This window comes from Vipera berus, assembly GCF_964194415.1.
Source record: "Vipera berus genome assembly, chromosome: 6".
NCBI lineage: Eukaryota > Metazoa > Chordata > Lepidosauria > Squamata > Viperidae > Vipera > Vipera berus.
The window spans coordinates 58,699,241-58,771,329 of record NC_138208.1 but is presented as its reverse complement, the minus strand read 5'-3'; the positions used below and the strand labels follow the sequence as shown (position 1 = coordinate 58,771,329).

The following is a 72,089-nucleotide window of genomic DNA, read 5'->3' as shown; positions in this document are numbered from 1 at the left end:
CTAGTCGGCCTAGACTGTTTTGAGGCCCTGGGAATCGCCGTCTCCGGGATCCACCGGATCCAGGGAGAATCTATCGAGGCCGTCTGCAAAGAGTTTGCAGACGTCTTCGATGGGATGCTGGGCAGGTATACAGGGCCCCCCATCTCATTCAAACTAAACCCAAACATTCCCCCCGTTAGGGTCAGGCCGCGGCGAGGTCCCTTCGCACTCAAGCACAAGATCGAGTGTGAACTGGATAAGCTGGTGGCCCAGGGAATCTTAGAGCCCGTAGATGGGGGGGAATGGGAGACCCCGATAGTCACCCCACTCAAACCCAACGGGGAGGTAAGGATCTGCGCCAACTACAAATGCTCGGTGAACCACGCCCTAAACCCGCACGCTTACCCGGTCCCCACGGTCAGCCACGTTCTCGCTTCCCTCCAAGGCGGTGCCATATTTGCAAGGCTTGATCTTGCGTAGGCGTACCAGCAACTCACGGTTACCCGGGCAACGGCTGATGCCCAGACGATAGTGACTCACAGGAGAGCGTTCAGGGTGAATAGGCTGCAATTTGGGATCAGCGTAGCTCCTGGCATTTTCCAGGAGATCAAGGAGAAGACGCTCAGGGGCATCCCGGGGGTTTGTCCCTATTTTGATGATGTCCTGATCGCAGGAGCATCAACAGAGGAACTGGCAGGTAGGCTGAGGAAGGTACTAACCAGGCTGTGCACTGCTGGGCTCAAATTGAAGAGGGAGAAGTGCAGCATAGGGGTCCAGTCCACAGAATTTCTGGGATTCAGGGTAGATGCCAAGGGAATCCACCCCACAGAGTCCAAGGTGAGGGCAATCAAACTGGCACCCAGACCCAAGAACAAGGCGGAGCTACAGGCATTCCTGGGCCTGCTTAACTTCTATCACGCATTCCTTCCACACAAGGCAGCCATTGCAGAGCCACTTCACAGGTTACTGGACAAGCAGGCAGCATGGGTCTGGACTTCCGTCCACGACCAAAGCTTCAGGCCTTTAAAAGCACTACTGTCGAATAAGTCCACAGTAACCCACTTCATCAAGACAAAGCCCATATGCGTCGCATGTGATGCATCCCCTTATGGTGTGGGCGCAGTACTCAGTCACCTTGAACCTAATGGGGCTCAAATCCCCATAGCCTACTATTCCAGGACGCTGTCTGGAGCAGAGAGGAACTACGCCCAAATTGACAGGGAAGCCCTGGCAATCGTGGCCGGAATCAAGAAGTTCCATGGTTATCTGCATGGCAGGGAGTTCACTGTCTACACAGACCACAAGCCCCTGCTAGAACTATTCACCATGGACAAGCAGACCCCCCAAATACTGTCCCCCAGAATGCTCCGGTCGTCCATCTTCCTTGCAGCTTACAATTGCAAGCTGGTGCACAAGCCAGGGAAGGAGATGGGCCATGCAGATGGCCTAAGTAGGCTACCCATTGACACCACTGAGCCAGACCCAGCACCAGCAACACAGATCCTAGTCCTGCAGAATGCCCAGTACATGTCAAGGACATTGCAACCAGCACAGCTGCTGACAACATCATGAGCAGGGTACTCTCATGAGTTTGCAGGGGGTGGCAGGACAAGTCTCCGGGGCCCGATTTCCAGGCCTATTTCACCAGGTGACACGAGCTCTCCACACACCGGGGTTGTCTCCTTTGGGGAAGCAGGGTCATCATTCCCACCGCAGTCAGGGGCAGGGTATTGGAATCCTTACACGAGAGACATCCGGGGGTGGTCAGGATGAAGGCACTGGCCAGAAGCTACCTCTGGTGGCCAGGGCTGGACAAGGACATTGAGGAATGGGTCAAGGCCTGTTATACATGCCAGAGATCCAGGCCAGAGATGCCTCACGCCCCAGTGCAAAGGTGGGAAGCCACACACACACCCTGGTCCCGCATTCACATCGACTATGCGGGGCCGTTCCAGGGCCAACTGTTCTTAGTGGTAGTGGACAGCCACTCAAAGTGGTTGGAGGTAGTCCCTGTTCCCAACATGACCTCAGCAAGGACAATCCAGGTGCTCAGATCCCTCTTTGCCACACACGGTCTCCCCAATGTAATTGTGTCTGATAACGGGCCTCAGTTTACCGCTACTGATTTCCAGGCATTCTTGAAGGTGAATTGGATTAGGCACACCACCTCCACGCCCTTTCATCCATCGACTAACGGGCAAGCTGAACGGATGGTAAGGACGACCAAGGACGCACTCCGGTGCATCATCAGTGGGGACTGGCATCACAGACTGGCGAAATTTCTACTTGCCCAACACACTACACCATGCGTTGCTACCGGAAAGAGCCCAGCAGAACTTCGATGGGGACGGAGTCTCATCACCAAGCTGGACCGTTTACACCCGGACCGAGTAGCAGCAGAGACGGATAGGCTACCATCATCATCATCATCATCAACACACAGGGTTCTCAACATGGGGGACCTGGTCTGGGCAAGGAACTACGGGGCAGGGCATCCATGGATTCCGGGGACAGTGGTTGAGAAAACTGGACCCCTCTCTTACATCGTGGGGGTGGAGGGGGACAGATACATAGGGTGACACATCAACCAGCTCAGAGGAAGGGTTCCTGAGTGCACCACACACGCCCAACAGGATAGACACACCCCAGGGGAGGTCAGCCCAACCGGAAACAACTCAGAACTGGAACCAGAGGAGGAGGGCCTCCTGCAACCACCTCTGCTCAACCCAGCACAGAGGCTTCATGAGCCAGCTGTCCAAGTCCAGGGCCAAGCCACACCCAGACGGTCCACCAGGCCCCACAGAACACCTGCCTATTTAGCGGACTATGTGTGCAAGTGACCCTTCAGTAGTTGAATGGGTATCGGCACATTGTATATAGTTGTGCATGCATACAGTGGTAATGTGGTTCTTCTCTAAGGTGGGAGGGGTGTTATGTATCCAAGTCATCTGCATAGCAACAGCCACCAGGGGGCGTTGGCCTGGATGGTTTTGGCGGGAAACCTAGTTTCGGCGGGAAACCTAGGGCCAACCCCATTGGCTGGTCGCCTACCTGGCTGGGTATTTAAGGAGGCTAGGTAGCCCTTGTTCTGGCAGTACACTACCCCCCCAATAAAGAGCTGAACATGTACTCTGGCTGGCGTCTCTTCCTTGCGTCGGACCCACTACATTACAATAACCTTCCTTCCATCAGTAGCTTTCATATAGGGATAAACATGGGAGAAGGCCTTAAGGAGTAAGAGAATTGGGTGCCACAGGCATGAGAGGTCCCTTAACCATGCCAGCTCTCTGAGAGCAGAATTATTTATTGCATCCTTGGACTGCCATCTAGTGGCTCTTTTTTAAACCAACCTGGAGTCTTTTAGGGAAGGACACATCAGAAGAGCTGATGCCAGGCCTCTATGAGATGTTAGTGAGCATTTTTAGATAAAATTTATATGCTCTCAAAATTAGAAGGTGATTGGAGGGAGTCCAATAGAGTTCTGAAGATAATCTCTTCAAGGTTATCTGGGAAGAGTTGGAACCTGTTGCTGCTGAGGAAATGGACAAAGCTCTTACAGAGATGAGTTTGTCATCTCTGCCCCACTAGGCTAGTATATACAGTCAAGATTGAAACATGAGGCTAGATCAGGGCTATTGTGAATGCTTCATTGCAGGAGGGGGAAATTCTATAGACCTTGGAGAACAGCTGGCTTTAGACCCAGCTATATTGAACAACTAATACTACCAGGTCTCCAAGCCAAACTTCCCTTTTTAGGGAAAGTTATTGAGAAGACTGGTGAACCAGCAACTCCATAGGACTCTAAAGAAACATATTATTTGGATCTTTTAAAATTAGGGTTCAGATGTGGATATAAGGCAGGAATCATGTTGATTATTCTTATGACCTGATCTAAGATAATTTTTAGATAAGGAGAATATGACTTAGTCTATTTTGTTGAATTTCTTCGTGACATTCGATACTATTCATAACTGTATTCTCCTGAATAGCCTGCAAGGTCTGATAGTAGATGATTCAACATTTTCCTGAATTTATGGTTCCAATCAGTGGGCATATGGGAAGAAAGACAGGTTCCTAGGCCAATTCAATAGGTGGTGAATCGGGATCATGACCCTCTCTCCTGTTCTGTCTTTTATCTATATAGAGATATGTAGGGGAAGTAATTCAGTGGTTTGGTGTGCATCCCATATATCATATTGAGGATATTCAAATCAGTTCTAATCATTGCTGTTAACTGAAAAACTGATGAGAAAAGGACAAATAGAAAATGAAAATTGCCTTTCCTCAGGTAAAAGGCAACACGATTAGTTCCTTAGTATTTGATTTTCCAAAGTATTTACCATCTTTACCCATTACCTGGATTGAAAGATCACCCCACTTTTCATAAAACCCCTTGGGATAAGATTTCTTTCCAATCACAACATTTCTCAACATCTGTTGGGCTGAACACCACATTATTATCTGAGCAACAGGTCAGACCAGGGCCCACATTCTATATGGTGGGTGGATCTCAAGTGAACAGCAGAAAGAATGAGAGGTGTGAAAGTTTGATATGCTGCATAAGGAGGAAGGCTGGAAAGGCAGCAACAAAATATGAGGGAGATGAAACATGTAGTAGAAAGTGAAAAGCAAAAGAGCAGTGACTGCACTGAGTAGGTTGGGAGAGAAAAAGTATTTGGTGCTGGGGAAATTGGGCAACATAATCTGGAGGAACTGAACTGGATTTTCTGAACAGTGACCATGAGTTCCGCATTTCAGTTTAGATCCCAATGGAGCAATAAAAATTAATTTTATGCTTAATTTCATTCAGTAGCAAACTGAGCATAGAGAAATAATGAATATTTCAAAATGATATCCAAATATTTAGATATGTCTAGTTTAATGAAAAGAAGGACTTTAGGGGTAACATGATAGCAATGTTCCAAAATCTAAAGGGCTGCCACAATTCTCCAAAGCACCTCAAAACAGAACAAGAAGCAAAGATGGAAATTAATCAAGGAAAGAACTAACCTAGAACTAAGGAGAAATTTTCTGACAGAACAATTAATCAGTGGAATGACTTGCCTTCAGAAGTTGTGGGTGCTACAACACTGGAGGTTTTAAGAAGAGAATGGATAACCACTTGTCTGAAGTGTTATAGGGTTTCTTGCTTAAGGAGGGGTTTGGAGTAGAAGACCTCCAAGGTCCCTCCCAACGCTGTTATACTGCTCCTTTTTTTGTAAGGATCATAGTACATATTCTATCATAATTGCACTTTTCCTCCTATTGCTGTGTGGATTTGAGAGCTTAAATATCTTGAATGATGTGATTATTCTTTTAAAAGAGACTCATTTTGGGATTCTTTTAATTGTGAAACAGGAATACTTTGATGATAGTCACATTCCAGTAACTGGCATGGGGTAAAGAAAAGAAAAGAAAAGAAAAGAAAAGAAAGAAAAGAAAAGAGAAAAGAGAAAAGAGAAAAGAGAAAAGAGAAAAGAGAAAAGAGAAAAGAGAAAAGAGAAAAGAGAAAAGAGAAAAGAGAAAAGAGAAAAGAGAAAAGAAAAGAAAAACCTAATTCATAGAGAACATACAGGATTTAAATATAAATAATTGTAGCCTGAATAGAATTGCAGCCAGCATGGCTTATTACTTGAGAGCCTTGGTGGAGCAGTGGGCTAATGCCTCCTTAAGTAACACCAGCTGCCTGCAATTAGTGCAGGTTCGAGTCCCACCAGGCTCAAGGTTGACTCAGCCTTCCATCCTTCCGAGGTAGGTAAAATGAGGACCCAGATTGTTGGGGGCAATTAAGCTGACTTTGTAATAATGCCGCTTGGGGTGTGTGTGAAAGCCCTAATAAGCAGGCATATACATAGAATGAAGGCTACTGCTAAGCTTGTAAGCCGCCCTGAGTCTTCGGAGAAGGGCGGGATATAAATGGAATTAAAATAAATAAATAAAATAAAAAATTACTGACAGTCTAATCATAGGCACAGACTCTTTTAAGTTGTTTATTTAAAATAATGAAAGAAATGGCAGTAGAGTAATACTAAGATGAATATAAGTAAAATAATGTCACAGGATGGAGCTTCAATGTGTCATCATATTCCCAGGGACTTAAAACATGTTTTATCTGACATTTTAACTACTAGACTACTTTGTTTGTCTTAACTTTACTTTAGAGTTAACATTTGGCCATGGATGTTGGATCTGCATGTCCCTGTCTAACCACTATGATTATGGATAACCAGTTAACTAGAAGAATAGAATAGAATAGAATAGAATAGAATAGAATAGAATAGAATAGAATAGAATAGAATAGAATAGAATAGAATAGAATAGAATAGAATAGAATAGAATAGAATAGAATAGATGCAACTGTGGGGCACAAGCCATATATACAGCTGACCCAAGATTCAAACCTAATTTCTATTTCCCCTTCCATGCATTCCAATAGGCAGAGAAGTATCTGATTTTGGAAACCTTTTTTTTATACAGAGGTTTAGCAAATACTACATTTATATTTTAAAAACAGAGCTAGAATGAAGAATATTGAATCTATACATACAAAGAACCACTGTAACACCTTACTAGCATTTTGGAAAGGATTTATACCAGTGCTCTGCTGCACAGATTGTTGATTTCAACCAGGAAAAAGTTCCAGATTCTCCTAGCTGTGTGTTGTTGGTTATGTCACTAATGAATCATGTACCTCCTTTTTAAACAAATTACCTGACATTTTAAACATAAACTGAACCTTGCATGATTGTCCTTTTTCTGTTTCCATTATTCTGGTAGAAGGGGGCAGAGCTTTTGTGTTTGCTGTATAGGTGCTCTTGACCTGAGTCACTCTATGCTTGACCCTTCTTCAGTCCTGTGATAGTCAACCAGGCTACTTTGAGAAGAATGCTAGTTCTATTTTCAAAAATAGCCCACTGGCAGAAGAGGCATGTATTAATGAATTTGCTTTGTATAGCAGATTGAAACATCTGTGACATCTTAATCAGAAAGTTGACAGGTAGCTAGACATACCAAGGCTGTCTTCACATGATTTTCCTCTGTCTTTTTAATAATTTTCCATTGATGTCATATTCAACATTATCATCTGTTGGTAAAATTTTTAAAAGGTTTCTGGGTCATATTGAAAGGTTGCAAACCAATGCAGTGCCAGGACCTCACATTGTGCCCCTGGCCCTAACTTAAACGATTCCAGCATAGAAACATGACGGCATTTATGCATTTTTATGCATATCTCCCCCTTCATGGATTACTGCCTTGTCGTGGCGAAGGGGCTTGCGTAATTCAATGAAGCTATGAGCTATGCCGTGCAGGGCCACCCAAGACGGACAGGTCATAGCAGAGAGTTCTGACAAAACGTGATCCACTGGAGAAGGAAATGGCAACCCACTCCAGTATCTTTGCCATGAAAACCCTATGGACAGTACCAAAAGGCAAAACGATATGACGCTGGAAGATGAGCCCCTCAGGTCGGAAGGCGTCCAATATGCTACTGGGGAAGAGCAGAGGGCTAGTACTAGTAGCGCCAGAAAGAATGAAGCGACTGGGCCAAAGCCGAAAGGACGCTCAGCTGTGGATGTGTCTGGTGGTGAAAGGAAAGTCCAATGCTGTAAAGATTTTTTCTCCATAGGAACCTGGAATGTAAGATCCATGAATCAAGGAAAGCTGGACGTGGTCAAACAAGAGATGACAAGACTGAACATTGACATCTTAGGTATCAGCGAACTAAAATGGACAGGAATGGGTGAATTTAATTCAGATGACCATCAGGTATACTACTGTGGGCAAGAATCCTTCAGAAGAAATGGAGTAGCCTTCATAGTCAATAAAAGAGTAGGAAAAGCAATACTGGGATACAATCCTCAAAATGACAGAATGATCTCAGTTCGAATCCAAGGCAAACCATTCAATATCACAGTAGTCCAAGTCTATGCCCCAACCACCAGTGCTGAAGAGGATGAAATTGACCAGTTCTATGAAGCACTACAGCACCTTATAGAACTAACACCAAAAAATGATGTTCTTATCATCATGGGGGATTGGAATGCTAAAGTAGGAAGCCAAAAGATAACTGGAATAACAGGCAAGTTTGGCCTTGGAGTGCAAAATGAAGCAGGGCACAGGCTGATAGAATTCTGTCAAGAGAATGCGATGGTCATAGCAAACACTCTTTTCCAACAACCCAAGAGACGGCTCTACACATGGACATCACCAGATGGTCAACACAGAAATCAGATTGACTATATGCTCTGCAGCCAAAGATGGAGAAGCTCTATACAGTCAGTAAAAACAAGACCAGGAGCTGACTGTGGCTCAGACCATGAGCTTCTCCTTGCAAAGTTTAGGCTTAAACTGAAGAAAGTAGGGAAAAGCACTAGGCCACTCAGGTATGAATTAAATCATATCCCTGTTGAATATACAGTAGAGGTGACAAATAGATTTAAGGAATTAGATCTGATAGACAGAGTGCCTGAAGAACTATGGACAGAGGTTCGCGACATTGTACAAGAGGTAGCAACCAAAACCGTCCCAAAGAAAAATAAATGCAAGAAAGCAAAATGGCTGTCTGAGGAAGCTTTGCAAATAGCTGAGGAAAGGAGGGAAGCGAAAGGCAAGGGAGAAAAAGAAAGATACGCCCAATTGAATGCAGAATTCCAGAGAATAGCTAGAAGAGATAAGAATGCCTTCTTAAATGAACAGTGCAAAGAAATAGAAGAAAACAATAGAATAGGGAGGACCAGAGATCTTTTCAAGAAAATTGGAGAAATGAAGGGCACGTTTAATGCAAAAATGGGCATGATAAAGGACCAAAATGGCAGGGACCTAACAGAGGCAGAAGAGATTAAGAAGAGGTGGCAAAATTACACAGAAGAACTATACAAGAATGAGCTTAACGTCCCTGATAATCACAATGAGGTGGTCACTGACCTCGAGCCAGACATCCTAGAATGTGAAGTGAAGTGGGCCTTAGAAAAACTGAGCAACAACAAAGCTAGTGGAAGTGACAGTATTCCAGCTGAGCTATTCAAAATCTTAAAAGACAATGCAGTAAAAGTGCTACACTCAATTTGCCAGCAAATTTGGAAAACTCAACAGTGGCCACAGGATTGGAAAAGATCAGTTTACATTCCAATTCCAAAGAAAGGCAGTGCCAAAGAATGTTCAAACTATCGCACCATTGCACTCATTTCTCATGCTAGTAAAGTCATGCTTAAAATCCTACAAGCTAGACTTCAGCAGTATGTGGATCGAGAACTACCAGAAGTACAGGCAGGATTTCGAAGAGGCAGAGGAACTAGAGATCAAATTGCCAATATACGCTGGATCATGGAGAAAGCTAGGGAGTTCCAGAAAAACATCTACTTCTGCTTCATTGACTATGCTAAAGCCTTTGATTGTGTGGATCATAACAAACTGTGGCAAGTTCTTAAAGAGATGGGAGTACCAGACCATCTTATTTGTCTCTTGAGAAACCTATATGCGGGCCAAGAAGCAACAGTGAGAACTGGACACGGAACCACTGATTGGTTCAAAATTGGGAAAGGAGTCCGGCAAGGCTGTATACTGTCGCCCTGCCTATTTAACTTATATGCAGAGCACATCATGAGAAAGGCAGGGCTAGATGAATCAAAAGTTGGAATTAAGATTGCCGGAAGAAATATCAACAACCTAAGATACGCAGATGATACCACTCTAATGGCAGAAAGTGAAGAAGAACTAAAGAGCCTCTTGTTGCAGGTGAAGAAGGAGAGTGCAAAACTTGGGTTGAAACTTAACATTAAGAAAACCAAGATCATGGCATCTGGCCCTCTCAATTCCTGGCAAATAGATGGGGAAGAAATGGAGGTAGTGACAGATTTTATTTTCCTGGGCTCCAAGATCACTGCAGACGGGGACTGTAGCCAAGAAATTAAAAGACGCTTGCTCCTGGGGAGGAAAGCCATGGCAAATCTAGACAGCACACTAAAAAGCAGAGACATCACCCTGTCAACAAAAGTGCGTATAGTCAAGGCTATGGTCTTCCCAGTTGCAATGTATGGCAGTGAAAGTTGGACCATAAGAAAGGCTGAGCGCCAAAGAATTGAGGCCTTTGAACTGTGGTGCTGGAGAAGACTCCTGCGAGTCCCTTGGACTGCAAGGCGATCAAACCGGTCAGTCCTAGAGGAGATCAATCCTGACTGCTCTTTAGAAGGCCAGATTCTGAAGCTAAAACTCAAGTACTTTGGCCACCTAATGAGAAGGAAGGACTCACTGGAGAAGAGCCTAATGCTGGGAAAGATCGAGGGCAATAGAAGAAGGGGACGACAGAGAATGAGGTGGCTGGATGGAGTCACTGAAGCAGTAGGCACGAGCTTAAATGGACTCCAGAAGATGGTAGAGGACAGGAAGGCCTGGAGGAATGTTGTCCATAGGGTCGCGATGGGTCGGACACGACTTCGCAGCTAACAACAACAATGCATATCTCTCCAGTCCAATTCATTCTCTCAAAGATACCAAAGCTGCTGTTGCAACTTAGTCATAAAATGAACACAGGATCCCATTCTATTAACTAGCCCAATTTCTGTGGGCTACTGTAATCACCTTGCTGAGGAAGAAGCAGCTTTGCAAAAGTCTCTTGCTTCAAAAATAAAATAATGGGAGCATAGCAGGTGACTGGTCACTGCAGGAGTCTTACAGAGCTCCCTAGCTCAAAATGTGCCACTATTATTTAAATTGAGGGGAGGAAATTGTATGTTTTAGCATATAGAGCAATAAGGCACCAAAGATAGGATGCTTGCCCATAATGATTGGAAAGAAGGTTGGGGCAGGGGTGAAGAACTTGGGGTACAGGTAGCCCAGGCACTAGGTCCCCTTAATATTACCAATATTAGCTACTGTGATCTTGTAGATTTTAATGGGAGAAGGAGCTTCATGGAGTAGCAATAAATGAGCTGGAACCAAAAGAAGTAGTATGTTCAGGTATCTACACATATACACACTAAAGCTTTTCTCTCTTTCCTTCTGTGATTAATTATCAAACATTTAGCCAAATGGACTGCAGGTTAAAGGCATCATGAAAACTTCAGCTTGTTGTCTACTAGGTATTAGTCATATATAAGCAATTTACAATAATTGAACTGAGACTTGACCTGATGAGTATGAACTGAGACTTGACCTGATCCATTAGAATTAATTCCACATCAGCCAGGAATATAGAGTAATTTTAGAACTTATATGCATTCCCAAATTGCAAAATTTTATGTTGCAGTTTGCAATTCTAAAACACACAAACATGCACATATTAGGAGAAGTTACTAAGAAAAGTGTGAAAGAAGTAAATACAAAAATGCATTTTTTTCTATTATGGATTGCACATGAAAGGTGTGCAGACAAGGAAAAACAAAATCCTGCTTTAGAAGTGCTTAGGAAAATAGGTTATCAATAATTCTGCAGAGCCGCCCCCCCCCCCTTTGAAGTAAGAAAGGTAACAGGAATTACATTCACAGAATCTGTTCTTTACATAGGACTGAAGAGTCATGCTCTTCCACAGCAAATCCATTGTGTGGCAGAATAATGAGCCTTAGTTTCTAACTAACAGGAATAGTTTTACTCATCTCTAAGGTGATTAAATGCTTTTATTCAACTTAAATATATCAAATTGATTTCAGCAGATTTGTTTTCCTCTTTCAGTGCTTTTAGCATCTAACCAGAGTGCATTTCCATTTTGTCCTTATATCCATGTGACCTAAACACCTGCAGGTTTCCATATCACACAATGCAAATTTGAAGGAGTATCTACTATGTACAGAGGAGTTAGTTGCTATGGTTGCAAATTAATATAGTAAAATAAGAGAATAGTATTACTTTACAGAAATGCACAAGAAAGTGGTTTGATTTAATGACAATTTGATTGAATTGTCCCACAATTGGACTGACTTCAGAGAAATGAATGAAACTTTTCTCCTGCTTCCAAGTGGTTACAGAATATTCACTTTTGTATTTTCCTCTTATTTAAAATGCTGAGGGAATGACATGGAGTGGTATGATGGTCTCTCTGTCATTGGCATGATTAAATAATCAATGTGCCTTATCATTTCCACAAATTCTCCTTGTTAAAGCTGTTTGGGAAAAGAATGCTTTTCTACTCTTTGAACATAATTTTTTCCCACCGTCTTCCAATGATTTTCTTGCTTTGCTGCTTTTTTTTCTATTTTCTGAGAAAAAGAGACCATTCTGCTGCTCTGGCTTCTTGTGAACAGTTCATTTTGTGTGTGTTCCTACCTTTTCCTCAAATCCATAAACTATTAAAATCCTTCGATCTATCCAAGTGTGACCTCAGGGTATGGTCAAAAAAACTAAAAAAAGCAACTGACATAATGTGATCAAAGCTCCATCTATGTTTTATGTGTATCATATGTCCAACAGACAAAAGAAACAGGCAAAGCTTTGATTGCTGCTGTCATCCTGCCTTTCTTTTCCCTCACTCCCTCCAGACACCCTTGTATTTGTGTTATCTACGCCCTAACTTTACCGTTACACCAACTAGTGTAATCTTACATTCTGTGCTAGCTATTCCAATTTAACTTGAATTTCTATTCAGCACTCTGAATACCTTAAATTTTATTGACCTATTTAAATCAAACTTTATTTTAAAGTTCCTTCCGACTGGGGCAGTTGAACACTTCTTACAAGAAGAGGGTGTGTAGTAGGCCAAATGTCACTGGCCAAACATTTACTGTGTTTAAGAATAGGGGATGGCAAGGTACAAGTGGTTCCCCCCTGCATAAGAAAACCACTTTTTCTCCGAGCTGTCTGTTTCTGTGGCCTTATACCTGTGTAGCAGCCTGCTTCAGCTGATTCTGCCAAATTGTGTAGAAGTGGTGAGTAGGTCATCCAGCTTAGTATCTCACTGAAGTCAGTAATGAAGAACACAAATGTCAGTAATGTGTCAGTAATGAAGAATGTCAGTAATGTGTCAGTAATGAAGAACCCAAAGTTTGCCAACCAGCTATGTCAACACTCCTAGCTCTCTAGAATGATCCCATCCAAAAGGGGAAATTATTGGGCACTCTTCACTCTCTTGTCAAGCCTTGCATCCCAGAAAAGCAAATGGATCATTAATAGCTAACTTTTCACACAATTTCAAAAATGTTTCAGGCAAGGTATTTATTGCATTTGGTTCAGCACAACCTAGACTTTGATGGAGGCTGCCTTCTCAGTTGTTCCATCTATATGCAGTAAAACCTTGCCCCACCATGAAACTGAAGGCAAGAGATGACCATGCTGTTACCAAAACCTTCTAGAAACATGATGGTGTTTCCTATCCAAGATTTGCTTACCAAAAAGGGGTGGCAGTGATCCTTTGTGAGATCTCAATTGGTACTGTAAATAGTTGGACACAAATGCCTTTACATAAAGCTGGGCTCCAGAAATAACCTGTGTATCACCACTATAGCTGCATAGCAGCAATACCTCAGCCTCTGCCAAGCTGGTTATCCTGAAAATACTAGACTGTCCTAATTTTTCCTTTAGGGGAAGAAGTGCTATTGATGTATGCTTCTGGAAAATCAATAAGACTCACATGTCTGAGAAATGGAATTTTACTTTATTTTATATATCCCTACTTCTAGGGACAGTTGTATCAAAATATTTACAATGGCTGCACCAAAAATAAATGTTGAGAAATGGCAAGTATGACAGAACACAATCTAGCAAATACATGTAAAAACAGTATAATGGAGAAAGCAAAAAGAGAATACTGTTTATACTAAACTTGCAATTCTGAACCCCTCCTTAACTTTTCATATCACTCAAGTACAATAAAGCAGAGAGAGTATTAGCAACTTCCTAAGCATAGTTTCCATTCATTATTTTTTAGCTGAACTGTGTGACAGGAAGGCAAACTGTAACTATGATGTAATAAGAAGTCTTTCCACTTTTATATAGCAATTTTCTGCTTGGCCCTCTATTTGCAAAATTTAATTAGCTGGGCTTCTTCTTCTCCCTTGGGAGACACACTACATGCAATAAAAATTGGGAGGGGAGAGAATTAAGATGGCTACACACACACACACACACACACACACACACACACACACACAGCAGAAGCTTTGTTTCTATTATCACAGAATTCTGACTCAGGAACCCTGTTTTATACTACAAATAATTTCTTTCTTTACCAATGCAATATTAAGGTCTGCCCCAACACACATTATATATTATAGTTTAAATGCAAGTTCCAATATTGAAAGCCCCACTTTAACAATGTTTCACCCCCTCCAGTCCCTCATTCTATTCAATAAAAGGAGAAAGTTTTGACAGTTTAATCTAATTTGGTGCTGGGAGATGAGATCCCATGAGCCAGAGTTGAATGCCTCAAGGATTGACAGCTTGAAGAACACAAACTTTATGGACCCAACAGTTCTATCTTCATAGTGTAGCTTTGTAAAATGGATACATCAAGTTTTGTTAGAAAGTTGCATATCTTAATGACATGCTTTATAATTATGAATATTGTTTGCCTTTTTCCACCCTACCCCATCTTCCTTTACCATTCACTTCTTTTTCATTCTCCAATGGCTACTGCCTTTTATCTTCAACAACAGCAGCACTATTCTTTATTACAAAAAAATGAAATGCACAATGAAGTAACATCTCTCCCATTCCAAATTTGGAAAATAGGCACAGTGATAAATGGAACTGGTTATGGAACAGTTAGATAGCTTAGGAGATGCAAGTTAGTTTGAGAAATAACTACAGTTCTGTCATCCAGCACTTCATTGCTACCTTTCAGCATCAGATGCCTGAGGCAAGTACCTCATTTTACTTTATAATATATCCAGCTCTAACACTGTTTAATTTGGAAGGGAGGTTGATATTTCTAGTATCTCACTTCATTATACTTTCTTGGATTACTAGAAATGGATGGTGGTGTTCATGGGTGATATGTCATGCTGCTGAAGGATCAAGAAGGAAATTGAACAACTTAATTTATTTCTGCCATTTCAGCTGTCAGTGAAGGAGAACACTGAGGCCTTTGAATGGAGTCTGAGAGATATCAGATTCTTCAGCCATCTTCAAGGTCTTAAATTCATAATAGAAGGGGGTCTATAGCGATTCTTTCTTGTGGAATTTTCTGTCTTTTGGCATGTTGGGTGAGTAGTATATTCATTATTTTTGGCAAACTTCTCATAGCAAAGTGAGTTCACAACCCCCCCCCAAGGCCCCCAATTTCTAATCTTCCCTCTCTATTTTACCCTGACAACTCTTATTTTTTCCTGAGTACAAGATAGAGGATCCCAATAATAAAGCTAAAGCAAAAGCAGATCCAGGCCAGTATAAAGGAATATCCATGGTGACCGTCTTTGTAATACTGAGGAAATCGGGCAGTATAGATCGAGGCAGCAATCAAAATAAACAGCCCTGTGAAAACAAAAGCAACCAAACAAATAAATAATACAATAAAGTAAAATTGGGAAGACACTTTAAATCGTTAGTTCATCCAAACAATTGTAGATTTCACAGTGAAGAGTGAAAGGAGAGAAAAGGATTAACCTACTTTATTTGAATACTGAAAAAAATCCAACCGCTTTGTTATTATAAAATAAATATATATTTTCTTTGAGTCACATTTACAGTATGGTTCCCTTATCAGATGCATTTAAAAAAAATCAAATACAAAACCTAACACTAATACTGATAGGACTCAGTTCATGTCTGCAGTTACAGTATTCCATATAGAGCCATAACTGATATCCTGAATGCAGAAACACATTATTTTCTCCTAGCCATTTTTCTGTCTTTTTTTCCCTTCCTTAACACCATGTCTGATAAAAAGTTCTTCAAAACTCCAATGCCTGCATGCTACTTTGTAATCTTGAGTTGATGTAAAGAAGACTGTCTCAATCTCAACGTAGAGTACTTCTACAGTCTCTTATGTATAGACAAGTCTACCTGAATGCCTTGGAATTGTTATACTTTCATCTCTGGAGTAGGCTCCTGATACCAGTAGTAATGTAACTGTTTCTGTACCCTGTCAAGGAAGATAGTATCTCTTTCCACATGTACTGAACGATTTTTCATTTTTAACATTGAGGCCCCTTGTCAAATTTCCCCAAGTGAAAAAAAAGCATAGAAAGTAACCATGATGAAAGACATTTTTCATCAGTAGCCTTCACAATTATAAAATGCCCACCCTGTAGAATTTGTCCTGGTACCTTGACAGCTACCAAAGAAAGAATGCTTTATGTTTAAACTTAGGTTTTCTATTTTCTTATCTCTGATAAATATTTTATTGTTTAAGCAATTAACTATGTGCCTCTTGAATCCAATAAAACTATATGAAGTACTAGAATAGAATAGAGCTGGAAGGGACCTTGGAGGTCTTCTAGTCTAGCCCCCTGCTCAAGCAGGAGAAGCTATACCATCTCAGACAAGTGAGTGTCTAGTCCAGGGATAGGCAACCTAAAACACTCAAAGAGCCACTTGGACCCGTTTCCCACTGAAAAGAAAACACTGGGAGCCGCAAAACTCTTTTGACATCTAAAATGAAGATAACATTGCATATATTGTTTTTTACCTTTATGCTATGTATAAAAAAACTAGAGTGTGCTGCATTTATGAAATCAATGAACTGCTACAAAGAAAAAAAAATATTTCTGCATGCAACAAAAACATTTTGAACTCCAAAAAAAAAAAAGATGCTGGGTCGAAGGTTACTTTCAAATAAAATACTCAAATGTCTATTTGAGTCCTCCTTGTACTTATGAAATAAAAAACCAGTGCAAACTATAAAAACTACAAACAGAAAAATAGAAAAGAAAAAAATTGCAGGGGAAAAAAAAGAAAAGGACAGGAGAAAGAGGGGGAAAAACCTTTCTCCTTCATCCCAACAGGTAAAAACAATTTTAGTAGCTTATCTACCATCTTTAAATACAACATAATTATCCCCATACCTCACCTCTTAATTAAAAAAAAACATCAAAATATTTCTTTAAACATTCTTTACTAAAAGTCCAGTAAGGACAACCACATATATTCATATTTTCTCACTCTCTCTCTCCCTTCCTCTCTCTCTCTCCCTCTCTCTTTCTGCCCTTGGTCTGCCAGTCCTCTTTCCCCACTCAGTGTGTTTGTGTGTTGTGTGTGTGTGAGAGAGAGAGACAGAGAGACAGAGAGAGAGAGATACAGAAAGAGACAGAGAGAGGCACTTGCGCTTCTTTCTCTCTCTCCCCCTCCTTCCCTCTCTCTCTCCCCCTCCTTCCCTCTCTCTCTCCCTCTCTTTCTCTCCCTCCCTCTCTCCCTCCCTATCTTCCCCCCTCTCCCTCTCTCCGATCTTCTGCTCACCTGGCAAGCTGGCTTCACACTGTTCTCGGACAAGCTGACACACATTTTTATTGGGTTGGCTCTCCTGCTGCTTCCTGCTTCCTGTTGAGACCCAGGAAAGTCAGGAGCCCCACCCAGTAAGCTTGTCAGCTTCTTGGAGGTCAGCATGAGTTACACACACACACACACACACACACACACACACACACACACACACAGAGAGAGAGAGAGAGAGAGAGAGAGAGAGAGAGAGAGAGAGAGAGAGAAGGGAAGCGCAAGTGCCTCTCTCTGTCTCTGTCTCTTTCTCTGCAAACTGCAAGCCGCATGCAGCTCCAGAGCCACGGGTTGCTGACCCATGGTCTAGTCTCTTCTTAAAAACCTCCAGTGATGGAGCACCCATGATTTCTGAAGGCAAAATGTTCCACTGGTTAATTGTCCTCACTGTTAGGAAGTTTCTCCTTAATTCCAGATTGCTTCTCTCTTTGGTCAGTTTCCAACCATTGTTTCTTTTCCTGCCCTCTGGTGCTTTGGAGAATAGTTTGACCCCCTCTTCTTTGTGGCAGCCCCTCAAATACTGGAATACTGCTATCATGTCACCCTTTTCTTTCTTTCTTTAGACTAGCCAAACCCAAGTCCTGCAGCTGTTCTTCATATGTTTCAGTCTCCAGGCCTTTGATCAACTTAGTTGCTCTTCTCTGAACTTTTTCCAAGGTCTCAACATCTTTTTTGTAGTATGGTGACCAAAACTAGTTGCAATATTCCACGTGTGGTCTTACTAGGGTTTTATAAAGCAGTACTAATACTTCATGTGATCTTGATTCTATGCTTCTGTTTATACAACCCACAATTGTATTAGTTTTTTTGGCTGCTGCTGCACACTGCTGGCTCATAGTCAAGTGTTCGTCCACTAGGACTCCAAGGTCCCTCTCACAGTTGCTGTTTTTGAGCTAGGTCTCGCCTAATCTGTATTTAAACTTTTTGCTTTTTCCTGCCTAAATATAAAACTTTGCTTTTCTCCACATTAAAACTCATTTTGTTGGATAGGGCCATTGTTCAAGTCTGTCAAGATCTTTTTGGATCCTGACCTTGTCTTCTGGGATGTTGGCTATTCCTGCCAGTTTAGTGTCATCTGCAAATTTGATGAGTTTCCCTTCTATTCCCTCATCTAAGTCATTGATGAAAATATTAAAGAGTATTGGGCCTAAGACAGAGCCTTGTGGTACCCCACTGCTTACTTCTCTCCATGTGGATGTAGTACCATTGGGGACTATTTGCTGAGTATGGTTTGTCAGCCAGCTACAGATCCATCTGGTGGTGATGTTGACTATCCCACCTTTTTCTAGTTCACTAAGCAGCAGGTTGTGGTCAAATTTGTCAACTGCCTTACTGAAATCTAAGTATACTATGTCCACAACATTTCTCTGGTCTACTAATTTGGTCACTTTATCAAAAAATGAAGTAAGATTGGTTTGGCATGATCTGTTTTTGGCAAACCTGTGCTGGCTACTGGTTATAACTCTGTTTGCTTCCAGTTGTTTGCTGTTCTGTTTTTTGATTATCTTTTCCAGGATCTTCTCAGGTATTGATGTTTGGTCTGTAGTTTCCTGGGTCTGTTTTTTTTTTCTTGAAGATGGGAATCACATCAGCCCTTTACCAATCATCAGATACTTCCCTAGTGCTCCAGGATTTTTGAAAGATATGTTGCAATGGTTCTGAGATAACATCTGCCAGCTCCTTCAGAACTCTGGGATGTAATCTGTCAGGTACCAGTGATTTATAATTGTCAAGGTCGAATAGGTGTTCTCTTAACATTTTCTTGCTTTTTAATTTTTGTTTCTAGTTTGTCTTTTGCACTGGTTTTTTTGATATGTTGGGCTATAATTTCTTTTTGTGTGAAGACTGATGCAAAGAGTGAGTTAAGCAGCTCTGCTTTCTCCCTACTGCCTGTTACTTCCTTGCCATCTTCTTTCTTTAGTGGACCTACTGTTTCCTTGACTTTTTTCTTGTTATTAATATGTTGAAAGAATTTTTTTTTATTGTCCTTGATTTCTATTGCAAGTCTTTCTTCATTCTGAGCCTTTGCTTTACTGACTTCTTCTTCTGGCTGTCTGCTGGTAATCAGCCTCAGTTATGTGTCCCTCTTTCCATTTTTTGTACTTGTCCTTTTTGTCTTTCAGTTTGTCAGAGAGAGCTTTGTGCAGCCATGCTGGTTTCTTCTTGAATTTCTTGTTTTTTTCTTTTTCAGTGGTATTGTGCTGGACTGAGCTTTTATGATCATATTTTTCAGAGTTTCCCATGCTTCTTGCATGGGGTTGGCCTTTTGTTGGTGGTACTGATGAGAACACTACTTATGCTCCTAGCTCCTTAACTTCATTGCCTAGTTACTTATAATCTCTCAGTATTGTACTCAGGTTCTTTATTGTGTCATTCATCCCAATGTAAAGGAGGAGGAAAGGGTAGTAATCTGTGGGCCTAATTATTTTGGTTAGATTCTTGGCCACATCTTTGATTTTTGCTCCAGGGAGACAACATACCTCCCAGGATTGTATGTCTGGTCTGCAGATGGCTGATTCTGTTCCTTTGAGGATAGAATCTCCTATTACCAACACTTGCCTTCCTTTTTTGGAGGGGGGGGTGCAGTCTGGGATGCTTTTCTGTTTATCTCAGTGTGTTTAGTGAGGTGACTCTTTTAGGGATGTTTGGTGTTGTTTCTTTGCTAGGTGTCTGCATCTTTTCTTTGAGGGGGAGGTTGTGGGTCTGCATCTTTCCACCCAGGGGGAGAAATCAATTGCTTAGTTTTAATGGGGCTGCTTCTGGTTGGGTTAGATTGGGCAGTAGGGGTTTGTTAGATGTCTACTGCTTCTTTCTTTGATTATTGTGTTTCCTTCTGTGCATGACATACCTCCATTTTCCTTCCTCCAAGGGTTTATCAGTAGGGTCAAGTCCTCTGGGAGTTATTTGTTCATTATTTGTTTCAGTTTGGACATAGCTTTCTTGTGTAGGTTGGATTTTGGCTAGGGTTGCCTCTAAGTCCCTTACTTTTTTCTCTAGTTCACATGGTTTACATCTAATGCATGTATAATTTGGGTGTTCTTTGGGCATACGCACATACATGGAACATGTATTGCATATCACAATAGTATCAGTTGCCTGTTCCATGAGTTTGTTGTTTGAAAATCCCTCTTTTTGGTTGGTAGATGTGCTTTGCTGTTAGCCTTGTTTCTTTCTACTCTGTTCTAGGTAATTATGCCTATTTTCCCCCTATTCTTTTTCTGCCTGTTTGTGCTCATTTTTTCTACCTTATTTTTTTAACCTTCTTACTATTGTGTTAGTTTTATTTATCCTTTTTCCCCCTCTATTTTTTTAAGTTTTTGAGCTCCAATTCCTCCCTATCTTATTATTTAAGATTAGCCTTGTTAAGATTTGCCTCTTTATTCTTTCTTGATTTCTAATGTTCCACTCTTAGCCTTATTATTTGCTTATTTATTTAGCTTTTGCTTTCTGTCCTGTATTTATTTTTATTCTTTACTGGGAATCTTCCCGCCCTTCCTATTGGGACCTCAAACTTAATTGTTGCCTTCACTTCCATTGCTTGCTGCTCCTGCCTCTTGTTGTTTTCTCTGCCAGCTCCGTTCTGTCTTTTGGTGCTTGTCTCTGCTCTGGTCGGGCCTCCGTTCAGCTTTCCATTCAGCTCAGCTCCACTGTCTGGTCTGCTCCTCTCAGCCATCCACTCAGCTTTAGAGATCAGAGTTCTCTAGCTCGAATCATCTCTGTTGCTGCTGCTGTGTTGCCACCAATTCTTCATAGCCGGATGGATTGCTCCAGACCTTTTGTCCTCTGCCAGACCAGGAGGCGGGGGAGGGGCCTGCTGATCTGGCTGGGGAGAGAACATTGATCAAGTCTTCCACCTGGGGCAAGTCATTGGGGAGGCCTGCAGACCTGGAAGGGCACACGGAGAGGGCTGTGGTAGTCGGGCTGCCTCTCATTTGCTGGATCCTGGGTTGGGCTGCCTGGCTGCCCACTCGAGCTGAGATTGGGGTATGGGTCTAGGCAATTACTGAATATACTGTGACCCACTGGTTTGCTGCTTACAACAGTCTCCCTTGTCTGCTGTTCAGCTGCCGGTTCTAGATATAGTACTTCACATAGTATTAGATAAGGTTTCCAACTTTCCAACTTGAGCAGGGAGTTGGACTAGAAGACCTCCAAGGTCTCTCCCAACTGTATTATTCTGTTAGATTTACACATCATAACTATATGTCACCCTTCTCCAGTATTTTGGACTAATTTCCAGTTTGCTATAGACAATAGCTTTCCTTACAGCAAATCAGCATAATGGCTCCCGTGATGTAGAAGCGTTTCCCCTTCTCCATGGTGAAGAGCTGTACCACGAACATGACCAAAGAAATGAAGGAGAAGATGATGGCCAGGATCATGAAGGCCTGCACAGCCTTGAGGGCAGCTAAAGACACAAGGGAAGAAAGAGAGAAAGGAACGCAGGAGTTAAATGGATAGCAATATACCATTAAAGCAATATCCGTAGATGAAAATAAACAGCATATTACCCATGTCATCATTGTTAAAAACAAGATTCTGGCAACTGCTTTCTGAACATTGCTTCCAGAGCCCTGAGGAGTTTGTTTTGTCAGAAATGGTGGTTACCATCCAGACCTAAAATAAAGCAGAAGAAGATTTCATATTTGCATTACTTCCCTTCAGGAAACTGACATCAAGCTAAAACTGGAAGCCAGTTTAGCTGAACTTTTGCAAAACTGTCATCAATAATTACTAGGTTTTCCACAAAGGCTGATGTTTTTGTACCAAAAAGACATTTTGGATTATGCTGCAATATAACTGATACTAGAGTGCTTTTTCAGCAATGCACATGCAATAATATATGATTATTTGAATACACATACTATAATTGCAAATTTTGATATGTTTAAGGCTAGTGACTATGGTTTTAAATTTGGTTTTATGGGGTTAAATTACTATGTATTGAACATATCTACTGTTTAATTCTTCTTAAAATTTTGTATTTTCATGTTGTTTTTAGTTTTTATTGTTGTGAGCCGCCCTGAGTCCTTAGGGAGAAGGGCGGCATATAAATATAAATATAATAAATAAAATCAATCAAATCAAATATATACTTAGAAAAAATGTCTGCCAAAATGGAATGCAATTATTGATGTGAAATTTAACATTAATTTAATAGGGATGTATAACAGAATGATTTATCTAAACAGAAAAACAAGATATTTATGAAAATTGTTGTTGTTGCAGGATACAATCTGTGTTAGTCACTGGGACCAGAAGTTTAGTCTTCCAAATTTTTGTACTCATGCTGGAGCCCATCCTCAGGGGATTTCTCTCTACTGTAGTGTGTGCTTAGACTATTCTATGCGTCTTATGTATGTGGTGCCTTCTTATTGGTTGATTGGTGTGTTGATGGCTGGCTATTGGCTGTTGTTTCTTTGTACTGCCAAGTCCTCGGCTCCTAAATATCTGATAAGCTGGTGGTAAATCAGCACTCCTGTTGACTGACAAGAGGCTCGTTTCCTAGACTTCAATCATTTCACTGGCTATCTTTGTACTTGCACAGCCAACAATCTTAGTTGCTGTGAAATTGAATATACAGTATGTCCGTGTTCATTGCAATTTATTTGACTTCATTTGATAGTTACTGTTGCTCAGGAAATACTGTAATTAACAAGTCCCAATTGGAAGCTCATGTATAAAATCCATTTTGAGTTTCTCTTACTCTTGGGGAAGGGGAGGAGAGGAGATTGGTTTCCAACAAGTGAAATAGCCATTGATAAACTATTTATTCAAAAAAAGCCTTGTTATGTTCAAACTACTTGCAAAATTGCTTTGGGATTGCTGTTGTAGCAAATTTGGAAATGTTTGAAACCAATCATGATCTAATATACAGAAACTGGGGGAAAGAAACTCAATGGGTATAAAATGAGAACATTGAAACCTAAGAACTGCCAGCTGGATTAAACCAAAGGGCTATTTATTCCAGCACTGTATCACATAGTGTCATGTCTGTTTCATCTGATAAATTTATGAGACAGCTCTTTTCACTGTTCTTTCCCAGAGGCTAGTGTCTAAGGTACAGTATGCTGCATTTATTCTGGAGACAGTTTACAGCCATTCAGGCTACTAGTCACTAATAGCTATGCCTTCCTGAAATATCTACTTGTCTCTTGAAGCATTTAAAGTGATAGCTATTATCATATTTATCTCTCTTCGGATTTGGGCTTCTTGGCTTGTAATAGGAAGACATATTTACTGCTTTGTTCTAGGTTAGGACACTGAGCTTGTCGATCAGAAGGTCGGCAGTTTGGCGGGTCGAATCCCGAGTGTCGCGTAACAGAGTGAGCGCCTGTTACTCGTCCCAGCTTCTGCCAACCTAGCAGTTCGAAAGCACGTAAAAATGCAAGTAGAAAAATAGGGACCACTACGGTGGGAAGGTAACAGCGTTCCATGCGCCTTTGGCGTCTAGTCATGCTGGCCACATGACCACGGAGACGTCCTCAGACAAGCGCTGGCTCTTCAGCTTTGAAACGGAGATGAGCACCGGCCCCTAGAGTCGGAAACGACTAGCATGCATGTGCGGGGGAACCTTTACCTTTTTACTATCTAGGTAATCAAAATGAATTAGCTTTGACATTCAACACCTTAATACAATCATATACACATTCCTTTGAAAACTGTATGACTTGGTGATGGTTGCTCCAAATGATGATGCTTGTCCTTGTACACTAGGTATAAAGAACTGTCTTATACTAGTTGACCTATTTCATCATCAAGTATTCAGTATTTTCTGTTCTGATAAGACTCAATGGCTTGAAGCAGAAGCCTCTTACATCATTTTGTACCTGATCCTTTTCAATTAGATAATGGTCTAATTGGATGATCTACTGCATGAAAACTACTACTGTGCCACTAAATATGATCCCTTTTTAGAGATTATTTCAGGAGAGCTAGCCCATCTGTTCACGTACTCTTCAGCCTTCTGTTCACAGGGTTTGGAACTACTTCCTCAACATCAGAAACTCAGGATTACCTCTTTCAAAAAAGAAAACAGAGATTCTAAAGTTTAGATTTTACCAGATATGCTAAAACAGACTGTCTCTGATGGCCCCTTGACTTTTTATTGAAGAGCTGGAATCTAATAATTAAGATTATTAATTCAGTGAAATTTAGAACAGCAAATTCAGGAAGCCATGATGTGAATGACACAAAAGATGGTCAATTCAGAAAAGTCTACTTTAATTACTGACACTGAATTAAATAAAAAAGTTTGCCTCATCGTCTCTTGCAATAATATATATTTAATTATTGCTGTATTTACTGTATTGTATTCTGTTTATAGCACAATGCATTTATAAATCATAAAGAAGGCTGAAAAACTCCCATTCATGGACATATACAGGGAGGGGGCCAAAACCACAAAAATTGAACTGCAAATCACATGAAACCTTGCCCCCCCACTTGTCTTTTTTTTTTTTACTGTGCCCTGCCCGCCCCAAATGATCTGTTCCCATTGCAGTTGCCATAATACCAGAAGCCAGACTGGCTGCTCCATGAAGGATCCTCCCTATGGTTTTGAGAATTCTCAGTTACATTGCAGCCACATTCCCAGATTTTAAAAAGTGCAAAACATTTATTAATGTATCCTTTAGAAATCATTACATTGCTAGATGCCTGGAGAATGTGATAGGAAAGGTCATACTTCTGATGCCATGAATATTGTAGTCTTTCAACTGGATTTTCTCTATGGTCTAAGCAGGCTCAGAGTTATTTTCTTGTTGATGTATTTGTATCTTAAAAATGTTTTTAATGTAATCTGATGTTAGCCACCATTTCGTTTATATATTGACCCCTTAGCCAGGCATCACGATTTTTTTCCCCATTGCCGGCAATGGGATGGGTGCGGTTTCAGTATGATGCATCCAGCCCACAGGCCGGCAGTTTGACATACCTGCTAGGCTATAACTATGTTTTCTATGCTTCTTGGACTAGGTTATAGTAAGCAGAATACAGATCAATTTAGAGCAGATTTATTTAGAAGAGGCTAGCGCTATTTTGAGTTTAAAAATAAACATAATGCAACTTTAAAAACAAAGGCTAATGAGATATATGGGCATCATTTTTTCAGAGCCTACAGTAGTCTCTGTATCTTGATATTACTTTATGAAAGGGTATAGGACAGATGACAGTGAATTCTTATAACTTACATGAAAATGTTTCCTTGCATCTTATTCCTTGTAAAAGCTATTCAGATGAATGTAACTGACTGTTCCTGAGCTTTAAAAAAATCTATACTTTGTACAAAAAGGTAATTAGACTGAGTACTTTAAGTGATAACCACACAGCTGATAGGGGGCTATTTGGTCTGTTGGAGTCTGTGGGACCAAATATGGAGAAGCAGAGGAAATCCTTGGGGGAACATCCAACCGCAGATTTGCTATCTTCCATATACAAATGAGAGTCATGGGAATCTGGATTGCATATGACAAAGATATTCCTAAACTTCTCTCTCTGTAAAGTTCTATTCTCATGATTTCTGATGAGGGGGGATAGATGCCAAATACTGGAACAACAGAGTGCTGAGAAAACAAAGAACTTATTGTGGTTTCCTGAGTTTTTTGGCTTCTAAATATCTTTCCTGTTTTTGTTCAATGGTATGTTGGCCTGTGTGCCATGGGTGTGTTTGTGTGTATGTATGAGTGTGTATAAAATAAGTAGGCTGTTTCAGATAGAAGTATCCAGCAGATGTCATCATAAACTAAAGCAAAGGAGCCAGTTGATATGTAAATATAAGTGTGGCCAAAGCAACAATGAGTAACACATTCCACTGTCTTCCTGCTTAGTTCACTTTTACTGTTTATCAGCTAGCAGTCCAGAGTCAATGCTGTGAAATCCAAAGAGGCTTGTTTTCTAACAAGTATACTTATTCATACAACATTGGGTGTGGATCACTGAAAATCAGTCCACAGCTGATTTTTAGTACATTGTTTTCTTTTCCAAAGGAAGTGGTGGAAAAAAGAATCTTGAATTTTGAATCTTTTACCAGAAGCATTTTTAAAAGCCACAAGTACTTCCCCACTACCCCAGAATTGCTCAGCCATACTATTGAACCATTATGAAATAAATAGTTGGAAGAAACTGTTTCCTCTTATTTGCTTATCTCCTGAGAGCTATCCTTATTGCGAGCTTATTCAGATTAGTCTAATTAAGAGAACATAACAGAAATTATGTAGTTTAGAGCTAATGTTCCCAACACTATCAAATCAACCGTACATTAACTTTACTGAAATATACATAGTAGTAAATAATAGAGGTAACAATAATTTGGGGGTTCTTTTGTCTTTTGTAAAGGAAAACCTGTTTGATTACTTGTTTATGATTGATGTTAGCAAAACTAAAATCATCTTAAATTTATCTTCCCAACCTGGTCACCGTTGGACTTCATGCCACATTACCAGCTACATAGACTTTGGATTGTGGAAATTCCAGCACATCAGGAGGGAACCAAATAAGACTAGACTGCTTTACTTTTAGCCCAAAATGGTTGTTCTTTTGAAGTATCAACCAACTTACATATGAAAGGTTTTTAATATAAGAGAGAGGGAGAGGGAGAGAGAGGAAGAGAAAGTGAAAGTGAAAGAGAAAGAGAAAGTCCACAAGGCAATTCCTGCTCAATTAGAAAAAACATTGGACCTCAAAACCTGTTCACACAGTCATCAAGGGCAATCATAAACATCAGAAAAGCCTCAGGGGTGTCAAACTGCTGGCCTACGGGCCGAATGTGTCATGCCAAAACCATTGCCGGCAATGGGAAAAAAGAAGCAATACATTGTGACTCATCAGGTGACGTTGCGAGCTTGACACCCCTGCCTGGCTCATGTTGACTTAAATTTTTTATACCTATTGTAGGAGAAGAGCCATGTTAGTCTATGGTAGACAAAAATCAGAACAACTCTGGGATCACTTTCCAGACTAACACATTTTATTAAAAGACATAAGATTTCATGAGCTACAGCATCAAATACTGAGCTATAGTTCCCAAAGGCCTATGCCTTGTAAACAAAATGTGTTAATTTGAAAAGTACTAATAGATTCATTCTGATTTGTGTATCTGTGCCTGTCCATGTATGTGTGCATATGTGTGTCAATGTGGATTTTGTTTTTAGTGGACTGTATCTAAATACTAAACTAAGTAGTTTCAATTCTTCAAGCAGCATTAGAAAAGGCTACTTTGTGACCAGATTACATAAACAGGTCTTTATTGCCTACTGCATATCCATGACATTATAGCATTTTTGACATTTGTAGAGTTCTTGTTGTTCCCTGAACTTGGATGTTGGTGTGTGTGTGTGTGTGTGTGTGTGTGTGTGTGTGTTGCAGACATTTCATTAGCCTACTAGGTAAAATCCTCAGAGCTTGAAGGGATTGGGGATAATAATAATAATAATAATAATAATAATAATAATAATAATAATAATAATAATAATAATAATAATAATAATGGAAGGGACCTTGGAGGTCATCTAGTCCAACCCCTGCTCAAGCAGGAAACCCTATACCATTTCAAACAAATGGCTGTCCAGTCTCTTCTTAAATACGTCCAGTGTTGGAGCATTCACAGCTTCTGGAGGCAAGTAGTTCCACTGATTAATTGTTCTAACTGTCAGGAAATTTCTCCTTAGTTCTAGGTTGCTTCTCTCCTTGATTAGTTTCCATCCGTTGCTTCTTGTCCTGCTCTCAGGTGCTTTGGAAAATAGCCTGACTCTCTCTTCTTTGTGGCAGCCCCTGAGATATTGGAACACTGCTATCATGTGACCCCTCAGCCTTCTCTTCATTAAACTAGACATACCCAATTCCAGCAACTGTTCTTTATATGTTTTAGCCTCCTTATATGCAATGGCTCATCCTGTTACTGTTGACATTTCTTGACATTTCTTTGGACCTCTTATCTTTTGTCAATCATAATAGCAAATTAATTAACCAAATCTCAAATGCATGTAAATTTTGTTCAGAGGAATTTATACAATGTGGCCCAAAATGCTGAGTACTATAGAATTTAATAGGTGTATTATCTCAAGCCTATTCTTGGTGCGAATAGCTGTGGCGGGGGGGGGCTGTCTTTTTTGCATAGAATGAAAAAAAGTCTTTTGGAATTTACAGGGGGGGGGAGGCATGGTAATGCTTTCTTTATTCAATGCATAAATAAATGCATTTTTACATTAAAATTGCCTTATCTGCACCATTTCCTGGAATAATGTAATTGAATTATTGAAAGAAATACTGAACAGAAGAAAGCTGTGTGTGATGATCCAATCCTGACATCTAGACTTCCCTCTCTTCTGATTCTTGGTTGATTTATTTGATGCTCTAGGAACAAGGCCTTCAAGCTCAACATTTTGGAAGAGTGGAAGGAACAAATTTAGAAGAAGATTGCTTGTGTGGGGTCTTGCAAAGTGGTTAGACCAATGTTTCTCAACCATGGCAACTTTAAAATATGTGGACTTTAACTCCCAGAATCCCCAGCCAGCATCTGTGAACTTTGAATTCTGTTCAGCTACAGGTAATTCCCAGATCATAAAATCACAAAATTACAGAGTTGGAAAACACCTCAGAGGTCATTTTGTTTAACCTCTTGCTCAGGGCAAGATGCAGCAAAACAGATTCTATGAAATGCTAATCTAGCCAGCAAGTGTAAGTTTACTTCTATTGTTTTTTAATTATCACAGAGGGCAAGTAAAATTGGTACATGACATAGTCAAAAGAAAAATAGTTATACAGATTCATTATACAGTACAGTATTAGTAGTGTATGTGAATGCAAGCAGAATCAGTCATAAACTGAAGATTTTAAAAGAGTTCAGTTAATCCAAATGAGTTAATTTACCATATTGTTGCTTTTTTACTTTTTTTAATGCAGAAAAGACATTTCTGTAAGAATATTGGAAATGAATGGTGCTACTCTGCTTGTCAGAAGTTGATAGGAAATGGTGAAACAAAAGTTAAAGGAAGAATTAAATCTGTTTTCACTTATTATTTGGATATCCACTTAGTTCTATATTTTTGAATAGAGAGAGATACTAGCATGCTCAACTCAGTGCTAATGTTCATACTGTGGTAGAACCTATTTTAATGATCTTAGTGCTCAATACATCTGGAAAATATTAAATATATAGGTAGCTAGAGAACATTGTCAATACAAGTTTATATTTTTCTTTTGCATTAATTCAACCACTTTTATTTAGTTTTAAAAATAACAATACAAAAATATGTAAAAGACATCATTTGTTCCTATATATTATTATGCTTTTGTCACTGCTGATCTGTGTTTGTTAAGTTTCAGAAACCTATAATCTTGAAAGTGAGAGAGGACACAGTGTTTCAGCATGGACAGGAAGGAACCAAGCTAGATTTGTCATATAAACCAAGAATCCTGCCAAATGATATCCCCCTCTCCCCATTGAGTTTAGCTTTGCCAAAAAGTTCATGAGAATGTTTTATGATTCCAAAACAGAAAGTCTGGGAAAGACCTTGTAATTATACAACAGACTGTCTGGCAGGTGGGAAACCAAAGCATCTTATAACTAGTATGTCCTAACTCAGTCAACTTGTTTCTCAGTGGGCTGGGTCCAGGTGTTTTCAGGATCAGGATAAGAGAATGGAATGATCTCTATTTCACACCTTCAGGCTATTTTGAATTGCTGCTTTGTTTCAGTTAATAAATGGGGAATACGCCAAGCCTTAGGGCCTTACTTCTTTTGTAATTTTCAACAACCAGATTAGGAAATCTTAACCCACATAAATAAAACAGAGGAGTTTTCTGTTGGTTTTTTTTTCCTGGAGGTAATTTGTTTTCAGAAAGTAGTTCATCATACTGTAAATATATGGTTGATGAACTGGCTTTTAAAGGTGCGTAAATCAAGAATGTAGTGACCTGTCTTCTCCATGTCTGGCACTCTCCAAATACAGTCGGTTCTATCTGGTCCACACAACACCCAAAACTGTAAAGTGATTTATTTGGTTTTGTCTTAACATGCCTTGTGTGATCACAGGCATTGAAGTTTGCATACCGCAGTTAAAAGCTTAGTATAGTGCAAACTAGCCAATGGTTGTTTATTTAATAAAATGTAGTTAAATGAGCCATAGTTTAGTGTGATGTCTGAAATCAATGTTAAGTCCCAGATTCTTAGGCAGGAGGAAAGGAGGAGTTGAAATCCAATCATATTAGATGATCCTGCATTTAGGAAAGCATACTGGACTCGGTCTGAAAAGGAAGAGACTGGCAGCTTAGAGTGCATGTCTCAACAAGGTCTCTAGCTCTAGCCTCCCCTGCTTTATTGTAGTGATAGGATTTTTACTGTTTTAAAGCCAAGTAATAAGTAAACTTAGGGACGTGGTGGCTCAGTGGGTTAGGACGCTGAGCTTGTCGATCAGATGGTCGGCAGTTTGGCGGGTCGAATCCCCAGTGCTGCGTAACAGAGTGAGCGCCTGTTACTCATCCCAGCTTCTGCCAACCTAGCAGTTCAAAAGCACGTAAAAATGCAAGTAGAAAAATAGGGACCACTACGGTGGGAAGGTAACAGCGTTCTGTGCGCCTTTGGCGTCTAGTCATGCCGGCCACATGACCACGGAGACGTCCTCGGACAAGCGCTGGCTCTTTGGCTTTGAAACGAAGATGAGCACCGGCCCCTAGAGTTGGCAAGGACTAGCACACATGTGTGGGGGAACCTTTACCTTTACCTAATAAGTAAACTTGTCTTTTTTCAAAATTGTTTTGCTCTTTTGCCCCATAGAAACAGAAGCATCACCATCCTTATATTTTTACCCTGTGCCTACAACCATCAGATGCCCCCAAACACAGAAAAGCCTCTGACTGCAAAGGCATTGCTTGCCGTGGGTCTGAACTAAGTTGAAGAGATCCAACATCTTATGGTTGCTAAAACAGAACAGAAACATTGAGAAGGTTTTGCTACTTACATTAGCAATAGTGGAGACAAAGAGCATGATGACAGTGGCAATATGAACCACAAAGATTCCAGCCAGTAGTACCAACATCTTGGCTCCTCACTTCAGGAACAATCTCAGAGGCAGAGAAATCTTTGGAAGAGAAAGAGATCTAGGTTAATCTAAAACCAAGCACTGAATGTAAGAGCATGGTTCAATATTAATTCCATGCAAGCAATGAAGGACATACTTTTAAAAATATGATCAGTGACAAAATACAGTAAGTTGGATCAGAAAATACTAGCAGATCTTCAGTTTAATCATGTTGAGATTTTAGTGAAACACACTGAGTAAAAATCATACATATTTGAAAAAGGAGCCTGAATAAATAAATAAGTCTATGAAAATGTATACATATGTAAACATTTATTACATTTATTTCAGTTAAAATCCCATTCCCTTATTATTTACTACATTTTATCCCATCCTTCATTTAAAGCAGAGGTGTGTTTCCATGAGTCCTTGTTCTAATTTCAAATCTAATTCAGTTTTCAAACTTTGCCCTGCTTCATTGGCTTTGCATTTGCCAACTTTTGCTCTGCCTTGCTCCCTTCTAGATTAACCTTGGCAACATTAGGACTTCAACTCCCAGAATTCCCCAGCCAGCATGCTGGTATCCTGGCAATCAAGGTAACACAGGCATAAACAAGGAAAAGTACCTCAAGCAGTACTCTTGCCTTGAGGTAAGGTGGGCAGCCTATAAATTTTATAAATAAACAAACAAACTCAGGAGTATCCTGGAAGGGGCTCCTCCACCTGCTGTTATTTTCATTAGTATCCCACAAACTCAGCAAGGGATTTTCTGTCCTTTAGTCATTGGGGATTTTCTCCTAGACTAGTTCTTTATTGCAGGCACCTGCTATACTTCCATGATCTTTGGAGAAAGCAAATATGTTATTGCTTACTCAGTTTAAAAGCTCTGATCCCCACTATAAAGACAATGACCTGCCAATCTGGATATGCAGGTTCAGTAGTCTATGACAGGAAGGCCTGGAGGAACGTTGTCCATAGGGTCGCGATGGGTCGGACATGACTTCGCAGCTAACAACAACAACAGTCTATGATACAGAAGCATACCAAATAATTTGCAAGCAAAGAGTATTAGTTTATGCATTATATAAGGTCTATCAGTATTAGATGGTTAATGTTAAGCAGAGTTGCATAATGAAGCCCAAGCCACTTGTGTCTTTTGAATGTCTTGACAATAGTACCTAAGGACATTAAAAGTTTTACCAAATTGCACCTGTTAAAATGACAAAAGTGAAATATTTGCTGGTTGACTAGTAAGTGATGTATTACAAATTATCATACCATTGCTTAAGAGTTGCTGCAGATAGGCAGCCTTTTAAATAAAAATAAATTAAGTTATATATTAACTGTACTTAATTTTAATTAAATATACATTCCAATTAAAAATATGTTTTGTCCTGATTTCAACCACAATTTTTTGCAATGCAGTTCCAAGCACACCCAGGACAGAAAAAAGATTGTATACGTCTGATGTGATTTGAAGTTTCTGTTTATCCCATCTAAATACTCCAGTTTCTACCTAAGTTCATATAAAGCTTTTGTATATCTGTACATAAAGTAGGAATAAGAAAAGATCTGTGGTATTGCTCTGAGCAAAATAATGCCCATCAGACAGATACCATCTTTCATTTCAGTAATGACCCAGTTTTCCAAAAAAACCAGCCATGTAAGCTTAATGAAAATTAATGTCAACCATGGAGCAGGTTGTTGGCATCTATTGATGGATTTTACTGAAAGTATATTCATCTCTTTGTGAAACTATCAAAATCACAGTTAGCAATATATTGTTCTTGGGATCACATTTCCCAAAATAGTGAATGAAGTCAAGGCAAACTTCAAGGAAGTTAGGAAATGTGGCATGATTTTGTGACTTTGGAATAAGTGGGATTATGCTGGAAGCAGGATTCTCTTCCCACCACCCATCCCCCTTAGTTTAAGGAATTCCATTTGGGAAGGCAATGTATGTATGTGCTTCCATAGACACACAGGGAGAAACAGAAATTGGTTTCAAGTATCAGGACAACTTGAGAGCTTTAAACGCAACAAACTGGCAGCCAATGCATGTTAGATGCAACATGATCCTGATCAAAAGGTACCTCTTCCCACCCTTGCATTAGGAGATACTATTTGGTTATTTCCAGATGGCAAGCTTATTGTACAAGAGTATGACTGGAATGAGCAACATGCTAGGCTACTATCAGACTGGGTGCAGTGACATTTAGGGAGACCTGTTGTTGGAGAAGAGGGATCAATGATGCTACTGTGGGGTTTTCTACACAAGAACAATCCAGGCTTTGTAATGTGGGACCCACCCAATTCTTTTTAATACAATAAGTCTGTCTCAGTAAATTTCTGAAGAAAGCTGTCATTTATTTGTAATTAGGTTGATTCATGTTCCCATTCTTTCCTGACTGAACAACTAGTGATTATCTGTGGGATTTCTTAATGGTGCTGCAATGTGTTTTTGTTAGGAAGTGGAAAAAGCTCAACATCTTAATCATCTGTGATTCTGCAATGTAGAAGCAAGTGCTAGATCCTGCATGACAGTGTTGAAATCTCTGATCTCATGGGTTTTTTTTAATAAGAGGATAGCTCTACATATGCTTCCTGTTCCCAAGATACTACATTAGCACTTTTTTTTATCTCTGACAACGCTAGATGTGAGGTCTACCTCACGTCTCTGCATCTCTGCGACACCAGCAAATGGAGAATCTTCAGATATAACTACCATATTACCTGCAGAATAAAATAAGCTCTGTGCTACTTTATAGGACTGCAATTCAATAAGGAGAACTTAGTGGAATTTTTGTCTTAAGAAACAGCTGGGAGCGGCATGGCAGATTAGCAGTTTAGGCTGTCATGCAGAATTTCCCTCAGACTAAAAACAGCTACAAATAAGAGGCTGGGACTGTGGAGACACTTGCAAAATAATCACTTTAGGGGTGGAGAAAATTTGCAACTGAATTCCATGAGAGAAAAATGAACGGGGAAGGACAAATATCCATCTTGATTATTCTTGGTAAGTAACATGAATGCAAAACAGGCAAGTGGAACTATATGATCATGGAAATGCATTAATGCCAAAACTTTACAGGTGAGTATCATTGCGACAAAAAGAGCAACAATTACCACGGCATAACTCATGAAGAGATTTAAAACAAATGTGCACTTTTAGGGAACAAATATTGGCTGCTCTTACCTCCTTTGTAATTCAACAAGTAGAACTAAAGACTTGCTTCTATTTCACTAAAAATTGGAAGTCCAAAATTCCTGTTGATTTATTCAGAGGTAGACAACTTGTTTTGCTTGCCAAGGGTCACAAATACAATTCCTGCTATCTCCTATCGGTAGCAGGGCTGGGAAAGGTTCTTATATGAAACCATGAAGAGCTACCACCAGAGATGGTAGACAATGTTAGGGTAGATGGACCAAACTTGTTTCTTGATATTAGGTTCCTGCTGCAAATCATTCAAAGTGACAAATAAATGTTGGTATCTATTCTGATCTGCAAACTATGCAGTTCTATATTTTATTCAGAAATAAGATCCATTGCTTCTGTTGTGGGTTTATTCCCAGATACAGATGGTTAAGAAAGCAACTTTAATAAGTGGAGAAGAAAAGTGTATTAGTGCTGTTTTTGTTGCCAGCAGACATTGTGCCTGTGATCAGAAAGTTAGAAACAGAGCAGCTATGATGATAAAATATATAACACAGATTTCCTTTAATAATGCATGTCATGGAAACCTTAATCATAGAGATTTACAGTATCACATGTGTTATTTATTCTACCATCCCCATTTGCTTTTCTTCATCTAATTGCAGGCCTGCATGCATAAGAGAACAGCTTTTAAAATTTATTTGTCCTGCTTTGGAATAAGATCATACCATTTCACCCATTTTTACTAGGTCTATCCAGTGGTGGGATTCAGCTGGTTCTGTTGTGATTCAGGGTCAGCCTGTGGGTTCGGCAGTTGGGTCGAACGATTCAGAGGAGGAGGAGGGGAGTGTTGGAGAGCCTGCACAGGACAGCCCTGAGGCTTCACAGAGCCCTCAGCCAGGCCCCTCTCATCTGGTCACTACGCAGACCCAGCTGTGTGAGCCTGACAGCGTGGATGAAGATGACCCACAGCTGGCCCTGTTCAAGGACGCCTGACGCAGGAGGCAGTCAATCAGGAGTAAACAGAGGCAATGAGGCACCTCGGAAGGAGGCAGAGAGAAGCCACGCCTTGAACTGTTTAAAAGGGGAATGTGTGGGAGGGCTGGTTTGCTGAAGGCAACCGTTTGAATAGCTCCTGTTTCATGGTTTGTGTTTTGGTTTTGCTCTGTTTGCTCTGTTTTGTGTCAACAAATTTGGCAGGCTTAGTTCCAGCCTCTTGCCTTTTTGTAAAGGGGTTGTCCCTGCCTTTTCTGCAGGGCCAGTAGTAGGCTGGTACAGAACAGGTTCACAGCACTTTGGCAGAATCAGTAGCTAATTTTTTGTTGCCTAGGCCCAGAATGGACTTCTGAAAGTGGCATCAACACAGAGAACCGATTGTTCACATATTTGAATCCCACCGCTGGGTCTATCCAATTTTACTATTTCTTCTTCATCAAAATTAGCAAGTAACAAAACAGAATACTCAAGATTATAGAAACAAGAGACAGAAATGATGTATTTTGTGCTGTAATCCAGGTATGAGTGAGATTTCTTCTGTAAATATATTCTCAAAGCCTTTTTTTTCCTGAATCCCTTTCTGCTGAAATATACTAATCTCGCATGTTGAACACTAGCCGTATTTCCAACCTGTATTTTCCAGCTATTGCTTTAGCCTTACAGCTCCACTACCTTTCTTTTCTCCAGTGCAGTGTAATAAATGGGAGGCTTACAATGATGGCAGGAGATGACATCATAAACATGCATTTCCAATTAATAACTGTAGGCAAAGCTACTTCTTTTATAAATGTTATACCCAGAAGCCCAAAGCCATCCAACCAAGAGGTACTTATCCCAAAATGGTGAATCTTCAGGGCAAGGAAGTTGTTGATTTACTTAATTGGTGGTTCTGTTCCTCAATCATTATGGCTTAAAACCACTTCTAATCTATGAATTCCAACAGTGATATTAGTAGTGGAAGATCTGTATTTAATTATGGAATGACAAGTTTAATATGGCTTACTTTCTAGAGAACATTATATTCAGTATCACAAAGCACCAAGATTGATTCTGTAAAAGCAAAATCATGAGCTTGATACCATTTTTCTTTTCTAAGAAGAATTGCTAACTATCAACTCCTACATGTATTCACAGAGAAAAACTCTTGAATAGACCCTACTCCCAGAAAAGGGAATATATGATGAGAAATACCTTTGCAGTTTATTTGTCCCTGTGATACAAAACTTTCTTGTAATTGTCTAGCGTCTTTATTTATTGAAAAACATTTCTACCCTACCACTTCTGATATATCTGACACAGAAGAGAGAATCAAGGTGGCAACAGGCATATCTCATTGGAAAGACTATTCCAAAGGCAGTTGGTTACCACTGAGAAAGTCCAGTTTTGTGTAGCCACTTGCTGAACTTCATCAAGGGAGGGTATGGGGAGTATGAAGCTAATGGAACTGCAATGCCCTAGTCAGCTGTTGATTAATTTTTCAAACTTCAGGAATTACCTACTTAAACTTTCACATTTCAGGCAAGGAACTATACATTTATCCTACACGATATTTACATACATTTGTCTATTTTTCATAAAGAGGGTTTGATAACAAGCTTCAGGGAACACTTGGGAATGCAAGGTTTCTGAAATCCTAGCAATTTTGCATTTTCCATGCTCATATAAAAAGGATAAACTGGAGAAAGAGGAATAAGGTATATTCTCTAGTACAGAAAAGAGATGTGTAGTCATTCTTTATTTGCATAGCTACTGAACCAGTTATGAACAATTTAGATCAGAATTTATCAATAGATGTGATCTGCAGTAGATCTATAAGGATATCATGCTCCCAGCTGCTTAACAATAGCAGAAACCAACCAATCTGTTTCATGCCTTAAATTTTACTGCTGACATGAATAAAGCTTGGGATAATAAGCACTGGAATTTGCTGCAAGCTCCAGTAAATTCTGGTATTCAAAACAGTTTTTTGGATTCAGAATTCTTTTAATGTTAAGCATATGTTGTTTGTACCAGGCTATGGTTTGATAGATTTTGGGGCTCATGTACAAAGCAGATTCCATAATTTTGAAGTGTTCCCATTTCTGCTTTTAACTATATTTACACTGAAGAAACTTCAGTGTAAGTTTGTGATGGAAAGTTTTGCTTTCCTAATGAGTTCATCCCTTGATGTCCAATTTGGAATTCTGTACTAAAATCATATACCTCTGCTGATTACACACCTACTATCACTACTAAAACAGTGTTCTTTAAACTTGGGAACTTTAAGATGTGCGGACTTCAACTCCCCAGCATGGGAGTTGCCAAGTTTGAAAAACACTGTACTAAAGTAATGAAAAGATACAGCAGTTCTTCCAATATTTATATGAGTGCCCTCTATTCTATTATTCCTTCCTGAGCAATTCTGCAAACTGTGTAATACCTCTAATTTGATAGAAATAGATTTTTTATTTTCAAAATCTCCTTACTCAAAAGAAAGACAATCATTTATTAAATGAAAGGTATGATTTGTATTTTGATTACATACAAGGAAAGATGAGGACAGAATTTAATCTGATGAAAGCATGATGATGTTTAAGTCCACCTTCCATGAGGCAAGATTTTTTTTAATTCCCACAATACAATAACTTGTCTAGAGCTATTTGCTTCTTTCACCCAGTGAAACGTTTTCTATGACTCTGAAGAGAAAAAATAATAATAGAAGAAAATCCTGTCTCCCACTGTACTATCAAGTGACCAGACGATACCCTGCAACAGTAGCATTTCATGATATGCAAGATATTGGGCTTGAGGATTGCCATAGACCAGGGGTGTCAAACTTGCAATGTCATGTGATGTGTCACGATATATCTCAACTTTTTCCCCATTGCCAGTAATGGAGTGGGTGTGGTTTTGGCATGACGCATCCGGTCCATGGGCTGGCAGTTTGACACCCCTGCCATAGACTATGGACTAGAGAAGATAATTGCAGGGCAAAGGGGAAAAAATAATTTCCTCAGAAATGACAAAACTCATCCCTGCCTTTTTGGTAGCAAGGAAAGGCTTCAAGGTAGCTGAGGTGTTCATAAAACTCTGGAAGATGCATAGGTGTAGAAGGCATAGGACTATTTGCAAAGTTCAAAACTGTCATCATTCTGGCAGTTGCTCATAGGCAGGGATTCCTCTTAGAGGCATAGTTATATGTGCCGAAAAGCTGTCTCATCTCAGTGGGCAGAAGGGGGGAAAATCAGCTTACCTGGGAACAAAATGCTTTTCACCATTCAGATAGAAGTGCCCTCACTATTCTGCAACACCTCTGATCAATGGAAACCATGGAGTAAGATGTAGTTCCTAGGGAATCTTTTTTTTTCTGATACCCACCAGACATATATACATACAGTACATATTTTCTCTTAACTTCAAAATTGAACGGGAGTCTACAAAGCAATGTTCCATTTTCTGGTATCATATTTATTGTCCACAATACCTCTAAGATTATTGTAAGCCACCCAGAATCACTCAGGACAGTGAAACAAGTGGCATATAAATTTAATAAATTATAAATTATAAAGTTCCAATGGGGCATAGGAGCACTCTTACAAAAATTAAAGGAGAGGGCTCTAATCTAGTGCTTTATATTCTTCATCTCCTTTCCCACTAACTCCACCCATCCACAAACACATACGAAGTGAAATACAAATAGGAGGTGGAAGGGAACACCCTCATTGATTCACCTTGCAGTAAATGACTTATTTCTAACAAGCCATGCACAGAATGTTATTGATTTTATGATGGATAAGCCTTCCAAGGACATGCTCCCAAAAAGTTACCCTTCCTTATTCTATTGCACTGATAGAAGAAGCAAACTGGGGATCCCTATTCGCACAGTGATGGAAGGAAAGCTACTAGCCCAGATGAATCGTCCCACCCAAAAGCTATTAGTTGCAAAGTTGTCCCTTTACAGCTGCTTCTTGTAATTCACCCATCCTTCTGTTTGTGGGTAGCTTTCTGAATAGCTGGTGGCATATTTTAGCCTATTTGACTCCCAATATAGCTACCTTCACTTGCCAAATCACATTACGAGGCCCCAGGAACACCATGGGGTTTTGAGCAGCAGAGACCCAACTCCACACCTGCCACTTTCCAGATGGTCTTCTTCTAATCTTCAGCAGCCTTCCCTTATTGCCTGCCCTTGATATGCTAGTGTGAATGCCCCTTTAAACTCATAATACATAAATAGAAAGAAATGGTGATAAGGAAGAGAAAAGAGGCATGGTAGTAAAGGGAGGGAGGGAGGGAGGGAAGGAAGGAAGGAAGGAAGGAAGGAAGGAAGGAAGGAAGGAAGGAAGGAAGGAAGGAAGGAAGGAAGGAAGGAAGGAAGGAAGGAAGGATATTTATGGTTGGGTAACCAGATTTGGCAGAGGAGAAGTGAAAGTTTTATGTTGCATACTAAGTACAAGCCTCTACAAGTTTGTATTTCATAGTGAAGAGAAGGCGGTAACAGCTACTTCTTGTCAGAAAGCCCCTTCCCCTGGCATTTGCTTCTGCCTCCCTCACAAAGGTGATTCACTGGCCAAAAATTAGCTCTTGTCAATAGGATGAGTAACAGAGCAAATCAAATACTAGGACATTTGGAAATTAAAGTAATCAATCAAAAGCAAATATATGGTAAGATTTGTGATACATCAAGTGCTGAGTGCCACCCTAAATAAAATATGCCATTCTGCTCAAAATCAGGCTAACTGTATTTCAGAGTCCTGGCTCATTTAAGTCATGCAAGGCCACCCATCTCCCTGAAACGAAAGTAAAGAGGTTGGACTACATCACTTTTTATTGTCATCATGTTTCTGGTGAAATACCATTTGTACATATGCTACCTGCTCACTAAAGTGGGTTCCAGCAACTCCACACTATAACTAAGGGATTCTTGTATTTACTTTATTTTGGAGGAAATTATATTCATGTTAGCATATTCTCCTGAGCCACAAAAAAGTACAGCTGAGTGACAGATTAGCATTAGAACCTGATTTGTATGCAGAAAAATCCACATTCTGGGATCTCCAAGAGCAGAAGGAACAGACAGTAGATCAGAGGAGAAGACTTGTCTATCTCTGACCCTGGAATGCTACTAGTAAGAAGGAAGAATACTAGACTAGTTGGTCATGTAGCCTGACTTTGTATGAAGATTGAATGGGCAGCATACAAATAATTGCAAACAAAACTTCTGAGCAGAGTATTGATCATATTCTATTCTTCCTTGATGAGAAGTAACTAACCAGTTTTATTAGTCCCCCACAAATAAATACATCATGAATTTAGTTTAGAACAGGGCTTTTCAACCTTTTCACCCATTGTACCACTTTTAGGATATGGCAACATCCGAGTACCACCAGTCGCCTAGCAAGGTGTCAAAAACTTAATGACCAAAAATAAAGGAAAAAAGTGATAAAGTACAGGTAGTCCTTGACTTACAACAGTTTACTTAGTGACTGTTTGAAGTTACAATGCCACTGAAAAAAGTGCCCCCCAAGCCACAGCCGAGCAAGACACCTGCCTGCACGCCCGGCGGCGCTCTTCCTCCTGTCCAAGGTTTTCATTGTTGTGAGCATTTCTGTTGAGGATTGGCAGTGGGGGGTGGGGGGTGTTTAGTTTTTATTTTCCCCCCCTCTGCTGGGTGGTTGCAGCAGGTTTTGGTCACTTCACATGACCCTGGGACACTGTGACCATCATAAATATGAATCAGTTGCCAAGCATCTGAATGTAAATAACAAGACCCTAGAGATGCTGCAACATTCCAGCTGATCGGCGCTTCTGGGCTCAGCAGAAGCACCAGGATCAACGCCAAGCTCCAGCTGGAGTCTGGCGCTGATCCTGGGGCTTCCACTGTCCCTGACAGCCCTGCAGCTCCAGCCATCTCTCACTCAGGCTTCTGCGGTGCTGCCACCGGTTCAGCTCATTCCCCTCCCCTGCTACCACTTTACTAGGATGGTCATGTACCACCTGCCAGGTGCCAATGTACCACAGGTGGTACCCATACCACTGGTTGAAAAGCCCTGGTCTAGAATATACGATGGAAAAAATTGTTATCCTATGATGATTCTAAAATGAACATTTTATGCAATTCAGTAATTCATTTTAGAAATCATCCATTCTATCCCCGTTTCTGCAACTTGCTAAGTTGCAAGAATGTGTTGATCCAAAAGCAGAATGCAGTGAAGTCAAATCATAATTCCAACAGGCTGTGGCCAAATCTGAGCCTCTTGTTTCCATCTGAAAAGCCACAGATGGGCTACTACAAGAACTTGTACACTCTGTTTTGACACTTCATTCTGATGTAGCAAATGCAATATTTAAAAGGAAAGGCAAATAGAAAGCGAATATCCATATTGTGCATACAACGTTTAGGACATTTTATTTATGATCAATAAATAAAAATAATCAAATATATACTCATTGTTTATATTTAATAGTCTGAGGATATATTATCTACTCAGGAGCATACAAACATGCACATGATGAACAATATGGTAATAGGATATGCCACTAAACCAACTGAACATGTGTTGGCTAGTTTTTAGGAGAGGTTTTGGTGAAGGAAAGCCCATGAACTACGTGAGCAGGGGAAACCCTCAATGAGCAGGCCTCGACAGCATCAATCAATACTCAGATAAGCATGGTGGAAAGAATAACTCTGCTTTTACTTGCGTAGTTAGAGGGATGGAAAACATGAGCAACATCTCGCTTTCCTAGTTGCTGTGATTCATTTGGAGAATGGATTACTCTTCTGAAGATTAATAAGTACAGCTGACATTTGCTCAGAAAGTGACAACCGTCGAGCACTAAGCCATGCAAGAGTCTCTAGAAGGGAGAGGTGCAGGCAGCTGCTGGAAGGCAGCCAAGAGCAACCAGGGAAGAAAATACTGTAGCTCTTTGGACCCACCCGCTTTTACTCCAGATGTGCAAGAATGAAGGAATAAAAAGGAAGAAGCAGGGAACAAGAAAGGAGGGCTATCATGAATGAAAGCCACACACAGATCTTTCCTCTCCACTTTCAAAGCATAAAATGAATCACTGGGTTGAGATGGTTGACAACAAACAAACAAAGAAACAAACAAACAAATAAATAAATAAATAAATGGCCTCCTGCAATTTTATGGATCAGGACATAATTAAGTTGGTGCATCATTCACAACCAGTGCTTTCGCAAAAGCTGCTGCTGAATTCTGACTTTCTTCTGGTTTACATATAACCTTTAGGATTTAGAGCTCTTGACACTTTCTCAGAAGGAGGGAGGGAGGGAGGGAGGGAAGGAGGGAGGGAGGGAGGAAGGGAAGGAAGGAAGGAAGGAAGGAAGGAAGGAAGGAAGGAAGGAAGGAAGGGTAATCAGAGCAGAAACAGGATGAAACGTTAAGCCACAATGTACGGCTGACTTTAATGTACTAATAGGAAACAAGATTGATACTTAGAAAAAAGTGTTACACTTTATTGTGAGATACGTAACTTTTTATCGCATGGGTGTGCAAACCTTTGGTGAATAAGTCACATTTAATAAGGGAAGGAGCCATGCAGAACCACAAAGTGAATAGATAGTATCACACATGGCAATTTTGATAATAAGTAAGCTGCCTCACATGTTACATAAGGAATTGGGAAATTCTAATTTTCTCATGTTTGCTAGACTTTTTGGTAGTTGAAGTTCAGCTACACCTATAGGGACATTGCTTCCCATTCTTGCTCCAGACCAACACAAGCCTTACTCCCAATTGCTTTTCCTCATTGGTTAAGATCTGGAAGACAAGATGCCTTCTAGGTCCCAGCCCCTAGGGAATATTATTTGAAGGAAGCTTAAGATGAGGCCGTATCAGGGGCTACATGAAGTCAGGTCATATCAGGGGCTTTCCTCCTTTTCTGGAACAGCATTCTCCTGAAATCAAATTAACCCAAACTTTTAAGGCTTTTAAAAGCAATCAAGATCTGGCTTTTTCAGTGGATCTACTGGGTCTAGTGTTAACAGTTGTCCTTGCCTGTATGGGAGTATTTGGAAATGGGTTGATGCCTGAGAGCATGAAATATTTCTTATGTGATATTATTATTATTATTATTATTATTATTATTATTATTATTATTATTATTATTATTATTATTATTAAAAACTTTTATTCATAAAACATGAAACTCAGTCAACTGAACACTCAAATTGGCTGGCACTAATGGTTGACACGGGTTGCTGCCAGCTTCCTAGGTATCAACCAGGTATCTCCTTAAAATGTAAGGTGTTCCGAGCAGTGCAGGTTTTTTGTAGCTTTGCTGGAGTTATTGCAGGAAGCTGCAATTTCTTGGTGTATTTTGCAAAGATTTGGACATAGTTCCCAGTGCCCCAATGACAATGGGTATCACTGTTAAACATTTTATCCATAATTGCGCAGTTTCGATGGCCAGGCCGCGGTATTTTGTAATTTTTCCCAGTTCTTTTTCTTCGACTCTGGCATCTCCTGGTACAGCGATATCAATCAACTGTATGCTTTGGTTCTCTTATTATCAGGGCTTTTTTTCTCATAGAACACTCAGAACGGAGTTCTGGCACCCTTTTTGGATGGAACCTTATAGGGTAGGCAAGGTAGGTTGTATGACATGTGTGAGTTCTGGCACCTTTTTCTTTTTCAAAAAAGCACTGCTTATTATTATTATTAATCACACAGTCAGCCAGATGTTCAGACTGGATTAGGCATTTTTGTCAACCTATCCAGTCCTTACCAAGGACCTGGGATTGGCAGATCTGGATGTTTGATGGTGTTACAGATATCATTGCAGGATGGAAGCTGCTTCCAGTAAGGCCACCTTTTGCAACTGACTGATGGCAAATTTGTCAATGCCAATGGGGTCCAAGTGCTACTCCAGTTGTTTTGGGATTTCACCCAAGGCACCTATTATGATTGGTACTACCCTTGCTTGCCTTTGCCACAGTCATTCTATTTTTATTTGCAGGTCTTTGTATTTTGTTATCTTCTCCAGTTCTTTCTCTTCTATTCTGCTGTCTACAGGCACTGCCACGTCCACTATCCAGACTATTTTGTCTTTCTTATCAACAATTGTTAAGTCCAAGGTGTTATGTGGCAAGTGCTTGTTTGTTTGTATTCTAAAGTCCCAGAATATATAAATAAATAAACTAGGAAGTGGATACTGGTTGTACTAATGCAATAAGTGTTCTTATATGAGAGAGGCTTTCAAACATTACCCCCCCCCCAAAAAAAAGGAAATAGAACACAAGTGGAAATATTATACAACTTCTCTTAAAAATGCATTAGGTCAGTACTTCTGTCTCATTGCATGTTTTTAAGAAGCTTATGATATTAATGATGAAGGAGCTTAGAAAAATATCGACAGTGGTCAGGCTGTCCAAAATTCACCCCGAACTCTGTAGGTTTTTGTTTGAGCAAAATAAACAGGGATTGCACTTTTTCTAGCCCTTCTTTTAACTACATTAATATATATTTTCTTAAACTGGAAATATAAATTGTGGTACCTGAATGAAAGACATCTATATGCATTTGTTACATTTTGCTAAATGAACAACATAGTACAACTACCTAGGGAAGTTAGGTATTTTTTTCATTTTATATCACTTATTTCTATCCAGAGGCTACTTGAGGTGTCTCTTCCATAATTTAATAAAAAATGATCAAAACATTTTTTTTGTTGAGGGCATGGGAAAGTAAGGATGAAATTGCCTTAATGGAGGAGAGAACATTTATTTGATCCACCAGTCATTTTCCCAATTGACTAGAACCATAAATTCACCTGGGTAGCCCTAGGCAAGCCACTCTCTCTCAGCTCCAGTCCTAACACATGTAATACAACAATTATATTAACTGGCATGACTGTTGCAGTGAGTGCTGAATAATGTGAATAAAGCAAAGCAATTTACTGCTGGGTAGACCCAGAACTTTTAGTGCTTCTCAGAAGAAATGGTTTTGTCCTGCTTCAAATTCCTCTTATGATTTTTTTCAGGATGTTAGGATAATAAGGTTGGTTCCACTTAGAACTGTAAAGTGTGTAATCTCTTATAGTTATAAGAAAGTTCATGCTGAAACAGGCAATGTGATTCTTGGCTTTAATCCTTATACAAGTATCTACATGTACAGTACTCATTCTACCTCTGGAAGTGAAATAAAACATGTATGTTTTGTCATCTGAAAACTTTTTTTCTCAGGCATGCTGATGTGCAAAAAAACACATAAAAGTATAAGTAGATTTACAAAAGTTGCAAGGAATTACCTAGTGGTTTATTAGAAAGGCCACATACAACAACCACTAACAACTACCAATTTTTAAGCAGTTTGATCAAATACAATTAGACGAGTTCTGCAGACTGTATTTATTGAATTTATTTATTACATTTATGTCACTGCCCATCTCACTTGCAGGTGACTCTGGGTGGCATACACAATCAAAATCCAAACTAATGATCACAAAATTGAGGACCTTCTGAAGAGCCAGCAGGATTGGGACAATCTGACCTTTATTAGTCTCACATTGATAATTTCCCATTAATATATTCTTAAACATTATATACAGTCAAGAATTTGGCTTCGGCATTGTATATGTATATAGTGTGAGAGAAAAAAGCAGAGGGATTATTTACCAATTAACCCTCTTCCCCCTTCCCAATACACACTCCTGCTTAGTTTCCTTGGAGTCTTCACTGCTTGCAGTTGTGCTTGATTTAATGAGTTGCTCTGCAATAAATATCAAGTGGCAATATTTCTAGCCATGTAGGGAAAACTACTGCTAATTGCTAAATATCAAGCAGTTTTAAAGGCATAGTCAAAAGGCTGAAAGCCCTTCAAGTGCTTTTTGCAAGAACAAACATGGCATTAAAATGCTTAAAACAGGGTTGCTGAATGCTGTTTTTCCCTGTCTAATCAGCATCACCTGCAGAAAGGCACCACAGTATATTTTGCAGGTATACATTTTGTATCTCTGCTGGAAAGAGGTGGGTACTAGAGACCAGTGTAAAAAGGATCAATGCCAGGCCAGAAAACAAAACTGGTAAGACCTTGCTAGACCTTGGTCTAAAATAATAAACCAGTGTCCTAATTTATCTAGAACAACCATACCACCCACTTACCTTTTACAATACAAACTTAACATCTTTATCTTACCCTAAATTAGGGATAGGCAACCTTGGCTCTTTTATGACTCATGACTCCCAGAAATCTGCCTACCCCTGCCCTAAATATATACTGAAAAGAGGGAACTACGTGTAAGTTCAAGAGGCTGATTTGGATGTATAAAGAAGTGTTAACGAGTGGACATTGAACTCCAACATTTCACCTGCAATGCCTCTCAGACAGACTGCTCCTGCATTTCTAAGATGGAAAAAAATGTTTCCACTTTCTGTTCTCTTTCATCATAAGATGTGTCTACCTATATAATTCATGTAAACACCCTGGAGAATTCCTAAGTATATTACAATGAGGATGTGGAATGGAAAAGAACAAGGAGTGGTCATCTGAGAATGCAAGATCCAAAGCATCCACAAATGTAGCCATGAACTCAGACACAGCATGACCACATCATGCCATTTCCTACTTAAAATTGAGCAATGTAGGTCTCAGAGATGTGGATGGCTTTGGCTTTGGCTCATCCCAAACTGTAGGATCACAATTGAACCCCGCTTGAATGTTTCATTTTTTTCCCCCTCCAGCACAAGAATATTAAAAGCAAAACAGAACTGGAGTGATGTTTTGATAGATTTTCTTCCTGAGCTATAACTGACAGCAAGTGCCCAAACCCAAGGCAATGGACCTCGCTGAGCCAATGCAAGTATGACATTTGATTTCATTAAATTGAAATTAATTAACATTAAATTAATTAAATGCAAAGATCATAAGTGATCATTTTGTATTTCAGTCACCTAAAGAATTTCAATCTGATACTGAGTTTTAGAGGGACTCTGAAGTTGTACTGAAGTTGCCTTTGGGTTCCACAGGCATCCCTTGGCTTTAAGAAGGCCAGAAGCAGCCTTGGGGTTTCACATAGGCTGGACTAAACTAAAATGGATCATTTCTTTTTCTAGCAGTCTTTCTGTTTAATGAACACATAGCTGGTTCTTGGCAAAAGGAACACAAATAGCAGTCAATGCTTAAGAGGCTGAAGATACAGATTCAGAAGTATAAAGTCTGGCACCATTATGGTTCCTAGAGTACAGATCAATATAGAAAAATAAAACTCCTCAAACTTATAAAATGCTTCAACCAAGCCTTGTGACACAACATTCTCTCTTACAGGAGGACTATGAACAGATGATTCTTTGTTCTGGAAAGAATTAGCAGACATATCAAACTCGTGACATCACGTGATGTCACACAACGTATCGGGACAGTTTTGCCAATGCCAGCAATGGGGTGGGCGTGGCTTTTGGATGATGTGTCCGGCCCATAGGCCGGCAGTTTGACACCCCTGAATTTGGGTATCTATCCTGCCAAAGACTTGAGCTGATTGGTTTACTAAGCATATTAATTGAAGCATAAGTCCTTCTCATATGCATGTAACTATATTTTTTTTCTACTCAGACTTCTGCCCAATTAATCACCTTTTGTTTTTATGGTATATCTTCCTAGAGCCCTCACGGTGAGCTTAGAATTTTTTTCATTTGTTTTAAATATTTTGATATTTTATCATTGTTGTTGTTGTTGTTGTTGTTAGTTGCGAAGTCGTGTCCGACCCATCACGACCCTATGGACAATGTTCCTCCAGGCTTTCCTGTCCTCTACCATCTTCTGGAGTCCATTTAAGCTCACGCCTACTGCTTCAGTGACTCCATCCAGCCACCTCATTCTCTGTCGTCCCCTTCTTCTATTGCCCTCAATCTTTCCCAGCATTAGGCTCTTCTCCAGTGAGTCCTTCCTCCTCATTAGGTGGCCAAAGTATTTGAGTTTTAGCTGCAGGATCTGGCCTTCTAAAGAGCAGTCAGGGTTGATCTCCTCTAGGACTGACCGGTTTGATCGCCTTGCAGTCCAAGGGACTCGCAGGAGTCTTCTCCAGCACCATAGTTCAAAGGCTTCAATTCTTTTGCGCTCAGCCTTTCTTATGGTCCAACTTTCACTGCCATACATTGCAACTGGGAAGACCATAGCCTTGACTATACGCACTTTTGTTGACAGGGTGATGTCTCTGCTTTTTAGTGTGCTGTCTAGATTTGCCATGGCTTTCCTCCCGAGGAGCAAGCGTCTTTTAATTTCTTGACTACAGTCCCCATCTGCAGTGATCTTGGAGCCCAGGAAAATAAAATCTGTCACTACCTCCATTTCTTCCCCATCTATTTGCCAGGAATTGAGAGGGCCGGATGCCATGATCTTGGTTTTCTTAATGTTTAGTTTCAACCCAACTTTTGCACTCTCCTTCACTCGCAACAAGAGACTCTTCAGTTCCTCTTCACTTTCTGCCATTAGAGTGGTATCATCTGCATTTTATCATTACATTAATATAAATATATCAATAGGCTTCAAATGATAGCCTATTCAAATGGTAGTCTATTCTCCAGTTCATACTCATCTCCTTTCACGGAATCAAATTAACAACCAATGACAGACAGACAGATAAATCAATCCACTGCAGAATGAAAGCATTTTCACTGAAGGTTATGGAACATAATCATACCCAAGAGTGTGGAGGACAGGCTCTACTCTTCCTTTAGGCACAGAAGGTAGGTGGATAATTTTGAGGCAGTCATTTTCATTCAGCCCTAGCCTGGGAAAAAGAAGAATATCTATCTACCAATCTAAAATGGGAGATTACGCTGTGTGTCTGTATCTGTGAATATATTATGCCCTATTTTACAGCTGATCTTTTGAAGCTGCTTTTAAAAATATCATTTAAAATAACAGTAAAGCTATTGTAACATTAACAGTCACATAGGACCACATGCCCTAACCATAAATATTGGTGGCCATTATTTTTTTTCATTAGCCACTGAAAAGCTTAAAGGATAGCAGAAAAACTAATGTTTGGGAATCAGCATCTGAGCACCTACAAGAACTAGCAACCTACCCTAGAATATATTTTTTTTTCAAAATTGTAACTTTTGGGGTAGTACCCTGGCCATCATATGAAATTACACAATGATATCAGGTTCAGAAACAGTGGTCACCCTCACCTAAACATTGTTCATTCAGATCAGTAGCTATTTGCTATGACAGTTAAACTGATCCTGTGTTCTTATATTTCTGTACACCAGATAGTGAAAAGCAAAGCTGACACCCTATGGCCTGGCTTGTACCCATCCCATTCTTGCCACTATTGGAAATTGGATACCGGATGAACTGAAAACGTGGCCTGATCCAGCAGTGCTGTCTCTAATTAGTAGCATTCTAGAACATGCACGTGTCCCACTCCTTGCCATATGATTTTCCTTAAGCAAGAATATTATTCTCTTCCCACAACTACATAAATTGAGTCATCTGAAACTTTCTGGCAGGGCTGTTAGTTTAATCTCATGTTTTCTATTAAAGTGAAGTGTTGGCCATCATATCTTTCATTAATAGCACACAAACTAGTTATCTTGGGCACTGTAACATATAAAAGTGCTTAACTCATGACCAAACTCTGTTTTTTTTAAAAAAAATCCTCACTGCTGAGAATCTCTTTAGCCAATAAATCCACCTGGTATTTCTTTTTAAAATAGGCAGCAAAATGAAAAGGAGCAGAAAATTAGGTGAGAGGTCAGAAACTACAGCTATTTGCCTGCCAATAGTCCCATTTTTAATAAATAAGATATTTTCATATGGTGGCCCATATCAGTAATATAGACAACCTAAATTTATACACATTCACTTGAAAAAAAGACTGTTAGGGTCCGTATAGCCTATTAATGCATATTCACATATGTATATGAGGATCAGATCTGAAAAGTCCCTCAGAAAGACCTGCATTCTGCAATCTGCAGAATGAACCATTGAAAAAAGGTAACCCTATCAATTTCATGAATGGAATATGAATGTATTTGATATGATACCAATAAACAGCTGCTATTGTTGTGAATTGGTAGGAAATGGCAGGTAGTTATTGCAGAAGTTTCATAAGGCCTTTTATGCCATGATTCTGCACCATTATCTTATCTGGAAGTAAATCACATTTCAGTGTGAGCTCTATAATCCTGGAATTCTCCCATTTCAACTTCTCTGGGGCATTTTTTTTTTAACATGAATGGACTCCAGAATCAGAACACAGAATAGAGCTAGTGCCATTGCCATAAGAGGAGATGAACAAGTTCTTCATTCAAATCAGGTGGAGTGCTTTTATCCATTTTATTACATATTCACAGGGGGAAAAACATCACCTCATTGGAAACATACTGAAAGCAGGCCACACCTAAGGGAAACTGTTTTTCACCAAACACAGAATCTAAGCCTCTTTAAGCCACATATTCATATACACCCCTACATATGCTATTACTAAGAAGACCTTTAGAAAAAATATCTTTTCAACAAACTGCAATGCAGTCTTTGAAATGCTTTTTTGTTCAATCCCTCCTAGGGATTTGGCTGTCCTCAAGGCAAAAATGCAAAGCAGTACCTATTAAGACTTTGCTGCAAAGTAACATCTAATCTTCATCAGAGATTATTGATCTGTGCTATTATTGAATGATTAGAAGTTTCATATTGCTTAACTGCCTACATGTTGATCAGTAAATAGCATTAATTAGACACTGTTCTTTAAAGCTGATATTAGGCAAGGAAAATATCAAGCTGAGTTGCAAGCAAATTGTTTACAGCCATAATAGCATCAGCATTATGAAACATCACATATACATTGCACAATCCACATTCAAAAAATGCATCTGTAATGCCAGTTAATTAATCTTAAACTATTCATTTAAACAACATATATGTTGATTTGATCATATTTATTACTTGCTCCTCTGCCAAATGTGCAGCTAAGGGTATGAAATATATCAAAATAAGTAATAAAACTAAGTAAAACAAATAATACATAATAATAAAGTAACAGTAACCATGAACATTATTACTAAAAATATAATACATCATTACATGATTACTAATGCATTACAACCTATATAAACCTATATAAAGTATAATGAAGAGTAAAGTTGCTATAGAATGTTAATACATAAGTATTATTCTAAGGAAGTTCCTGTCTCAACAACCCACAAATGTATTCCACTGGTGGGATTTCTGATGATAAGTGCCAATTAGAAGAAAGTTTCAACTAGGAGAACTAGTTCTCAGTCATATTTTATGCCTTTATAGATTAGATCCAGCACTTCCTTAATTTAAAACTGGAAACCAACTGGAAGCCAAGGTAGTTGATCTGAGATCATTTATAATGTGATTTGAAAAGTGCACAGACAGCAGTCTTTCTAACTTGCTGAAATTTACAAACATTTTCCAAACCATTCTGCATAGAACATTAGGTTTATAATCTAAAACTGAAGCAATTAAGGCCTGGGTCATTCCTAGAGAAAGCAATTAAAAGAAATTATTAGCAGTTAAAGATTATATCAGTCTATAGGTTCACCTCTCCAAAACCTTTGTAATCAATTAAATCACTCAAATCTAGGTGCATCTCCTCCACCCATCTCCGTATTGACCATCTTTAACATCATCCTTACCCTGGGAATTTTCTTACTCAGAGTAAATTACTTTGCTCTAGGTTCTGGGGGGGGGGGAATCCAGTGCTATAGCAAACCTATTAATAAAATCTAGTTATCTAATCACAATGGTGGAAAACATGTTACAGTCCACAACCTCTTTTTTCTTTATTCCTGGGTTAAAGAAAAGGGATCTCTCCCAGAAAAAAATAGTTGGACTCTTCACTGTAGCAGTTTCTGCTTCCTGCAGTTCGAATTTGTTACACATTTTGTTTTCCTCACAAGAGAAATTTGCAAATGCAAAAGTTTAATAGTAAAGGAACGTGGCAACTGTGACACTTGCACTTTAGACGCTCTCTTCTCCACAGGAGAGAACAGCAGCCTCTGTAACTGTCTTTTCTTTTGTCTGGGATGCCTGCTAGAAGGGGAGCTGCTGAAATACGTGCATGAACAATCAAAATTTAAAAATCCACTGGAGCCCTCAGTGTGCATGTGGACGAGAGGAAAATCAATCTGCTCCCAGCTCAATGCAAAAATGGGACCTCGCAAAAACAGAGAAGAAACAGGCAGTCAGAGATGTGGAAAAACAGACTTACCTTGGTGAAAGGACTTCTGTGAGGAGACCTTCCTCTGCTTGTCCTCCTGCTGCCTTGAAAACCAGAGATGCACTGTACGGAGTGCCCCAGCTGGTGGGGTTATAAGTTTTCCCAGCTGTTGTATTGGGACATTCAGTTGGGTGGTGTCCTTTGACTTGTGTTTGAGAAGTTTCAATGAATCAGACTCTCTTTACAGGGAGAATGAAAAAAAATAATAATAATCCACTCCACCCTGTTTTCTTGGATCTGAGCCAGAAACTGCTGGGCGGGAACCGGCAAAGTCTCTTTCTTCATGACTCAGTGCAGCAAAAGCAGCACTGAGAGAAGACTGTATAAAAACGAGAGACTTCCAGCCCGATGAGTAATAAAAGAGGGAACAAAAACTCAAGCTCTGTCTGCTTAAGGATAAAAAGAATTCTCGTTGCCAATGATAATAGATAAACAAACACCAACAGATATAAATATTGCAAAAATGCCAACAAAAACTGGTGATAGTCTCATGAGTCATGCTCCAACACCACCCTCCTTGGCCACAGTGTGGAGAATGTTGACCATTCATAAAAAAACAGCACTGGGAGGGGAGTAGAGGGGGCATGGAATGTGGTAAACTTTGGCTTATTGGAATGTCAAGTTCTCCAATTTCAGGGTGTGACCATCATGGAGTCCTCTGAGAACACTGTGACCCCAGCTCATATCTTCAATTTCAGAATGCATATGCTTATTCAGAGCTAGAATTTGATGTCTAGCCATGGGCAAATCATGGGCGATAACTGTTCCCTAATGGCTCCAGATTTGAAACTTTAGGCAAGATGTTTTAAGAATCCATTTACAGTAGCGAGATCATTTCTTTCTTCCTAATATCACTGCTGCATCTTCATTTGCTATTTACATCCAGTCATAAAACTTGCCCAGAGGGAGAGCACATACAAGTGATTGTTGATCTCCTTAGAGAAATTGCAGAGGACTTAGCCATATCAACCACCCAAAAAACTGAGTACTAGGGTATGAGCAATATAGGCATGGCTCTATTGTTATAAATATAGCAATGTCATGTAATGATTAAGGGGTTGAACTATGAAAAAGGAAGCCAAAGTTCAAGTCCACCTGCAGCCATAAAAATTCACTGGGTAACTTTGAACCTCTCAATCCAATCTACTCTCCAGGTTGTTATTCTGTGTGGGGGGGTGGAGAAATGGAGGAGGGATACTAACTCTGTTGCCTTGAGTTTCTAGAGGAGAGGTGGGATGCAAATAAAAGAAACTACTGTACCTGAGACAAAATACAACCATATAGGCCAATATACAGACTTTCCGAAGGCTATGATTCGGAATTCTCAAATATTTCATTGGACCATATTGTTTATGTTTAGTTTATATTTGTTGTTTTTTTAATTCTTTATTTTCTTAAGAGCCCCGTGGCAGAAAGGCACAAAAGGTATCGTATAAATATCAAACAGATAGAATTCTAGATCCTCAAAACAACCAAGCTGCCTTGTATTGATTCACCTTTGTCTTTACAAAGTCAAGTGAAATAAAATGATAATACTTGCAGAAGTAGCAGCAAAGGACTAAAACTGAACTGGCACCTTCAGGAGCTTTTTCTGTGTTGTAGCATGAGGATTAACCAAGGACATTGTCAGAATCCATTTATATCCCATTCATAAATCCCTATCTGTATGTTCTAAAATCTTACACCCCCATTCCCAAGGAGGAGGAGAGAAGATGTTAATTGGCCATTCTTATCCATTTGATGCAAGGGTGTTTATTTCAGCCTGCCTGGAGGCCATCATTAGACCAGGGGAAGAATCTTTGAACTGAGAAGAATAAAGAAAGGGAGGGGGGAGAGATCTGGTTTGTATCTCCGATTAGAATCTGAAAGGGAGGAAGGAATGTCGTAAAGGCAAAAAAGATCCCTCTTCCCTTGGAAGATTTTGACACCTGAACCTTAATTGATCCGGGACTGACCAAATGGACTGAGGGGAGGGGGTTTCACTCAGGGACACTTTAAAACTATCAATCTGTAACACAGTTTTCAGATCCTGTCTAGTTTTCCACTGGCAATCATGTTTTAGTAAAAGCTCCTTATTGGATAATCCTGTCTCCAAGAGTTCTTCTTCCCTAAGATGTAGATTGGGGCGGGTCCTGACATTAGACAGGATCTGCAGTAAGAGTCAACCTGGAAGGAAAAACCTTACCAGGGGACTTTGCAAAAAATACAATGTCTAACGATGAAGCAAGGCAGAAGGAAAGCCCCATGGCAAGGGAGTTTTTCCCCCCAACCGAAACCCCACCAACGGTCGGAAGCTGAAGCATCAGATTCCTCCAGGGAAGAGGTGGCGGAGACACATGACTGTAAACCGCGGTGGTTGATGGGCATTGGAAGGAAAAGTGAGTGGGAAAAGGCATCGACGGAAGTGACCCTGAGGTGGGGCAGCCACCAACCTGAATGGAGAGCTCCCTGCATGTCAGTGAAAAGGAGTGGATCCTAGAGAGAGCTGTTGACCTGATGAAGAAAACCCTTAGCTCACTAAGAGAGGAGAAAGCTGAGTACCGCAGCTGCAGCAGCGCCTGGGGCCGCAACTGGAGAGACAGTGGAGGGGGGGATCCGGTACCTGCAACACCGGGGCCGTCCGCTGGAACAGGAGTTGCTGCCTCAGTAATACCCTCCCCCAGAACCACAGATGGGGATCGGGATGAGGGGCAATACCGCCCACTGCACAGACAATGATCCATTCAAAGACTTCCACCCCTGGAAGCAAAATTCAGGGGGGAGCCACCACGCTTGGGGTTTTTCCTAACCCAAGTCCTCAGCTATATGGAAGAATATGGACGGGACATCCCCAGTGACAAAGCCCGCATCCGTATTGTACAATCCGCCCTGGATGGACCAGCTGCAGACTGGGTGGTGAACCTGCATGATTCCAACACCCCAGAACTCAACGACTTCAACCGATTCATGTCATCCTTGAGGAGGAGGTTCGAGGATCCTTTGGCTGATTGTAAGGCCCAGGAGAGAATCAAAACAGTCAGGCAGGGCAGACGGCCAGTGGCTGAATATACCCAAGAATTCCGAGCCATTGCCAGCAAGCTGAACTGGCCAGAAGATATCCTCCTTAGCCATTTCAAAGACAGGTTAAACTACGACCTGTATGATGCTTGCCTGTCTCGAGGAGACCCACACCATCTCAATGACTGGTATGCCCTGGCAGAGGAGGCAGAGATAGACTACTGAAGAAGCACCACCGGGGAAAACCATGGGCCCTCCCACAACCTGAGCAAACACGCAAGGGGGAAAAACCACTGTCCACAGCTAAAAAATCAACAGGCTGTTTCAAATGCAGGAGAGAGGGTCACCGCACCGCAGAATGCCGCTCAAAAGTCCCCCCAGTGTAAATCAGAGGCATCACCCTCCAAGAAACTAGGGAAGCCCCAAGGCAACCCAAAAGAATCTTCCATGAAGGGGACAGAGGCTGTAGAGTCCACAACCTCTGCCAAAAACTGGGATTGGATTCCGGCCTACACTGCAGGAGCGGTGGACACCTCAGAAGACAGCTTAGAGGGAGAACCTTTGGTAAGTGGATCCATTCCACCCATCCTTAAGACAGTGAGTATATTAGCTTCCTCTATGCCTGAAGCCGTCAAAGTAAAAGTAAAAGTAAAATGGCATGGGTCCGGATTATTTACGGGAGTACCTTTTGCCGGCGTTAACTTCCCATCGTCCTGTGTGCTCCCACAGAGAGGGCCTCCTCAGGGTGCCGTCGGTCAGGGAATGTCGACTGGCGGCCCCCAGGGGGAGAGCATTCTCTGTGGGCGCGCCTGCCCTCTGGAATCAGCTCCCTGTTGAGCTCCGGATGTCTCCCGACCTTCGCTCTTTCCACCGTGACCTGAAGACTTGGCTATTTGAACTTGCTGGCCTGGACTGAGGGACTGGGATTTTAGATTTTAAATTTAAAATTTTACATTTTAGAACGTGTTTTATTGTTTAGGGCTACTTGGTTTAATTTATTTTAATTTTTGTATATTATGTGTTGTATATAGTGTTTTAATTGCCCTGTACACCGCCCCGAGTCCTTTGGGAGATGGGCAGTATATAAATCCAAATAATAAATAAATAATAAATAAATAAAAGCCCTAATAGACTCTGGTTGCACCCACTGCCTCATCAGCCCAACGCTGGTAGAGAGATTGAGCATCCCAGTGAGGAGACTAAAACAACCAATCTCCTTTAGTCAATTAGATGGATCAATAGCAGTGGGGACTAGCTACCCTAGCCACCTTACCAATTCACCTGTCCCTGGGGTCTCATGAGGAAGACATAACATTTATAGTGGCCCCAGGCATGGAATGCCCAATGATTTTAGGACTGGAATGGCTGAAGAAATTGACCCCCAGGATAAATTGGAGGACAGCAGAACTCAACTTCCCAGAGGGGGAGCATAGGAGCTTAAAACCCCAAAGTATCCCCCCAACCCAAACAGAGGAGTCAGCATCGGTGGGGGAAGAGAAGGGGTTACCAGAAATACCAGAGGAATACAGGGACCTTGCTGAAGTTTTCAGTGAGGAATGGGCAGATGAGCTTTCCCCCCACCACCACCCCACAGCCTGCGCTATAGAATTCAAACCCAGGGCAAAACTCCCAAAGCCCAGGATGTATGCCATGAGCCCAAAGGAGATGGCGGAGATGGAGAGATTCATAAAGAAAAACTTAGAAAGAGGATTTATTGAGCCTGCCAAACCCAAAGTGGCCACCCCGGTTCTGTTCAGGGAGAAGAAGGATGGTTCTTATCATTTATGAGTGGACTATAGGTCTCTAAACACAATTAGTGAATGTAATCAGTATCCCCTACCCCTAATGAAGAATATGCTATCCCACCTATGGAAAGGAAGGATTTTTACCAAACTAGACCTGAGAGAAGCATATTACTGCATTAGGATTAAGGAAGGAGATGAATGGAAGACTGCATTCAATTGCCCAATGGGTTGCTACCAGTTCAAAGTACTGCCATTTGGACTGCAAGGGCCCCCACAGTCTTTATGCAATTAATTAATGACGTGCTAAGAGAGCACCTATATAAGGGGGTCCTGGTTTACCTAGATGACATCCTTATCTTCACTGAGACCAAAGAGGAACATATCAAACTAGTCAGAGCAGTCCTGAAAAAGTTGCGGGCTGCCCACCTATATGCTAAACTATCAAAATGTGAATTCCACCAGGAAATAATAGACTATCTGGGGTATCGCATATCCACAGAGGGCATCGAAATGGACCCTGAGAAAGTCAGGGCAGTATTAGAATGGGCACCCCCCCCCTGCACACGAAAGCAATTGCAAAGTTTCCTGGGGTTTACAAATTTCTACCGCTAATTCATCCCTTCATTTGCCCAAATAGCCCTGCCCCTCACAAACTTGTTGAAAATGAAGGGGGGGTTCCCAGTGAAACCCAGCCAACCTCTGAAGTGGACAATGTAATGTCAAGCAGCTTTTGAGAGGCTAAAGAGACTTTTTTCTGCTGAACCTGTCCTGAGACACCCAGATCCAGATAAACCTTTTGTAATACAGGCAGATGCTAGCGATATAGCGGTGGGAGCCATATTATTACAGGAAAATGATGAGGGGGCATTGCAACCATGTGTATATACATCCAGGAAACTCAAGGAGACAGAACAATGTTGGCCCACGTGGGAAAAGGAGGAGTATTCGGTGAGATGGTCATTACTTACATGACACCAGTTCCTGGAAGGAAATAAAATCCCCTTCCAGGTCTGGACAGACCACAAAAATTTGGAAGCACTAAAATCACCAAGGAAACTCACTCTTAAGCAAGCCCGTTGGTCCCAACATTTTCACCGATTCAATTTCACTCTCAAACACTTACCGGGGGGGAAGAATTTCCTGGCAGATGCATTATCTCGCTTGCCCCAATATAACAGCACATGGGCCACTGACTCTAAACCACTTGTGCCTGAACAACAACTGGCAGCACCAGTCACCACCAGGGCCCAAGCTAAAATGAAGCCAAAGGTGGATAGCCAAACTGGAATAGAATTCTGAAAGTCTTTGGAAAGTAATGAATGGTTCCAGGGAAATAGACATGTGTGCACAATTAAAGATGGACTACCCTGGGTGGGTGAGAAGTTATACATACCTGCCACCCAGAGGATCAATTTCATGCAACTGTGCCATGATACAAAATCAGCAGGGCATTTTGGGTTTGTAAGAACCTTACACTTAACTAAAAGGCAATTTTGGTAGCCATCCATGAAAAAGGACATAGAAAGCTATGTGGGCAGCTGTCAAATTTGCGCGATGGCCAAGAAGCTGCAAGGGAAATCGCCAGGACTGTTACAACTGGTGGTGAACCCCTCAGCCCCATGGAAAGAAATAGCTATGGATTTTATAGTGGAATTACCAGAAAGCAATGGGAACACGGTAGTCTGGACTGTCACAGATCTGTTTTCTAAACAAGTGCATTTCATACCTTGCCTAAAGATCCCTACCGCAAAAAACTTAGCAAAACTTTTCGTACAGCATATTTACAGATTGCATGGGGCACCACAATGCATCATATCTGATAGAGGGGTGCAATTTACGTCGGCATTTTGGAAAGAATTTTTATCCCTTTTAGGAACCACCCAAGGACTGAAATCTAGTCATCACCCTCAATCGAACGGTCAATGTGAAAAGTCTAACTCAGTACTTGAGCAATATCTAAGATGCTTTATTAACTTCCAGCAAACAAACTGGACGGACCTACTGCCTTTTGCAGAAGTGGCATATAATAATGTAGTCCACTCCAGCACAGGTTACACTCCTTTTCAAGTAGCTACCAGTCAAAGTTTCAACCCCATGCCAGAACTAACCCCAACTGAACCAGTAATTCCCGAACTGAAGGAATGGATTGCTCAATTACAAAACATCTGGCCAATCATTAGGAAAGCTTTAGATGAAGCTAGACAAGCATACAAGACACAGGCAGACAAAAAAAGAGTCGATCCCATACCATTCAGGGTGGGAGAGATGGTATATTTATCCACAAAATACCTTAAATCACTAGGTAAAGGTAAAGGTAAAGGTTCCCCCGCACATGTGTGCTAGTCGTTTCCGACTCTAGGGGCCGGTGCTCATCTCCGTTTCATAGCCGAAGAGCCAGCGCTTGTCCGAGGACATCTCCGTGGTCATGTGGCCGGCATGACTAGACGCCAAAGGCGCACGGAACGCTGTTACCTTTCCACCGTAGTGGTCCCTATTTTTCTACTTGCATTTTTACATGCTTTCGAACTGCTAGGTGGGCAGAAGCTGGGACGAGTAACAGGCGCTCACTCTGCTACGCGGCACTCGGGATTCGACCCGCCAAACTGCCGACCTTCCGATCGACAAGCTCAGCGTCCTAACCCACTGAGCCACCGCGTCCCTCTTAAATCACTACAACCCTGTAAAAAACTCAGACCAAAATATATTGGACCTTTTCCAATTAAAAGAATCATAAACCCAGTAACAGTTGAAATAGGACTACCCAAAAATCTTAGACAAATACACCCAATTTTTCACTGCAGTTTACTAAAAAGAGAACAACAGTCACCCCTACAAACAAAAACCCCACCACCACCACCTCCCATCATGGTGGAAGGAGAACAACACTCTGAGGTGAAGGAAATCAAAGTAGCTTGGAAACACCTCCCCTCCTCATAAAATGAGTGGGTCAATAAACACCACGTTAAAGCACCAAAGTTGCTTAAGAGGTTTCATACAGAATATCCTAACAAACCGGGCTAACATTTATGTTTTATTTCCTCTACAGATAGACCTATCTTTCTTTTAAGGGGAGCAGATTGTCAGAATCCATTTATATCCCATTCATAAATCCCTATCTGTATGTTCTAAAATCTTACACCCCTCACTGGATTCTGCCATTCCCAAGGAGGAGAAGAAAATATGTTAATTGGCCATCCCTATCCATTTGATGCAAGGGTGTTTATTTCAGCCTGCCTGGAGGCCGTCATTAGACCAGGGGAAGAACCTTTGAACTGAGAAGAACAAAGAAAGGGAGGGAGGAGAGATCTGGTTTGTACCTCCGATTAGAATCTGAAAGGGAGGAAGGAAATGTCGCAAAGGCAAGGAAGTTCCCTCTTCCCTTGGAAGGTTTTGACACCTGAACCTTAATTGATCCAGGACTGACCAAATGGACTGAGGGGAGGGGGTTTCACTCGGGGACACTTTAAAAGTATCAATCTGTAACACAGTTTTCAGATCCTGTCTAGTTTTCCACTGGCAATCATGATTTAGTAAAAGCTCCTTCTTGGATAATCCTGTCTCCAAGAGTTCTTCTTTCCTAAGATGTGGTTTGGGGTGGGTCCTGAGAGACATTTTGTAGTTTGGGACAAAAAGCAGTAGAGTTTCCAAAACAGCTATGTATGCATCCAACTGAACTTCATAAAGCCACAATTGTTAATAAATGAAGTGTTCTTTATACATTACAATTATTTTAGATGCCATGCCTCATTAATGTTGGTGACTATACTAAGTATTGTTACTACACCCTTAAATGTCCATCCTAAATTATGAGACTTGGATGTGCATTTCAGAGTCCAATAATAACTCTCATCATGGTCATTCCCAATTATTCGGCTCAGTCTGCACACCTGTCTAATAATAACAATAATATCTTCCAATTAGGATGTCTAACTAGCTCTGGTCCCTTGCATCCCTGAGGTAGTATTAAGATGTGAACTGGAAGGTAAAGGAATCAGCAAGGAGGACCCAGTGTTCATTACTGACTTTCACTTTTCCATCAGATGGTTGTTACAATACAGTCCATAACTGGTGACTTATGAATTTGATAATAAGATACAGTAGATTGTGAAAAGCAGGCAATTATGATATAACCTCAGAAGGAAAGGTAAAACACAACTGCTGTTAAGAAGATTAGAAACCACTTCCTTATTACATTTTCTTTTTTTTTCCTTTTCTATTTCTTTTCCTTTGTTTCTTTTCACTTTCTTATTACTTTTCCCTATTTTATTCTCTTCAGTTCAAAATCTGTGTTGTGTTTATTTTGTTGAAAATTTCTATATATATTTTTTTTTAAAAAAGAAAAGGAAATAAGCCATAAAGCCTTTTCTATCTTTTCCTGAATATCTGATTCAATACTAGGTCTTAACACTAGAAATTCCTCTACCCAGCTGTCAACAGTTTTTACTCATTTATTTATTTATTTGTCCCACCTTTATTATTTATATAAATAATTCAAGGTCGAGAACATACCTAATACACCTTTCTTCTCCTATTTTCCCCACAACAACAATCCTATGAGGTCAATTTGGTTGGGAAAAAGTGACTGGCCCAAAGTCACCCACCCAGTTTTCATATCTAACGCAGGACTAAAATGCAGTCTCCTGATTTCTAGCCTTGAATCTTCACCACTAAACCAAACTGTCTCTCAGTTCCTAATTGTTCCTAGAATTCATTTAAACCTTGGGCAGATAAATGTATGCAAACCTTTCATTAACTTTGTTTAATTTGATTAGCTTCTCCCAGACACCCGTTGAAGGAGTTCAACTTTTCAACTCTCTCCCCCAAGTTACCAAATAGATGTGTTCACACTATGTGAAACCTGCTCTCATTATTTAATTCTAAAATACAGCAGGCAATAAAAGGTTACATGAATATAAGCTGTTTAATAGGAAAATCAATATAGTTGCAGAAAATACAAGCTGTGCCTTTCACATCCAGGGTAACCGGCCACTCACAAGTTACAACTTGTCACAGTAATATATATTTGTCTGAATGCTGTATGATTCGTTATAACTTCATTCATCACATTTACATAAATTAAATGGAGACCTGTGTATATATGCATAGTAAAATGATATGTTCTATCTCTTTTTCATCACATATCATCAGAGCCTTTTTTCTTCTTTTGCTGAGCAGGGTTTGGAAATTATAATTTCCAGAGAACAGCAGAGAAGAAAAGAACCATTTATTGTTCCTTTGCCACATCTTTCAATCTCCCTCAGCAACTGTTCTGAAGTAAATGTAGGTCTGGAAAAGGATGGAAATGGGATGGAAAAATAAGGGTCTTGAAGTAAGACCAAATCTCTGCTTCCTGCTGCTCTCTATACTTTGTGTGTGAATTATGTCCTCCTGGTGTGCCTTTTAAAATGGGGAAATAGCAGCTAAACAGAGAAGATGTTCAATTACTGTCTGCTTTGGAACTACTGCGAACAGTCAACTTGTTTACAAAAGTTCAGAAAGACTGAAACACAAAGGCTTTTAGGAAAGGATCATTGGAAGTTGAAGTATACTGCTCAAAAAAATAAAGGGAACAGAAAATAAGACATCCTACAATTAAATACAGTACATTGTGTTGTTTAAGTGTTCCCTTTATTTTTTTGAGCAGTATACTATTTTATTATTGTATATAAGGCATGCACAAGATCTGAAGATATCCATGTGATATCTATGGCATTCTACAGAAACATGTGATGTCCTTCAGAACACTGTGATGAATTGAATTTCTCATGCGCAAACCATCAGGGCTACATATAAGAGGCTTCATTGATGCCATAGGGGGATGGAGACAGAGTGTTCCAGTTTTGTATGTGGAATGTGTAACATTCCCCCCTCCCATGACTCACTCTTTTGAAGCAAAAAGTAGGTTTACCATCATATCTATATCACTTTTATGTACTGTAAGTATACTGTGAAGCAGTAATATGCAGAAGTGTGTACATAACAACTCTTTTAAAGCAGTTGTATTATTTCCCAGGTTAATATAACTGCTCTCTATAGTTACCCTAAGTCTTGGGAAAAGATATATTTGATTTAACTTTAAGGAGTTGCAGAGATGCTATACGTTTGCATCCCTACTCACTTCTTTGCCTTCAAAAATAAAGCATTGCCAGGCCCTAGTAACCGATCTTCTATCTGAGGACTACTATGAGAGAATCACTAGTGAGCCTGCACAGAGATATTTGGCAAACTGTCCACTTTTTTAGGATTCTGAGAGGTTTCTTTTCTCAAATCATGCTCCCCTCTCAAGTCTACAACTAGCTCTTAAGCAACTTCTGCAACTCCATGTGGATCTACCCCTCCAACCACCAAGCAAAATTTCTCAAACATGGATGGAAAAAAGCATGGCCTGGAGAATCTCCCTGCTCTATCTTGTGACATGGTCAGATTATGCCATTCTGATCCTTAGATGTGGAAATTTACCCTTGATCACATAGCAATTTCTATTTTAATTGAATCCGGCTGTGTGACCAGTCAGGATTTTGAATACAGTTACACAAACATTTCAAAAATTTAATTTAATTTAATTTGTATGGCCACCCACTCCAGAAAACTTTGGACAGCTTACAAAATTAAAAAAATAACAGCAAAACAATCAAAATAGTTAAAATGCACATAAAGAAGCAGCCTGGACGAAAACAAGTAGAGCAACAAACTACTAGACAGTATAGTGTAGTGGGTTCTGGAATGCAGGAAAGACGCCAGGCCGATGAGTACAGCATAGCGGCTCTTTATTGGTGGTAGAAACTATACTGGGAAAATAGGGGTTACCTGTACCTTTATATACCTGGCCAGGTATGCCCTCAGCCAATCAGTTTAAACCTTAGTTTCCCACCGAAACTAACCGGCCACAGCAGTTTCAGTACAGCACCACCTGGTGGTATCGGCTATGCTGTGGCTTACTGTATCTCTTAAACTCCCATACAAAACACCCCTTACCCCTTTAAGAACAAACAATAGTTTCGATAGAGTGAACAGCAATTAACTACAATACAGTAACAACAGGCTTAACAACGACACACCATAATACCATGCCCTTCCGCCTCCCCTCATGTCCACACACATTCGGCGAGATAGGCGGGTGGTATATGAGTGCTGGATGACCGTCTTAGGGGTTTCCCCCCTGTCCTGGACAGCAGAGTCAGTGGCTGAGTCCTGGCTGGCCATTTTTGGTTGACCCACCCCAGAGTCTGACCCTGTGGCCGGGTTGTCGTGATGGACCTGGGCCGGCTGTTGCCCAGGCCGGGCAGGGCTCTCTGGCAACAGTAGTGGGTCCGTGAGGTCCTCCTCGGGCTTGGGTCCAATTGTCTGTTGGTAGGGTTGATAGTGATGATTTGTGGATGATGGAGGGTGGTCCTCCAGTTGGTTGTTCTATGACCTTTCAGGAACCCGTTTCCTGACTTGGTATATGTGTCATCTGATCTGTCGGCCCCCCTCCACCCCTACAATGTAGGATAAGGGCCCGGTTCTGTCAACCACCACCCCCAGAATCCACGCATGTCCCGGACTGTAGTTCCTGGCCCAAACCAAGTCATCGGCATGTAGCTCCCCAGGGGGTTTGGGTTGCTCAGTCTCCACAGCCACTCTGTCAGGGTGGAACCTGTCCAATTTGGTGATGTGGCGCCTACCCCAATGAAGTTCCGGTGGGCTCTTCCCCGTGGCTAACAGGAATTGTGCCAACCTGTGATGCCAGTCACCGCTGATGATGCACCTCAACACGTCCTTGGTCGTTCGCACCATGCGCTCTGCTTGTCCATTGTGACATGCCTAATCAAGTTGGCTTTCGTGAATGCCTGGAAATCAGCAGAGGTGAATTGAGGCCCATTATCTGAGACCAACATGTCAGGGAGGCCGTGTGTGGCAAAGAGCACCCTGAGCACTTGGATTGTTTTGGCCGTGGTCATATTAGTGACTGGCACTACCTCTAGCCATTTGGAGTGGCTGTCTACCACCACTAGGAATACCTGTCCTTGGAAAGGACCAGCATAATCAATGTGGACCCTGGACCAGGGTCTGTGTGTTGCCTCCCATTTGTGGACAGGCGCATGGGGCAGCTCTGGCCTGGACCTTTGGCAGGTGTAGCAACTGTGTACCCGTTCTTCTATTGTCTTGTCTAGACCTGAGCACCACAGGTAACTCCTAGCTAACGCCTTCATCCTAATTATGCCTGGGTGCCCTTTGTGTAATGACTGTATGACTCTGTCCCTCAGTGTCTCCGGAATGATGACCCTACTACCCCACAACAGGTATCCCTTGTGGGCAGACAATTCATGCCTCCTTGTGAAGTAAGCCTGGAATTTTGGGCCTGGACTCTTCTCTTGCCACCCCGTGACTACCCAAGACTGAACCCTGCTCAGGATTCTGTCTGATGTTGTCTCAGCAGCTATGTCCTTTGCATGTAGGGGGCATTCGGGTAGGTCCTGGATGGCCAGTATTTGGGCTGCTGGCGCCAGATCGGGTTCTGAGTTTGCTAGGGGTAACCTACCTAACCCATCTGCATGGCCCATTTCTTTGCCTGGTTTGTGAACCAGTTTATAGGTGTATGCAGATAGGAATATGGACCACCTGAGCATCCTTGGGGATAGAATTTGGGGGGTTTGTTTGTCTGTAGTGAACAACCCCAATAGAGGCTTATGATCAGTGAATATGGTGAACTCCCTGCCATAGAGGTACTCATGGAATTTTTTGACCCCAGCCACTATTGCCAGGGCTTCCTTGTCAATCTGGGTGTAATTCCTTTCTGCCCCTGACAATGTTCTGGAGTAATATGCGATGGGCACCTGTTCCCTGTTTCCTTCTAGGTGACTCAGCACTACGCCCACTCCATAAGGGGAGGGATTGCAAGTGATGCAGATGGGCTTTGACTCAATGAAGTGTGTGACTGTAGATTTGCTGGAGAGTAATTCTTTTAAATTTTTAAAACTTTTTTCGTATACCTTGGTCCAGTTCCATGCAGCCTTCTTCTCTAGGAGCCTGTGCAAGGGCTCAGCTATCGCTGCCTTCTGGGGGAGGAAAGAGTGGTAGAAGTTTAGGAGCCCAAGGAAGGCTTGCAGTTCTGCCTTGTTCTTGGGGGTGGGGGCCATTTTGATTGCCCTCACCTTGGATTCTGCAGGGTGAATCCCTTTGGCATCAATTTTAAAACCTAAAAATTCTGTGGCTTTAACGCCAATGCAGCACTTGTCTCTTTTTAATTTGAGACCTGCAGAGCGAAACCTACCTAAAACTGCCTGCAATCTCTCAGCCAACACCTCTTCTGTGTCCCCTGCGATGAAGACATCATCAAAGTAAGGGCATACCCCTGGAATGCCCTTTAGAGTCCGCTCCATTACCTCCTGGAATATTCCTGGAGCTACACTGACACCAAACTGCAAATGGTTAACTCTGAAGGCTCCTCTGTGCATGACTATTGTTTGGGCGTCTGCTGTTTCCTGGGTAACCGGCAGCTTCCGGTACACCTGTGTGAGATCCAGCTTTGCGAAGATGGCGCCACCTTGGAGAGAAGCAAGAACGTGGCTGACCGTTGGAACCGAGTAAGCGTGCTGATTAAGGGCCTGATTTATCATGCACTTATAATCAGTGCAGATTCTCACTTCCCTGTTGGATTTGAGGGGGGTAACTATGGGAGTCTCCCACTCTCCCCCTTCTACCGGCTGTAAAAACCCCTGTTCCACTAGCTTATCTAGTTCGCTCTCAATCTTATGTTTGAGCGTGAAGGGGACTCCCCAGAGTTTGATCCTCACGGGTAGGACGTTGGGGTTCAGTTTAAAGGAGATGGGGGGCCCGGTGTATCTGCCTAATTTGTCATCGAATATGTCTGCAAACGCTTTGCAGACAGCTTCGATGCTGTTGGCCTGGGTGCTGTGGATGCCTGAGATTCCTATGCCTAGGGCCTTAAACCAGTCAAACCCGACTAGGCTAGTCCTCCAGCCCTCGACCATGAGAATATCCAAGTGCCCTTGGAAGTTCTTGAACCGCACCAAAAGGGTAGCCTCCCCCTTGATTTTTACGGGGGCGTGTTGGAAATCGGTTAAGGTTATGCTGGAAGGCCTCAATTTGGCCCACCGCTTGCTCCGGCCGCACACAAGTTTAAAGGTTTCATGTGAAATTACTGAGACTGCAGAGCTGGAGTCAAGCTCCATTTTTCAGGGAATGCCTTGCAAATGGATGTCCAGTTTAATTTTGGGGGTGAGCAGCTGGGGGACCCCTGTATTGCAGATGGCCCTCCGGCTTTTGAAATCGTCTATGGTAGTGCGCTGATAGACCCCAGTACCTTTCAGCGACGCGTCCTCTGGATGGAGCTTGTGTAGGCCATCTCAGGAACGGTTACGGCAGACCACTGTGATGTGGCCTGTCTTCCCGCAGGCCCAACATGTGGCTGTCTGGAACTTGCAGGTCACCCTTGCATGGTTCCTGCCGCAACTGGCACACTTGGGGGAGGTTGTGCCGCAGCCGGCACACTTGGGAAAGGTTGCTGGCTTCCGCTGGGCCCCCTGGTTGCCGTGACATTGCTGTGGTTGCTCTGACCTCCGGTGAACCAAGTCGATTTCGGCCTCCCCGTCCGCTTTGCCGGTCCCACTGTACGCAGCATTCACCAGGTGAATGGATCCTTCTAGCCTGCTACGTTGGGGGGGTTGGACCGCGTGTACTGCGCCGCTGGCCACCTCGTTGGCCAAGACCTCGTCCTAGGCATCTTGGAGGGTCAAGTTGGGCCTTGCAAACAGTCGCTGTTGTAGGCACTTGTCACATAGGCCGCACACGAGCCAGTCGCGCAGCCTCTCGTCCAGGTTGCTGAACTTGCACAGGCGTGCAGCCTCTCGCAAGGCCACGATGAATTCTGACACTGACTCACCTGGCCATTGAAACCTCATTTCGAACTGGCCCCACCAGGCCAGCTCAGACATTCGTGGCCAGAAGTGAGCATTCAGCTTCTCGGCTAGGTCTCGGTACACGACGGTCACTATCGGTGTTGGCACGAACAGACTGATGGCCAAATCATAGGTTGCGGGGCCACTCATGCAGAGCAGGGCCGCCGCTTTCTGGCCATCTTCTGTGATCTGGTTGGCCCGGAGGAACCCCTCAACCTGCCCCAGGTGTGAGGCCCATCGTTCGGGGTGGTGGATGTCAAATTCGTGGATTTGGCTGATCTGTGCCATTCTGCTGCATCTGGTTCAGAAGTCCTGCTTCGGAGGTGACCGCTAGTGTGGTGACTAGCCGGTCGTTGATGGGGGGGAAAGATGCCTCTTTCCTTCAGCAAGCGATGCCGTCCCCGAGTGAATTCAGCTCTTAGGTGAAGCAGGATCCCACCTTCGTTGCCACTATTGTGTAGTGGGTTCTGGAACGCAGGAAAGACACCAGGCTGATGAGTACAGCATAGCGGCTCTTTATTGGTGGTAGAAACTGTACTGGGAAAATAGGGGTTACCTGTACCTTTATATACCTGGCCAGGTACGCCCTCAGCCAATCAGTTTAAACCTTAGTTTCCCACCGAAACTAACTGGCCACAGCAGTTTTGGTACAGCGCCACCTGATGGTATAGGCTATGCCGTGGCTTACTGTATCTCTTAAACCCCCATACATAACAGACAGGATCCTACCAATATGTAACAACCACATTAACCTCAGGGCTTGGACAGAACCAAAGTTTTAAGAACCTTCCACACCTCCAGAAGATTGGGCACATCCACAACTTTGGAGTCATATTATTCCAGACGGGCAGGGATCACAATAGAGAAGGCATGTTTCCTCAGTCCTACATCATGGCAACATTTAATTGAATGGATCTGGAGTTCACCCACTCTGCCTGGGTGGGAGAAATAATTGGAGATAGGTGGTCACCCAGATAACCAGGCCCTATGCCATGAAGGGGTTTAGAAGAGTACGTTGAACCGCCAGTTAAAATAACAATTATTTTAAATTTGAAATGCCCAAATGGAGTATGAGATAGATAATTTACATTCAGAACAGGACATTTCAAATGAAAAACCCTTGTTTCACACTCAATAAGAGATATTTCAATTTCATGCTCAAAACATTTTCAAAGTTATTAAAACAACCTGTTTTTTATGCAAGACAACTGTTTCATATTCAAAAGGGGCAGTTTGAATTTTTACAGGTTTGAAGGCAAACCATTTCGTACATTACTATTTGTGACCCTTCAAAACAGGTAAGAGAAATTGGAATCAGTAACGCCTACTGTACATAAATAGTAAAAGAAGTAACTAAGGCAGCTTTAAGCATGCAACAAAAATAAATAGAAACATGCTTGGGAGCCAAGCTTGTTAGTTACATGCATATGTATAACATTTAATGTAAATTTAATTTAATAGTTCTTACATTAATAAATTAAATTAAATGTTAAATTAAATTAAATTGCAAAATTAAATTACTCGTCATATTTCTAGGTCACCCAACCCCCAGATTACTCTGGCTGATCAAACTCATATTTAGTCATATATGTAGATCATTTGAAATTAGTGGCTTATCAGACATCTCCATCTACTCTTGACAAATTTGATTCAATTCAGAGGTAATGCCCCTGAGTTTTTAAATGCACCTATGCAATACCTAGTTATAGGCAGAGCCCAAAATTTCTATTGCTAAGCAAAACAGTTTATAAGTGAGTTTTGCCCCATTTTGTAACATTTCTTGCCACAATTATTAAGTGAATCATTGCAGTTGTTAAGTTACTTACACAGCTGTTAAGTGAATCTGACTTCCCCATTGACTTTGCTTGTCAGAAATTCACAAAAGGTGATCACATGACCCTGGGACACTACAATCGTCATAAAGATGAACCAGTTGCCCAGTGTTTGAATTTTGATTGCATGACCATGGGAATGCTGCAATGGTCATGTGAAAAATGGTCATAAGTCACTTTTTTCAGTGCTGTTGTAACTTCAAACAGTCACTAAAAGAGCTATTGTAAGCCGAGGACTACCTGTATACTTCAAGAATACTCCCAGTATGGATCTCTACACATTCTTTCTGCTTTGTTGCTTCCATATGGCCTGTTAGGCTTAGCACCTGGTCTACAAAGCTCTACTCTTGCCGGAAGCTGGCTTGTTCTGCGGGCAGATGTCCTGTTTATAATTAATTTAATTGCAGTTCCATTCTACCAATTTAAATGTGCCCTCGTCTTTAGCATTGAAAATCATTTGAACTTGTTTGCTGAGGTCCAATTGGACAATAGTTTGCTCTTGTCATCAGCAGAACAGTATTTCCCATTAAGATGATGACTATTGAAATCACCCACATAGATTGTTAGGTGGGTCTTGATGTTCAGGACATACTGTAGCCATGCTATCAGAAGTGGTTTATAAATGTTCACTCCTGTTTGGAAACTTGTTCTTTGTAGAGATTGACAATATTCTTTTCCACCATGAAAACCATGTAGATTAGATATCATTAAAACATTAAAACCAAATGCTTACCTAAAGAACTCATACACATCAAGTCCATGCCATAGTTGGAGCCAGCTCCCTTTATCTGTCAGGAACTCAGGAAAAGATGGACTTGAACTTTCCCTTCAGCTGAAATACCCTGTAAGGTATCTGTTCAAAGGGGATAGTTTTCTTTATAGTCAGTTCTAATAGGTACATAAAGTCTCCCACCCTTTGTTGACAATTAAATACTTTGATCTATATATCTGAAGGAAACAAGTCCCCTCACATGGATCTTAGCCTGATGCTATAGACAATGTTAAGGCCCAACTTAGTAGCACCTGTATTTATCATTTTAAAGAGTTGCCACTTGAGTATACAAAACAGCCTATATTTTTCTGTTTTCTAGAATGCTGTTGTTACTATTCCTCGTGAAGCCCTTTAAAAAAATATAAGCCAAGTGTTTTCTGCAGATCCATAGCTGAATGCCACCCATCCTCATGTATGGGAGGGTGGAAGTTTTTTTTAAAAAAAAAAGTTTCCCATGCAAGAAAAAGAGATTCAGAGACAACATATAATCTTTTCCTGTTGTTAATAACAATATCATGCTAATAATCCCTTTCCCAGATTCTTCTAAAACATTAATTAAAAGTAACTGATACACAATTCTAACTCATTATTTGCTTACCTATTTTACTAACCTGGACACAGAGCCCATAATTATCATCTCCTGGGCTTTTTTATAGTTAGAAAAATGGAGTAGTTCACTTGCAGCTTCAGGAAGAACTCATTCAAAGCACACAATGGTTTACTTTTAGAAGAGGCACTTTTAACGTTTGACCTTCTAAATGTTCACCCTTCACTATTTTTCATCCCAACTCTTATTTTAATACCTAATCATTTACTTAATAATTAAAAAGAATATTTAGGGGCATCCGTTTATCTCATCATTTAGAAATCTAATTTCTAGAGTCTAAAAATTTGGGGTTAACATTTTATCAACCATTACACTCTGGGCAAATAAAATTCCTTTTGAAAATTTAAACAGACATGCATTTTAGAAAGATGCTGACTCTACCACTCTTTCTTCATTCATGGAAAATAGACATGACAAGAGGACCAGTATCACTGATATTCATTTCTGGGTAAGAGGAGGAGGGAGAGTTGTATTTCAATTTTTTTTCATAAACAAGACACAAATACAAGAACATTGTTTTTATTTTGGTGTGCTGCTCAA

At 40.9% G+C, this 72,089-nt stretch overlaps 1 protein-coding gene across 1 annotated transcript; it reads right to left on the bottom strand.

Annotated features, from left to right (window-relative positions):
* Positions 1–13,545: 13,545 nt before the first annotated feature.
* On the bottom strand, positions 13,546–52,917 carry EMP1 (epithelial membrane protein 1). Its single transcript, XM_081330445.1, has 5 exons — positions 52,687–52,917; positions 31,293–31,412; positions 21,846–21,951; positions 21,602–21,742; positions 13,546–15,378 (listed from the first exon to the last, which is right to left on the bottom strand). Exons 2-5 carry the CDS (start codon positions 31,368–31,370, stop codon positions 15,224–15,226), a joined length of 480 nt encoding a protein of 159 aa, XP_081186571.1. The 5' UTR covers positions 31,371–31,412; positions 52,687–52,917; the 3' UTR covers positions 13,546–15,223.
* Positions 52,918–72,089: the final 19,172 nt, after the last annotated feature.

Excerpts from the sequence above, each read along its gene's own strand:
- EMP1 (XM_081330445.1), bottom strand. The coding sequence starts at position 31,370 with ATGTTGGTACTACTGGCTGGAATCTTTGTGGTTCATATTGCCACTGTC. Across the intron at positions 21,743-21,845 it reads TTTTAACAATGATGACATGG|CTGCCCTCAAGGCTGTGCAG; the intron begins GTAATATGCTGT and ends TTGTGTCTTTAG. Across the intron at positions 15,379-21,601 it reads AGCCATTATGCTGATTTGCT|GGCTGTTTATTTTGATTGCT; the intron begins GTAAGGAAAGCT and ends TTGTTTTCACAG.